Genomic DNA, 71,787 nt, shown 5'->3' with positions numbered 1-71,787 from the left:
AGTAATTGCATTAATCCATTAAGACATAGCAGAACTCCTCACCCCCACCTATGGGGTTTAGAGGCTCATGCTGTAGAAGATACAATATGAAATGTAAAATGTCATGAGTTACAAAATGAATCTCTAAAAGTAGTTTTTATACTCAACTAGTAACTTAGGTTTACAGAAAATAAGTAACTAAGTGCAGATAGTGCAGAAATCCACTTTCGGTGCCCACTTGGTGTGTGCTTAGGCTGAGCATTGAAGTTTTCACATGCATAGGCAATTCTTGGAGTTAAACGCCAGCTTGGGTGCCAGTTTGGGCGTTTAACTCCAGTTTTGGTGCCAGTTCTGGCGTTTTACTCTAGAAAAGGGTCTCTGGCTGGCGTTTAACGCCAGCTTGGGCCATCAAATCTCGGGCAAAGTATAGACTATTATATATTTCTGGAAAGCCCAAGATGTCTACTTTCTAACGCAATTAGGAGCTTGCCAATTGGGCTTCTGTAGCTCCAGAAAATTCACTTCGAGTGCAGGAGGGTCAGAATCCAACAGCATTTGCAGTCCTTTCTCAGCCTCTGAATCAGATTTTTGCTTAGGTCCCTCAATTTCAGCCAGAAAATACCTGAAATTACAGAAAAACACACAAACTCATAGTAAATTCCAAAAATGTAATTTTTGCATAAAAACTAATAAAAATATAATAAAAAGTAACTAAAATATACTAAAAACTACCTAAAAACAATGTCAAAAAGGGTATAAACTATCCGCTCATCACCACCCTCAACTTTGCAAGAGAATTACTACTATTGGTCATTTTTTGCCATAAAAATAAAGGGAAAAACATCTTCAGAATGCAACAATAAAAACACTTTTCTACAAAATAAACAGATAACTACCTAGCTCGGTCCGGACATAACTTGGCTTGGCTACCAAAATTTTTTGGTATCCATATGAGGAGATTGGCCCTAACAATCCTGGAAAAAGGCGACTGTACACTGCTCCATCTCGTCCAGATCCTCCAGGTTATACTTTATGACATTCGAGGTTTCCTCCCAATAAAGACAAAACATATACTCTCCTCTCTCGTTTTGATAAAAAGGTCGAACACCCCTCACAGGTCAAACATTAAAAAAGTAGTTCTTAAAATCATGAAAAGAATCTTCAAAAATCGAGAAAACTATCCTACCTTTGAAAGTTCGGAAAAAAGCCCATTGTTGTTTCTTTGAGCTAAAAGGTTTGGTACGTTGAAAAAGATAAAATAAGACTTTGACAGAGGCAGAGTTATCAAGTTCCTCATATATCAACTGATAAACCTTCATAAATCTCCAAGAGTTTGGGTGAAGCTGGCAAAGAGTGACCTTCGAAGCCAGATGGACGTCCATTTCAAAGTCGGTAAAAGGCATAGAGATTCCTAATCTAGTCAAAAGGCCCTCATACATAAACAAAAAGTATTCTTCCGATCTATTAAAACGAGCATAGAAAGTTCTCTCTTGGGGGGTCAGGGGCCTCTAAAGTGTACTTCTCCTCATCCTTCTTACTTCTACAGATCCTATATTGAAGTCAGAATTTTTCTAAATATTCCCTATGAACTACGGGCATGGCTAACAAAACAAAACTAGCAACCCAGTCTAACTCAGCAAGAACGTTAAAAGGCATTATGTGAACTATGGAACGAGACATAAAGATTTATACTTACAAAAACAACAAAATGAAGTTATGTCACTACAAAAACTCACAAACTACAAGTCGAGAACAACAGTACAATATTCAAAGAAGTTGGATCATTCTCATTAAGAACAGATCCAAATCTCCTAGTACCAATCAAAACAAGGATGGAAAATTTAACATATTCTAAAAGAACATGAAATGACGTCATTATTCAAGAAGAAAATGGCACCATTTGGGGGGCAAGGTAAAGCCCCAGAACTCAACACAAACCCAGAATCTACAAATTTTATGAGTTTTGATAAACCCCTATTTTATGATTCATCTTGTTCTCAATTCAAGTGTTTTTATCAATTCTTCACCCACTTATTCATGTAAATTGCATGGTTTTACTATTTTTTCCTTATTTCTTGATATATCTGAAAACATGTTTCCTATGCTTTAAAAATATTAATTTTAATTATCCTTTATTACCATTCGATGCCGTGATCTTTGTGTTAAGTATTTTCAGGCTTCATAGGGCAGGAATGGCTTAAAGGACAAAAAAGAAACGTACAAAAATGGAAGGAAAGCACAAAAATGGAGTTTTGAAGAAAAGGCAGTGACGCGTACGCGTGGACGACGCAGACACGTGCCTAGCGCAAAATGGCAGAGACGCGTACGCGTGGACGACGCGGACGCGTGCCTTGAGCAGAACGCAAATGACGCGTACGCGTGACTGATGCGTAAGCGTGACCAGGAAAAACTCCAATGACGTGAACGCGTGACCCACGCGCACGCGTGATAGACGCGACGTGCAGGAATCTGCAGAAAACGCCCTCAGCGATTTCTGGGCCCCTTTTTGGCCCAGATCCAAGTCTAGAAACACATATTAGAGGCTATAAAGTGGGGAATCCATCCATTCATAAATATATACATCATAAACAATTCATACAACATTCATAATTCACAATTTTAGGTTTTAGATGTAGTTTTCTAGAGAGAGGGGTTCTCTCCTCTCTCTTAGGTTTTAGGATTAGGATTTCTCTTATTTTATAGTTATTTCTTCATTCCAGGTTCAATATTCCTTTAATTTATGTTTCTCTTCTACTTTTATTTACTCTATTACTTTAGTTGCTCTATTTTACTTGCTAATTACTTATGTTGCCAAATTGGCTTACGAACTTTCCTATGTTAGAATTGATATCTTTATTTAAATATAATTTGAGGTATTTCAGATTTAAGATTACTTTCTTCAAATTCATGTTATTGATGCTTCCAATTTAATTTAGATTTTCCCCTTTTGGCTTTGGTTAAGTAATTGGTGACACTTGAGTTGTCAAACTTAGCTGTTGATTGAAAATTGGAATTTGCTAATTGATTTGGATCGCTCTAAAGCTAGTCTTTCCACAGGAGTTGACTAGGACTTGAGGATCAAATTAATTGGTCCACTTGACTTTCCTTTATTTAGTAAGGGTTAACTAAGTGGGAGCAACAAACAATTCTCATCACACCTGATAAGGATAACTAGGATGGGATTTCCAGTTCTCATACCTTGCCAAGAGTTTTTCTAATTATTAATTTATTTTTCTTGCCATTTAAATTACTTGTTCCCTATTTCAAAAACCCAAAAACATATCTTTTTCTATAACCAATAATAAATCATACCTCCCTGTAATTCCTTGAGAAGACGACCCGAGGTTCAAATACTTCGGTTTATTATTTTTATTGGGTTTGCTTAAGTGACAACCAAACTTTTGTATGAAAGGATTCTCTGTTGGTTTAGAAACTATACTTACAACGCGATTATCTTTATAAAATTTTTTACTGGCAGAAAATCTTAACGTCAAGTTTCTACAACAACAACAAAAAGTCCACAACAAATGGATAATTCACAAAAGTAATAAACAAGGAAATCCACTACTACAAGAGCAGCCAGAAGTTACAAACGGCAACTAGCAAGAAAAAATAGTAGCAAGAAACCATATTCTCGAAGGGGTCGTTTTCCACAAAAAGCATCAAGACAATGTTATCAGTGGTGCGCGAATTTGTGACTCGCACAACTGAACCGACAAGTGCATCGGGTCGTCCAAATAATACCTCAGGTGAGTGAGGATCGAATCCCACGAGGATTGCTGGATTGAGCAAGCTGTGGTTATCCTGCGAATCTTAGTCAGGTGAATAGAAAGGTAGTTGTTGTTTGTTGTAGGCGCATAAACAATCAGTAATAATAGAACATAGAGACAGTAATTAGCAGTCAGTTAAGGCTTCGAAGATGCTTCTTCTTCTGGATTAACACGTTATACTAACAACTTCAATGATGAATGATTCCTTCAATGGCAAGGCTATAAGTGATCAAGCCATTGGTCGTGGTCATTAATCTCCTCAGGTCCAGACCAAACATCCGAACTGACTAGATCAATCTGGGAGAGGGTGAAGCGCGTGCAATTCAATCTCCTTGCTGATCCTACTTAAAACGCCACAGACAAGGTCGAATCTTCCGGATCAAAGACTGACGCTCTTATGGTTCTAGCCCTTAGAGCCACAGGAACCTCAATTACCCTTGACTAACGAGGTTTTATGTCACATACCCCAATTATCCCAGATAACTTGTTGGAACCCGTGATGCATCCTCAAGCTGTAGCTTAATACTATCCGGGTCCGAACCCGTAAGAAACTCATGTAGAATCGAGATTCATAAGGATGAAGAACGACAATGCATCATAGAATAGAATCAAACACATATTGTAGTAGAAAAATAATTATATTAATCCATAAGAATCAGCAGAGCTCCTAACCTTAACCTAGGAGGCTTAGTTGCTCATATTGTACAAAGAATAAAGTGTGTAGTTTGAATATGGTGGAGAAGATCATAAACAATGGTGATCTTCCCTTATTTATACTAATGACTAGACTTAAAAAGAAACTAATAATAATTAGAAATTACAATAATGAAAGAAACTAAGCAAAAGGTGCAAAAATCCACTTCTAGGCCCACTTGGTGAGTGTTTGGGCTGAGCTTAGCTTTTAACTTGAGGGAGTGGGTGTCCAACGCCCAATAGAGGGTAGATATGCTGCTTCCTTGCTCCCCTTGTGGCGTTGAACGCCAGTTTTGGACGTTTAACGTTGGGCTCTATCCTCTTGGGGCGTTGAACGGCAGAAAGTGGGTAGTTTGGGCATTCAACACCCGTTTTGGGCCTTCATTTCCAAAGTAATGCATAGACCATTATATATTGATGGAAATCTATGGAAGTTAGCTTTCTAATGCTGTTATGAAAGCTTCATTGGAACCTGTGTAGCTCCAGAAATGCTCGTTTGAGTACACGGAGGTCAGGATCTGACAGCATCTGTTGTCCTTTCTTTTCCTCTGAATCAGACTTTGACAAAACATGTCAAATTCACCCAAAATTCACCTAAAATCATAAGAAAAACCTAAAAGCTCAAAGTAGTATCTAAAAAGTGAATTTTGCATTTAAACCTACTAAAACTTAATAAAACTTAACAAAATATACTAAAACACTAGGAAAATAGCATCTAAAAGCGTATAAAATATTCGCTAATCGGAACACCAAACTTAAACTGTTGCTTATCCTCAAGTAACCAAAAACAAGTAAGACTAAAAAGAAGAGAAAGATACAATAAGTTTTAAAGCTTTTCAACGAAGCTCAGTTCCAAATGATGAGCGGGGCTAATAACTCTTTACTTCTGAATAGTTTTGGCATCTCACTTTCCTTTGAAGCTCAGAAGTATTGGCTTCTCTTGGAACTAGAATCCAGATAATACTATTGATTCTCTTATTTTAGATTTTCTTAATTCTTGAACACAACTTCTTTTGGTGCTTTGTACCTTTGAGCCTACCCGTGACTCTAAGCGTTTTGTTTTTCCGTATTACCACCGGATACATAAACACCACAGGCACTTAACTGGAAGAACCTCTTGGATTTGAATTTAGCTTTGCTTAAATTTTCAGACAGTGGTACCCAGAGTTCTTAAGCGTACTCTTTTGCTTTGGATCACAACTTTAACTGCTCAGTCTCAAGCTTTTCACTTAACACCTTCACACCATAAGCATTTAGTTAGGGATAGCAACTCATTTGAGCTTTTTAGGTTGATTTTTAACCCTCCTAACCATTGATGCTCAAAGCCTTGGATCCTTGCTCTTTTGATTTTTCTTTTATGAGCATATATTTTTTTCTCTTTTTTTTTTGCTGCTTTTTCTTGCTTCAAGAATCAATAATTTTTTTTTATTTTTTTAGAGAGTCAATAATACTTCTCTAAATTTATTATTCTTCAAGAGCCAACATTCTCAATTTTAATATCAATCATGCACTGTTAATTTATACATTTAGAAGATAAATGCAAGGCCACCACATCAAATTAATTGGAATAACTCATGATATACTTAAAACTTGTGTATCTCATTGTTTCTTTTTCAAATAATTTTTTCTTTTTAAGCATGGTGAGGATACATGGGATATCTTATAATAGAAATAAAACAAGAAAATAACTAGAAAGTAACAAACTAGTAAATGTGATCATGAACTTAGAAAAGAAAACAAACAATAAATAAAAGTACAGTGAATCCAATGGAGCGTTTGATCTCCTCTATGTCACACCCTTGCCTCTGATGCTCCTCCATCAATCGTCTCTGATCTTCTCTTATTTCATGGAGGGTACTAGCGTGCTCAGTGTGCTCCACCCTTAGCTGCTCCACATTTGAGCTCAGCTCCCCTATTGAGGTATTCAGTTGATCACAATAGTCTTGGGGAGGAAAATACATCCCTTGAGGCATCTCAGGAATTTCTGGTGGAGGCGGCTGCACAGGCTTTTGCTGTGGTTCATGTGCCGACTCTCTGATATTCTCCATCCTCATCTTCGTGATGGGCTTATCCTTCTCAATAAGGGCGTCACCTGGGATGTTAATTCCAGCTAAGTTGCACATGCAATGGATGAGGTGCGGGAAGGCTAGCCTTGCCTTGGTAGAGGCTTTTGTGGCTACCTTGTATATTTCTTGAGGGATTACTTCGTACACCTCTACCTCATTTCCGAGCATGATGTAATCCACCATTATTGCTCGATCAATAGTCACTTCAGACCAGTTGCTAGTAGGAATGATGGAGCGTTGTACAAGCTCCAACCATCCGCTCGCCACTGGCTTGAGCTCCCTCCACACAGATGTCTGTGAGCACTTGCTCCAACCTCTAATCGGAGTTGAACCTTTTTGTGTAGGAGTGTGGGTCACCTTGCAATTGAGGCAATTGCAACGCCACCCTCACACTTTCCGAGCTGAAGTCCAAGAGTTGTTCTCGAGCCATAGTGCGAAAGTTCTTGGGTTGTGGGTTCACGCTCATGTCATGGCCCTTTGTGACCCAAGCGTTGGCGTAGAATTCTTGCACCATTAGTGTGCCAACGCCTGAGATAGGATGGGCTAGAATTTTCCAATCCCTTCTCCAGTTTTCTTCAAGGATTTCTGGATACTCATCCTCCTTGAGCTTAAAGGGGACCTCAGGAATCACCCTTTTGTGCCTCACCAGAACATAGAAGTGATCTTGGTGGGCTCTAGTGAAGAATCTCCATGATTCCCGTGGTTCAGAAGAGGAAGCGGGAGCCTTTCCCTTTCTCTTCCTTGAGGCTTCACTTGACCTTTGGTGCCATACTTAGGGATGGTAGAAGTAAAAAAGCATAGCTTTTGCAATACCAAATTTAAGATGTTTGCTCGTCCTCAAGCAAATTTGAGTACCGGAAAAAAAATAGGAGAGGAAGAAGATAGGAGGAAGGAAAGGAGGAATAAGGCTTCAACCAAGTGGGGGATGAGGAAGAATAAGAGTGTGGAAAGTGTATATGGTAAGAGGGGGAGAGTGTGTAGAAGGTGTGAGTATGAAGAGAAGTATGAGGGAGTATTTATAGGGGAGGGATGGGGTTGGTTTCGGTTGAATGGGAGGGAAGAATGGGTGTTAATAGTTTGAATTTGAAGTAGGTGGGGTTGGTGGGAATTGAATGATGGAGATTATGATGGGTGTTGGAAAGAGGAAAAAGTGATGTGGTTGTGATTGGTGAGGGTGTATGGGAAAGAAGAAGAGTAGGGTGTGGGTTTCAAGGTTTGTAGGAGAAAGAAGAAAGTGGGGTAGGTGGAGATTCTGTAGGAGCCACTATCCTAAGAGGCTAGGAATTTCAAATTCCCTGCCCCCTACCTGGCGTTCAAAGCCAGGAATGGGCGTTGAACGCCCATAGGGGACCAAATAGTTGGTCCTGGCTGCCCCCTTTATGGCATTGAATGCCCAGCTTTGCTCCCTGGCTGGCGTTCAACGCCAGCTTCTGCCCCCCTTTTGGGTGTTGGACGCCCAGGATACTCCCTTCCTGGCATTCAACGCCAAATTTTTGCTCCCTTTGGGGCGTTGAACACCCATTGGAGGCCAAATTGCTGAACCTGGTTGCTCCCTCAAGGGCGTTGAATGCCCAGACTGCTCCCATTCTAGCGTTCAATGCCAGCTAATACTCCTCCATGGGCGTTGAACACCCATCTTCCTTGCTATCCTGGCATTCAATGCCAGCACAAACTCCTTACTGGGTGTTGAACGCCCAAAGGGGATCAAGGAGTGGCTCTTCTCAGCTCCTGTATGGGCGTTGGACACCCAGCTTTCTCCTTGTCTGGCGTTCAATGCCAGCAAGGGACTCTCCCTAGGGTGTTCCAATTTTAGTCTTGAATGTTTCTGTCTCTATTCTGTGTACTGCACATGATCACAAACATCAAAAAGTCAAGAAAAACTATAGAAAAAGAACTAAAACAAAACCAATTGAAAATAAGCAAAAAGAAAGACTATATAAAATAAACTAAAAATAAAGTCAAATGTGAATAAACAAAAGAAAGAAAATAGTAATAGTCTACTCATGTTTGGGTTACCTCCCAACAAGCACTTTTTTACTGTCACTAGCTTGATGGACAGTTCCTCCAAGGAGGGAGATAGTCATAGAGGATTATATCCTCACTCCTCAATGGGGGCTTCCTTCCTGTGCTCTCATAGATCAGCTTAATATGCTCAAGAGACAAAATCCTGTTCACTGCCTGAGGTAGGACTGGGCTTGTAATGAATACTACCCTCATCCCTGGCGAAAAGCCTTCAGTAGGGATCTTTTTTTTTTCATCCCCTAGGCATCTTCCTCTTGGAACCTTCTTCTTTGGTTGAGAGTGCACACCCAACACCAAACTTACGTTTGGTGGTAGGGGGAATCGAATTGGTTCCATCCAAGGTAGGAGGCTTGAATGCTAAATTTTGTATGCAAGTGCCTCCCTTGTCAGGGGGTAATTGAGGTTTAAAAACCTTGAACAACCTCCAGTCCTCATGCAACCATAATGCCATTTTGCCTCTCTCCACACTTATTAGGGCTCTTCCAGTGACTATGAATGGTTTTTTGAGAATGATGGAGCCATCTGTTGCTTCTCCCTTGTCAAGTATCATAGAGTCTGTCGGGGGGAATAGCTCTCCAACCTTGTTTAGTGCTTTCTCTTCTAGCCCATATGTCTGCCATAGGGACTGGTCATCCATGTGCAGGGTAATCCTTGTTGCTTGTGCCTCTTGAATTCCCAACTTCTTCCTCACAGATAGAGGTATCAGATTTAAACTTAAGTCAAGATCACACAGGGCTTTGTCAACAGTGATCTTTCCAATAGTACATAGAATCTGAAAGCTCTCTGGGTTTGGCATCTTCCTTGGTAGCTTATTCTGAAATGGTGTGTTGTACTTCTCAATCAATACCTCTATTTCATCTCCCTTTAAAGCCTTCTTTTCAGAGGGTGAGCTCTTTAAAACTTCAGCAACAGGAGTATTGATTTGCAGTTTCTTAGGTGCTTCCAAGAACTGTGAGTGATTCTTATCCTCAATTTCCTCTTGGGGCTCTTGAGGGCGTGGTATTTCAGACTCCTGTGCCCCCAATAGGGCGTGTAGCAGTGGCATTTCTTCTTGAGCCTTTTCTTCCTTTAATTCCTCAGGAATGCACACCTCCATAGATTCGGCCTCCTTGGTGCAGACCATTGTTCCATCCTCTTTCAAGGTCTCCTTCACAGAGAGCATCAGGCATCCCACTAAGGCCCTATAGGGGTGTACCTCCTCAAAAATATTGTACAAGAACTGAATGAATTGCTAACTCTCAATCTCCTCTTGTGACTTCGAAGGTGCACTTTAACGCTTTCAGCCTCTTCTGTTGCTTCTGTTTGCTCTGATCCTGGGCATTCAACTTGAGCTCTCCCCCTCCTGGGAGTTCAACTTCAGGATTTGTGTTCTGGGCAAGGATCGTATCTACATCCTCCACGTCTTGAGCTTCTTTCCAAGTTGGAGTATCCTCAGATGAGTATAAGTATTGGTCATTAATAAACATCTCAATGAGCTCATCTGTCTCTTTGAATGTTATTTTCCAAGGGTGCATAGAATCACCTGTAGAGTGATCCAAGGACCTCTTGGCTGTCTCAGAGAGACCTTTATAGAAGATGTCTATCCTACTCCATCTTGCGAACATATCGGGCGGCATTTCTGGATCATCTGCTTGTACCTCTCCCAAGCATCACAGATGGACTCGCTCTCTTCCTGCCTGAAGGTCTGAACTTCAGTCATTAACTTAGTCAATCTCTGCAAGGGAGAGAACCTGTTCAAGAATTTGTTAATAGAGTCCACCATAGCCTTGCTTGATCATTCAGAGTAAATGGAAAGAGTATTCGCCTGGAGACTTCAGGCTCCATTCCATTGGTCTTTACAGTGTCGTAGAACTACAGGAAATCAGAGATGAATTTATTGGGGTCTTCCTGTGGGTGTCCATGAAACTGGCAATGTTGCTCTATCAGCATGATCAGGTCTAGGTTGACCTTAAAGTCATCTGGATCAATATGATGGACACTAATACTCCTTCCATAGAATTTAGGAGTGGGAGCTGTATAAGACCCCAAAGTTCTTCTGGGTTGTGCATTTCCCAATTGGGTCCATAGTGAACTCTACCTGTTCCTTCATACACAGACAAGAGACAAAGCAAAATGGGAGTCTCTATGTCATAGTATAAAGAGCTCCCAGTGAAATATCCTAAAAGAAACAAGAATTAGAGAAATTTTTTTTTGTTGATTAAAAATTTGAAAATAAAAAAAATAGAATATATAAAAATAACTTGGAATTTCGAAAAATAAATAAAAAATTAAAAAGAAAAGGGGTTTAAAAATTTTCAAAATTCAAAAAGAGAGGCAAACAATTAACTAACAAGATTTGAAATTAAAATAAAAGATTTGATTTTAAAAATTTTTTTGAAATTTAAAAAGGAAGAGTCAATCAAAGATTTTAAAATTTAAAATTTGGAAAAAAAAGTCAAATAAGATAAGATATGATTTAAAATTTAAGACAAAAGATTTGATTTTGAAAGATTTTGAAATTTAAATTCGAAAGAAAGAAAAACTAATAAACTACTAAACTTTTAGAATTTGAAATTAAAAAGAAAGATAAGATAAAATTTTGAAAATCAAAGAAAAAATAAGATAAACATTTTTAAAGATAGAAAAGATAAACAAGAAAAACAAGATTACTAATCAAGACACCAAACATAAAATTTTTTAATTTAAATTAAAAATTTTCACAAAATTTAAAAAGGAAAAACAAACACTAACAAGACACCAAACTAACAAATTTTGAAATCAGAGACATTATTTTCGAAGATTTTGAAGGAAAAACACTAAATGACACCAAACTTAAATATTTTGAGATCAAACAAAGAAAAATACTAAGAAAATTTTGAACACTAAGAAAGAAAAACAAGAACAAGTTTCGAAAAATGAAGAAAAGAAATATCAACAAGAACCAAAAGGACACCAAACTTAAAACTTGACATAAGACTCAAACAAAAGGAAAACAATGATGACTAAAAATGAAAATTTTTTTAAACAAATTTTAAAGAATTTTCGAAAATTAATAAGAAAAGAAAATAAGAGAAAACTGGTAAAAAGTACCTGATCTAAGGAGCAAGACAACCGGTAGTTTGTCAATCTCAAACAATCCCCGACAACGGCGCCAAAAACTTGGTGCGCGAATTTGTGACTCGCACAACTGAACCGGCAAGTGTACCGGGTCGTCCAAGTAATACCACAAGTGAGTGAGAGTCGAATCCCATGAGGATTGCCAGATTGAGCAAGCTGTGGTTATCCTGCAGATCTTAGTCATGCGAATAGAAAGGTAGTTGTTGTTTGTTGTAGGCGCATAAATAATCAGTAATAATAGAATGTAGAGACAGTAATTAGCAGTCAGTTAAGGCTTCGGAGATGCTTCTTCTTCTAGATTAACACGTTATACTCACTACTTCAATGACGAATGATTCCTTCAATGGCAAGGCTGTAAGTGATTAAGCCATTGGTCATGGTCATTAATCTCATCAGGTCCAGACCAAACATCCGAACGGACTAGATCAATCTGGGAGAGGGTGAAGCACGCGCAATTCAATCTCCTTGCTGATCCTACTCAAAACGCCATAGACAAGGTCAGATCTTCCAGATCAGAGGCTGATGCAATTATGGTTCTAGCCCTTAGAGCCACAGGAACCTCAATTACCCTTGACTAACGAGGTTTTATGTCACATACCCCAATTATCCCAGATAACTTGTTGGAATCCGTGATGCATCCTCAAGTTGTAGCTCAATACTTTCTGGGTCAGGACTCATAAGGAACTCATGTAGAATTGAGATTCATAAGGATGAAGAACAACAATGCATCATATAATAGAATCAAACACAGACTGAAGTAGAAAAGTAAGCCATAGTAATCAACAGAGCTCCTAACCTTAACCTAGGAGGTTTAGTTTCTCATACTGTACAGAGAATAAAGTGTGTAGTTCAAATGTGGCGTTGAACGCCAGTTTTGGGTGTTCAATGCTGGGCTCTGTCCTCTTGGGGCGTTGAATGCCAGAAAGAGGGTAGTTTGGGCGTTCAATGCCCGTTTTGGGCCTTCATTTCCAAAGCAAAGCATAGACCATTATATATTTCTGAAAAGCTCTAGAAGTTATCTTTCCAATGCCATTGAGAACGCTTCATTTGGATCTCTGTAACTCTAGAAATGATCGTTTGAATGCACGGAGGTCAGGATTTGACAGCATCTGTTGTCCTTTCTTTGCCTTTGAATCAGACTTTGCCAAAACTTTCCAAATTCACCCAAAATTCACCTAAAATCGTAAGAAAAACATATAATCCAAAGTAGTATCCAAAAAGTAAATTTTGCATTAAAACCTACTAAAACATAATAAAACTTAACAAAATATACTAAAAACACTAGGAAAATAGCATCTAAAAGCGTATAAAATATCCGCTCATCATAATACCAAACTTAAACCGTTTCTTGTCCTCAAGAAACCAAAAACAAGTAGGACTAAAAAGAAGAGAAAGATACAATAATTTTTAGATTTTTTCAATGAAGCTCAATTCCGAATGATGAGCGGGGCTAATAGCTCTTTACTTCTGAACAGTTTTGGCATCTCACTTTTTCCTTTGAAGCTCAGAAATATTGGCTTCTCTTGGAACTAGAATCCGGATAATATTATTGATTCTCTTATTTTAGCTTTTCTTGATTCTTGAACACAGCTTCTTTTGGTGCTTTGCACCTTTGAGCCTAGCCGCAACTCTAAGCGTTTTGTTTTCCCGTATTACCATCGATACATAAATGCCACAAGCACCTAACTGGGGGAACCTCTTGGATTCAAATTTAGCTTTGCTTAAATTCCCAGACATTGGTGTCCAGAGTTCTTAAGTGTACTCCTTTGCTTTGGATCACGACTTTAACTACTCAGTCTCAAGCTTTTCACTTGACACCTTCACACCACAAGCATTTAGTTAGGGATAGCAACTCATTTGAGTTTTTTAGGTTGATTTCTAACCCTCCTAACCATTGATGCTCAAAGCCTTGGATTCTTGCTCTTTTGATTTTTCTTTTATGAGCATATATTTTTTTTTCTCTTTTTTTTTTTTTTGCTGTTTTTTCTTACTTCAAGAATCAATAAATTTTTTTATCTTTCAGAGAGTCAATAATACTTCTCTAAATTCATTATTCTTCAAGAGCCAACATTCTCAATTTCAATATCAATCATGCACTGTTAATTCATACATTCAGAAGATAAATGCAAGGCCACCACATCAAATTAATTGGAATAACTCATGATATATGTAAAACTTATGTATCTTACTGTTTCTTTTTCAAATAATTTTTTCTTTTTAAGCATGGTGAGGATACAGAGGATATCTTATAACAGAAATAAAACAAGAAAATAACTAGAAAGTAACAAACTACTAAACGTGATAATGAACTTAGAAAAGAAAACAGACAATAAATAAAAGTACAGTGAAAACAGAAATAAAACAGATGGATATAATGTGACTCAACAAGCTCAGTGGCGGCAGCTGCTGCTACCCCTGGAGAATCCAATGGAGCGTTTGATCTCCTCTATGTCACGCCCTTGATGAAGAAAGAAAAACCAACCTTGATGAAGAATAGAAGAAGCGCGTGCAACAGCAATACAAATAGACAATCCCAAAACGTCCTAAGCAACGCGAACGAAGATTCAAAACAGAATTTCAAAATAGAGAAATTTTGGAAAAAGATCAATAAAAATGGAGTCACAAGGAAGAAGAAGAAGAAAGTCTTGAGAGAAAAGAAGTAAATTCTCAGAAGTTGAAGCGAAAAAAGGGGAAAGAGAAAGAAGATTGTGTGTATATAATCACTAGGAAGACTGAATAAAAGCTACAAAAGATCAAGATCGACTTAGACATGCTTGAACTCGACCTAAAGAAGCTCGACCTCAAGTAGGGGCACTGTTCATACCCTTACCCACAAACTTAACCATGCCCAAAGGGATAAAGCCCAATCAACACTATAGATAATATTCATCTCTATGTTACCATCTACCCGGCCATACAGAGGTCGGACACGGCAACATGGGGCTAGCCCTACTTAGCCAAATAAGTAACTAACCCCTACAATTTTCCCTACTTATCGAGAGAAGAGATTTCAACAACCTCCCTACCAAAAGGGAGTAACCAACCTGTCATCAAAAGTGGAGCTACTTAAAAGGTGGTTATTAATTCTACATCGACACTTATAAATATCCTGACACTCTCAGGTATTTTTTGGAACTCCAATCTACATAAAAACCTAAAATTCTTACTAACTTAAACATTCGAATCCCTTGCAAGTACCATCCCCCACCTTCACTAAGACGTCAAACGACAGCACCTCATCACAAGGAAATGTCGAACACAACCCCAAAAAGAGTTTTGACCTCACGTTCAAGTCCAAATCACAATTTTAGGTAACCCCCGAAACACTACTCATCATGTATTTGTATACATTTATACATATTGATTTACATAATTTTTTAACTAAATAGTAGTTCCAAATTTGTAATAAACTAATAATAGAATAATCAAACTTATTTAAATTAGTATAGTAATTTTTTTTTTGAGATATCAAATATGTATTTTTATACACATTGACTAATTAAAAGTTATTTTTTGTACATACGTGACATAATTGTTATTTATTTAGTTTTAATTTAATATATTTATTAAAATAAGTAGATGATTATTAATAATAAAAGATGTTTTGTGAATATTAATTTATCTTAAAATTAGTCATCTATTTGTGTATATCTATATTATTTTATTTTTTATTTCTAATAGAATAATTAATTATTGAAATAATCAAATTTTTTTTTATAAATATATAACATCAATTACCATTGTTGTATTTTTACTTGTATTTTACTCTATAAATATAAATTTGATTTAATTATATTACTTATAAAATTTGATAATAAATATGAATGAGATAATTTCATATTTCTATATACAAATAATTAATTGATAGGTTAAATCTAATATTCATGTAACATAATTGAATAATAATTAGAGAAAAATTTAAAGGCCGACAATTTTAATTTATATTGGTAATCACTTTTAGCTAGCAATTTAATTTTTTAGCCTAACAGTCCAATTCCATATTTTCATCCTACACTTTTAAATATTAATAACTAACTACAGTTCAAAAGCAATAAATTATGCTAGTTTTATAACATTACCCTAATAATTATTAATTTGGTATAAATATAAAAAATGTCAGGAATAGTTCGATCAAGAACCACGCAAGTTGAACCTAATCTCATTTGGCATTTAAAACTAGTGTGGCTACCGAAGCAATGCATGGAAAATTTTAACACTAGAGTATATAAATTTATGTTTTTTTACTTTTTACATATTTATATTTGCTTTATAAAAGGTAAGATGGTTAAAAAAAAAAGTAGACATATACGACGAATGCAAATATTATCTTATTCATCTAAAGTTTGAGGCAGGCTAATATACAAGGTTTAATATAACAATTGGTACCTCAATTATTCAAAATTTAATTATAAAAAAAAAGGATTATAAATAGTTAAATACTAGTGCATTGTGCACAAATACAAAAATAGTTTTTTTTTTCTTTAAAAGAAAAAAGAATTGATTCACCATCTTTTCCCAGAAATTTGTTACAGATTCCTTCCATCCAAGGAAAACTTCAACTAGCAGGCTCATACTTGCAAATACAGTCATATATGTTCCCTTTTAACAACTTTTCAGCCAATCTCTGATTTTTCACCATTGCAAGCTGCCAAAAACATTCAAAGAAAGTGGAAGAAATTAATGTGATCAACCATTAAAACAATTCTCCAGAGTTCATTAATGAATAATGAATAAGAATTAAATTAGAATACAAAACAGCAAAACCTTAAACTAATTATGAAAACATAAAAAAAAAAGTGCCAAATTGAAATTGGCCTAAGCGCAAAATAATAGCAGTAAACCATCTTATCTTACCTTCAAAGCATCACACTTAAATCGAGCATTGAGGTTAGTATGGAGAGCTCTACCCATCCCTTCCAAGATTATCTGCACGAATCAAAAGCTTAATTAGAACATCGATATTCTTAAACCGACGAAAGTGCTATCAATTAAGCTGAACAAGTCCCCCACCAAATCGGCATCTTTGGCTGCAGCAGCCAACTCGGAACTGACTTGTCGTAAGTCTATACACGGACTACCACACCCGTTCTCAACAACCATCAACGGAACAGAAGATGATTTTCCTTTAGAGCTGCGTGAGCTGTTAATCATTGCATCCACAAGCAAGCCTCCAGCTTCAGCAGCACGCCTTAGAGTATCGCAGTGCTGTATAATAGAAATTTAGTTTCGCCAAAGGATACCATAAGTGAATGTCATACCAGCTTTTCATTCCAATCAAGGGAGATCTACATTACCAGGAAAGGAATTACATCTATTCCTACTCCAATTCCAGTTTAGTTTATTTGGATTTAACCTACAATCTACATTGGGTCATAGAGAAACAAAGAAAGTATCTAATCAAAAGGAGTAGTGAAGCTCCCATTAGATGCACAGCATTAAACAAAAAAGTATTTTCAAGAAGATTCCCTAACAGGGATTTAGAAAGCATTGTATTTTCTATTGAAGGGAACAAAACAATAAAAAAAGTTAACTGAATTACAAAAAAAATTAGATGTGAGCTTTCAAAGTGAGTGTTCGGAAAACTATACAAACCTTGGCAGCTTCGGCTACAATATCAGGAAGCTCCATTGCAGTCACATCATTTAAAGCGGGAAGGGAGTTTGCCACAAGAACCACCTAATAGAACACATCCAATGTTACCATCATAACATAAAATTTCTAGCCAATGTGCATAGTGAATGTATAGAAGGAAAACTGACACACCAAACATAAATTTAATTGATTTGCAAAATCGCAACGCACAGAAGAAAACACAGGAAAATTTCGGGGATATGGCATATCTATTTGCTAGCTACCCAATAGGTGTTGACAATATTACGGGTAACAACTCTAGCAAAACAAAACATTATAACCACATATGAAATTCAATGAATTTATGATGAGAGTTTAACACCAAAGGTAGAATACAACCATATATATGGTCCAACACAGTTACAGTAATTTTTTTTTTTTTTCTGAAATACCAAACACAAACTCACTTCAGTTCCACGACGGAGGAGCTCCCTTGCCAGGGGAAGCATCCCTAGAACAATGTCAGCACCTGAATTGTCTACAAAAAGCAAAGCCCTTTTATGAGGGGGCTTTTTCTTGTCCCCGGTTCCTAACATTCTCTCTTTGAAGAGATCAAAATCATCCACCTATATCACAAAAATGTTAACAATCAACTTTTTAACAATGTGATTGAATTCAGAAAATGAGTACGCTGAACAATGAGTATGTTTCTCAACATACCCGCCAAGGTCTCTGCATTTTATTGCGACTCATTCTGTAAATTTCAATAATAGTTCCTTTATGATAGAGATCCACACATGCACGAGATCCCCAATCAAAAATATTCGCAGCAAGAACACCTTCAATCAGAGTAAGCAGCCTTGTTTCCTGAAACAAAGGATGGATGCAATTGCATGCAACGTTACAGAAGTTAGGGTGGCCTGTGTGTTTACAGAACCACAGAACCACGGAGACTACGTACTGAGACTAAAGCATCTCAATTAAGCTATTCACTACTAATGCACAAAAAATCATTTTCCTTAGAAAAGCATAACACATGACAAATAAATTATGACTCCACTCAAACAAAGTACACTCAAGTATCATAGCATTTAGTTGAGCATACCTCATCCATACTATCAATCTCCATCAACAAGTCAGGTAAAACAGCAAGTGATGCCTCGTTTTCCCTGTTGTAAACATACAGAGGAAAATAATGTTAAGGAATATAACACAAATTTATGTTTACATTGCAAGAAGGAATCTATGTTTTCAAAAAGAAAGTTCATAGATTAAAACAAAGTAACAATACATTGTCATGGGTTTTGGCCGTGGCAACAACTTCTCTGACCATGTGTATAAGGTAGTCTAAGTTTGTTGACAAGAAAACAAGACAGGAAAACCTTGGTTTTACGGCTATATGAAGAAAGAAAGCATAGTTACCTCTGTTTTATACTTCTATAGGCATCAACAAACTGGAACTCTCTCAAGCACTCTTCCCTCATTTCCAATAAATTGGCTAGGCCTAATTTCCCATATGCAGCAGGCTCCTCCATCAACCTATTGAATTGGTGTGTTAGTTTATTGAAGAGAAGAAAACAAAAGCCAAGTACAGAATAAGCAAATAGATGCCAAATTTTCAATAATGGTACCAAACCATCAAAACAGAATAGGAATGTCAGTATTACCGTGCCAAGTGGGCAGAAAATGCTCGAGCAAATGCATCACCCCTTCGTTTGGCATCATCTGTTCTGCCTTCACTTGCTACAGCCTATCATATTTTAATCGAGAACTTACAAGCATATACTGCCAAGAAAGAAGTTTCACACAATTTGTTTTGAAAATTTACTTCAACCAAGATGGACAACACAATATACCCAAACAATAAAACAAATAAACCAAGGCTCTGATGCACCCCACTGTATGTTCTTCACAAGAACAATAAGCATTTATATTATGTGGTCCAACCAATGGAAAGGAAAAATATGAAAGCTAAAGTATAAATGAGAATGTTTATCATTAACATTGCAATTAGTCAATAAATTCAGAGACACAGACCAGAAAAAGCTTTTTATTGTGACGTATGTTTTAAATTTCCTTTCATCTTTTCTCCTCTTTTGTATTCGTACTTTTTCATATGTATGTATGCATGCATGTATTAACATTAGTGAAAATTGATTATCAGTTTGATTATTGTAAGAAATGTCTATACACAGGTAGAACCTAGTGGCTCTTTATTACCTTGTCCACAAGATCTGGCAAGTGCTCTGACAAAATAGTGAACCAATATCTACATCAGTTGTGAATTTCATGTTAGCCATAAAAGCATAAAAAACTATGAATCATGGATCAAGTGTGAAACGATGGTCAGTTACTTACTCTAATTCACTGGGATCTGCAAGATCAATTGTATTAGGCTCATACCTGTACAAACACAATTCAATATCTGTTAAAACATTAAAAGAATACTATTACGACAACACCAGCCTTTGCCTTGTTAGGTTGGGTCAACTATGATCCATATTATAAAGATTCAGCAATATCTTTTATGTCATCTGTCAATTTATTGACAAAATTTTCCTTTTTTATGTAGGTTTGGGACCCACTATATAAAGATTTGCAATAAATGGAGGGGACAAAACAATAACATATAACCACCTTAGAATAAGAACTTTGAAGTAGTAAAAAGATTCAGTGATGAATGACCAATCATTCCATAGTCAATATATATTAACCATGCATATCATCTAAGAGCAGTGGTTTATAAAGTGGAGGATCAAATCTTGATTATTGGGTCTTTCAAGTATGGCAAGAACAAAATTATTTACAAAGATTTCATAGACAAGATTTGTTTCCTTACAATAACCACTAAATCTATGTGTATTGGTTCATGCATGCACTGCGCCATCAACAAAAAAAATATGGGCAGCCCCATCAGCCACCTCATTCAGCAATCAAGCTTACGTTTTTGGGTCTTCTAACAATGGGAACACATCCAAAGTGGGGACAAGATGGAGAACACCAACATTCAAAGCACTTGCATCGGACCGTAGAGAACTTCCTCTTGATAGTGGAACATCAAAACCACCAAGTCCAGTAGTTCCAGCAGCTGGTGTCATTGGAACAGGCGCAGTGATCTCAGTTCCCTTCCGCAAAAACTTCTCCATCCACGAAATCTGTGTTGGAAAGTCAGAGTTAGATAATGTAACAATGATAGAAATAGGGGTCTGAAAACAGAACTCTATTTATCAAACAAATATTACAATAGATGAAGCGATCCGTAAAAGGTTAAAAACTGAAAGCAGTACAAGTAACTGTTTTGACTAGAAAACCAAAGGAAATCATTGCCACGAATATCCAGTCACTCCCAATTCACTATAAAATTCTTCACTCCCAATCAGAATAGAATCCTGTCCCTCAGCACCCAACAACCAAATATGCTATGTCTCTTATCTGCTAATCTAAACCTGAGATTTGCAAGAAACTATAAAATCCATCAATTCAAACTAACAATTAAGTCTTAGCAGACATACACTTTTGCTTCTTCAAGCATATTCAGCTTCCCCTCTATTCATTCTAATAAAAAGTTTGTAAATATCTACAAGTGTACTTTAAGAAGTATATATAATAAAAAGTTTAAATCATGACATCAGAAATTCACAATACCTAATCAAAGAAAATAAATTAACTTAAATTAGCATACCCAGCACAGCAACCAGAAATATGTAGCAACTTAATAAGATTCAATGATAACATACACTTGTATGTAGGAGCCCTCCTTTTTTTAAAAGGGTTCAACTTGATAGCAGTGTTTACAAATAGTGATACTGATGCTTCCCCAGTTAACTACCTTTACTTCTCTTTCATAATTTTGCATCCTATTTAAATGCTTTCATTTAATCATTTCAAGCTTCCACCCTTTCAATCTTCAGTAATTATTCTGGTTGATAGGCAACTATTGCAACTAAGTTGAATATGATTCCAAGGGATGACATGAAAAATTATTCCAGAGAATCTTATTAGTGGAGTCACTTTATCAAATTTTCTTATTGTAATTTGTGATTTCCAAAGATAGCTCTCTGACACGTAAGATGGGACCCTTTTTATGGTAATGGAATTTATGCCCCCATGACAACACATTCTTATTAAATAGATTTCTTCATAGCTGAAAAGTTAAGCAAACTTGCAGAAGCAGTTAAAGCGCATATCCACTTATCTCAACCAAGGAAGCAGTACAAACCAAATATTTTGAATTTCTATCACTTGCCTTCTCATTCAAATCTCCAAGCGGTGGGCCATGAATCTTGCCTCCTGTATATGGAGCGCCCATTGGGAACCTTTCGACTAACTGATGCACCATGAGGTCATCTAAACCATGTTTTTCATAACTCATAAATGCACCTAAAGCTCCCAAGAAACCTTCGTGTCGCAAGAACATTGCTTGTGCCTCCCCTTTGGACCTAAATGACAAATTATAAAAGTTAAAAGACAAGAAAGTAATCTAATTTAAAAAGGGAAAGAACAATTCTAGTCAGGTGAATTCGTCCTGCACTTTACATACCAGAACTGAACTGCAAAAGAAATAGTGTCCATGGTATAGGCATGGCCCCTTATAAAAAATCCTCCAAAAAAGATACGTTTTAACCCAAATCGCAATGCATTCAAGTAGGATATCTACACAGAAGGAAGAATAAAACAAGATTGGTCAGGTAATTGCTGGAAGAACATATAGCAGAGTAAAACATGAAAAATACTGAAGGCATATTCCAGACAGAAAGCACAACCCAGAACTAATTCATATCATCTTCATGTACTCAAAGTGCATTTGAATTGCAATCTTTCCATTAGATTGCATTTGGATCAAACGAAACAATTCTTAGCCAATACTAAGGAGGATAATAGATTTGAAATTCAACCTGTTATCACTTAGATCTTAAAAAGAAATTTGAAATGGTTAAAGAACCACTATAACTTATATCAAGTGTCAACTAAAATTAAGAACGATACTATAAAGAACGAAAAACAGAAAGGGGGGGGGGGGGGGGGACCCTTAAAAGTACTACGTCCTCTTTAAGCTCTCCACCTTAGGATAAGCTTTTAGGAAAGTTTTACTTGATATGGTACTGGAGTTATGAACTTATGATCAAGTACTCAAGCATTTGAATCTTGCCATCAATCAAGCCCATAAGGCTTTTGCATAAGCAGGCATGTTAGATATATAAATCAATCGACCTTTGCCTAGCAACTTAATATTTTAGGATAGTCGGTCTTTGATGCATATAAAGTTGAATACAACAATATTCAATCAGCTGAATATAGAACCTCACATTCTTATCTCCATTTTATAAAACTGTGCCTCAATATTTCAGAGGAGAAGATAAGAAATAGTGTAAATTTTAACCACTAGTTTCAATATCTGCATATTTCTTACATATGACAGCTAGATTTATGTATAAATATAAAGAAAAGGATAAACCTAGCATTATCAATTCACCTGGCCAATATTGTATGATATCATCCTCAGAAGAGAGAGCGATATATCTTCGGGTCTGTAGTCTTCAAGCTCCTTTTTTTCGGATATAGTTTTTCCAAAGCTTGATGCAATAGTGGAAGCTGATAGGCCAATCTATAATCATTTAAAACCAGGAAATACTCAGCCATGTGATTGATAAAAGAAAAGATCAAATTATTCATATCTACAAGATCCGCAATATTAGACCAGAATAACATTTCTTTTTCTTTCCAATACAATGAATGTTTATATGGAAATAGAAGCAGCTGCAAAAGTTACCTTAGAATAGTCCAATCCACCATAAATGTCCCCAACAAGCATATCAATAGTTCTATTATCTCCTTTCTGACTCAACTCAAGCAACTCGTCAAAGCTGGAATTTATTGCAACAAACACCTTGTCGATAGTGAAAATATAGAAAATCAAAATCATAGTCTCAAAAGAAAAAAGACCTCTTGCACTTTGTTAACAGTCTTCCCAAGCCCCAATAAGTACCACCACCAACATTTGTCCCACTAACTCTCTCAAATTTCCCATCTCCATCAACCTGTGTCAACACACATTGGAAGTATAGATCACAACCTACTTGCCCTAATCAAACATAACCCAAAGAGTCAGAAGTTAAATAAAAATAGGAACAAGACAAAATGTACCTTACCTTGATCATACTAACACCAGATCCAATGTTGACTAGTAGATAAGGAAACAAGTCATTAGGGTCAATTTGAACAAACTCTTTCTGGCCTTCCATGTGTGTGAAAGCTTCATGCCGAATTGCCTACTAAGAAGTGTTAGAACTTCTGATCAGAAATAAAAAATTGGCCATGTAAAAGAAAAACTATAAATCAGTTAGCAAGAACGAAGTAATAGCAAAGAATGCACCTGTCACACTCCAAATTAAAAGGCTACAACTTGTTCCCTTATGACAGAAAGAATGGTATGACTAAAAGAAACCAATTCAGAAAGTTTCTTAAAAAGAAAATTCATATTATTGATTTGAAATTCTGAATGCGTGAGGAGTAAGTGCCTATTCATGTGATTCTTTTTTTTACTTTTATCAAAAGGGAAAATAAGTTCTAATAGAAGACAAGAGTTCCTACTCATACTTACGATAACATCTACAACAAAAGATAATGCGACATGTGTAGAATCATACATATTTATCAACTCAAGGTGAAATGCATCCATCCTATGGAGCTAACCTAAACAAGACACATGCAAATTGCAAAACAATTTAAAACTAGGATCCACCTTTAGCAAGAAATTTGCTCCAGCAACAAGACAATCCATTTCATCTTCTTTGTCCAGACTAACTCCAAGTCTTTCTTTGAAAAGGTCAGTATACTTGTATGCTCCACCACCAGTAGCCTTTGTCACAAAATTGGAGAATTAGTATAGTACTTTAATAGCAAGACCACAGAAAGAAGCAAAAGAAGTGCTACCAAATTTCTTAAATCCATGGTTTTGCAGAACAGACACTGTTTATGAGCAATACTACAAGCAACAAACAAAACCAATGGAAACATCCATGATTTTTGTTTTCCAATACAAGGGAAAAATAACACAGTCATTATTTTACAATCACCACAAGTGATAAATAAATTACAAACAATAATTTGAGGATATACCCACTGTGCGTTTACACACACCCACTATAAAGAACAACCGTCCAAATATGTTAAAAATAAAATAGCAGACTCAGAGGCACCTTAATTATCGCATTCCCATCAGTTGCACCATCAGCGTACGGTGATTCTGCCCCTATAAGCCAGACAAATCAATAATTCATTAAGCCTTAGAAGTGTTGAGTGAAGTTGAAGGAATGGTATCAAAATTACAAAATAATATTGCATGCATAATAATATCTTAGAAAAAAAATGTGGTAGAGAAGAGACTAATACAAGTATTGTAGTGAATAAGACTATACCGCCTCGATGAAGTTGCTTTGAATTAATGAAATCTAAGCACTCATTAATCTTTCTTGTCTCAAACTTCACAAAGTGAAGCCTCCCACCAAGAATAGGGAAGCTTCTCCTATTACCATTAGAAAGTCCAAGTCTCTCCTTCACACTCCTCTTCCTTTTATCATCAGTTGATTGGTCTTCATGTCTTGAGAAATATACCAACTTTATCAGTGATCCTGCCCACATATTTGAACAAGCTCAAGCTTTAGACATATTTCATATGCGACCAAACTTTCCTTTCTTAAAATTAACTATGTAAAATAGAATTGACCAAATCCTAAGTCATTAACTATGAAGCAAAAGTTTGGAAATCCCTTAAGGAAAAAAGATCAACAAACTGCTATGGGTACCATCACAGGATCCAATAAAGTTTGTTTTATTTCCCACAGTGGAGAGCTCAATTAACAACACAAAATTCCCAGAGGAAAGGAACAAGACCAGGCTAAAAAGTGTAACATAAACATGAAGAAAATAGAGTAAAGAACCCTTTTAGGCAGAAATAAAGGAAGCCCCTAATTTACTGTTTTCATATTAGAAGAGTAAGCATAAAATGCACTATAACTTCTCCCTGAAAATGAGAAACCATAAAAAAAACTGCATGCAATGAATGTGACAAAATAAAATTGTGGATAGAGAGTAGAAAGGGGTAAGCAACCTCACATCACCACCAACAACAACAACAACAAAGCCTTGTCCCACTAGGTGGGATCGGCTACATGCACCACCATTAAATCATTAACAATGCAGAAACAAGAACAAACCATAGCATAATCAATCAATACCTCCAATGTCAAGAGCAAGGTGAGACAAGTCATCAGACTGATTTGGCAACAAAATAGTTGGATACTTCTCTTCTACATTCCCTTGAATCTCGGCTTTGCTAACATCAAGTTGAGGCCTTGAACCTGACCTCTTGATTGAGCTCCCAGCAGAAGGAGACATATCACCCCCTTGACCTCCCTCTTCCTTGTCCTTCTCCAAAAGCCTGTTGTGTACACTCTTCTTGTTGCTGCTGCTATTCTTATTAGCTTCAGCACTTTCTTGGTCAATTCCAAGAGCTTGAGGTTTTTCTGATAAGCCAGCCATTTAACTTTATATATACCCCTAAACTCCCAAACTCCCTCCCTAACCCTTACCTAACTGCTTCCTTTCAAAGGCTATACTTTGGTCACTGGTCCAACCTACACTCAAACAAACAACAAACACATGTTTTTTATCCATTCATTCTTCATGGTGAAAAATAATAATCAATAAATGGGCAAATTACAATATTACTTATTCACTACGGAAACATTAACATAAGATGAACGCATTCATTTGAGGGTTTGTCATTGACCAATGGATAAAATTCTAACCCTACATTTCCTTCTGCGACCCAATAAACTGATCACTCGACCAATCCACAATCCAGGATGTTACACAAAAGGTAGCTTGTACTTGTACACCAAAAATAATCCAATGACAAAAGGACAGCTGAAAACAAATTCAATTCTACAAAAATTGTCCGTGGAATTCTTATCTAAACTAAAAGGTGGGCATTGAATGGCCCTAAGTCCCTAACCTAAAACGCCGTAGAAACGGGTGTCGAATTAACTTAACAATTTTTATTTGTTGTACGAAAAATATAGGCTTGGGAGTGAGATCATATAGAGACATAGACCAACCCCATGATAATTAAAGGTCTGAGTTAGACATAAAAACCACGGTGAATGAATGAAAAGGACGTGAGGGAAGAGGTGAAGACATAAGCTAAACTAAGAACAAAAAGAGAATAATATCAAATGAAAACGATAAATTACCTGAGAAGTGCGGTGTGTGAAGATGGAAGAAGTGAAAGGTTATGTTTTTGTATTCGATGGCTTCTTGATTGTTGGTGGTGAGTGTTGGAGGCGGCGCGCGTGCTGACACGGGTTTTGATCAGATTTGATTTGGAATCAGAGCTGAGTTAAACTCACGGACATTTACCATGTACGCGCCGCGTTAGCGCGTGGTGCTTCTTTGATTGCGACTTTTTCTCGGCTCTGTTCTCGTGCGTGACCAAATTATTGTACTTGTAACTTTTGTAGCTTGTAAGAATCTAATAAGAAGAAAATGGATAACTCGGACCAAAATCAAAAAGAGAAGAAAACATAAACCATCGGTTTTGAAAAATGAATTAATCTAATCCAATATTATATATATATATATAAAGATGAATTAATCTTAACTTAAACTTTAAATTTATTTTAAATTATATTTAAAATTTTGCTACTGTTTGGTTCAAATTATTTATTCGATTTAAATTTTAAATATTAGAAGATAAAACTAATTTAAAGTTAATAAATTAAAAAAAAACAAAAATAAGAAATCATTTTTAACTATAAAAGATTTAAACGTCAACAAAATTAATTATAAAAGAATAAAACTAACTTTATACCCATAAAAGATGAATTATGTTCGGCAAAAGTGATCAATCGTTAATTTTCTTTTATCAACTTTGCTAAGTAATCAACTAAGGTACCAGAAAACTACAATGTGGCACTACAAGAAATACACTAAGTACCGTTGGATTTAGTGTCAAACGTTAGCAGCGAGATTCCCTCGGATTTACCGTCAAATTAGGTAGAAAATTTATAACCCTAAAATATTACCGTCCGAATAATATTTCCGACGGTAACGTCAATGGTAATATTTGGAGGGAAAAAAAGAAATTTTTGCTGCGCCCACTACTGTCGGATTAATCCGACGGTGAATCCGATGGTAACAGTGCCCTAAACAAAAGCGCGAACGTTGTCTCCTCCATTTCGAATTTCACACACTCTCTCTTCATCTCCATCCTCTCTCTCTCATCACTGCCACCACCTCCGTTTCCTGCCCCCTCTCGTCGCCGCCGAGAGCACCGCCGTCATCACCCCCTCTCCGTCGTCACCACCATTTGCCGCCACAGCAAGTCAGCAACTTTGACAACCACCACTACAACATTCACGTCTTTCTTTATTTCTGTTGTTCTTTATTACAGGTTTAATGAACAACTCTTTTTCCAATTCATTTAATTTTAGTTTAATGTAGTTTAGGTTTGAGTAGAATTTCAATTTTAATTTTGAATCGGTTTTAAAGTTAGTTCAATTTAGTTTTCTGATCTTAGTGAATTTAGGTTGATTAAGTTAGGTTAGATTCAATACATTAGGTTTTGAATAGTTGAAGTGTTTGAAATTGTCTAATTATGTTAATTGTTGTGTGGATGACTATTTTGCGGAGAGTATTTGATAATTGTTTATTTTAGTTTTGGTTTGAGTAGAATACTAGAATTAGAATTTTAATTTTGAATCAGTTTTAAAGTTAGTTCAGTTTAGTTTTCTAATCTTAGTGTATTTAGGTTGATTAAGTTGTGTTTGATTCAATATATTAGATTTTGAATGCTTGAAGTGTTTGAGATTGTTTAATTGTGTTAATTGTTGTGTTGATGATTGTTTTGCTGAGAAATTGTTGCTAAAATTATTTTGTAATTTTTTAATTTTGGTTTGATTTAGTTTAGGTTCGAGTAGAATTAGAATTTTAATTTTGAATCAGTTTCGAAGTTAGTTCAGTTTAGTTTTCTAATCTTAGTGGATTTATGTTAATTAAGTTATGTTTCATTCAATTCATTAGGTTTTACATTATTAAAGTGTTTAGAATTGTCTAATTGTGTTAATTGTTGTTAATTTCTATGTTCATGACTGTTTTATTGAAAAATTGTTGCTAAAATTGTTTGATAATTTGATATAAGCAAAGGAAGGTGGGTCGACCACTCCGGCTGTCAATGATTCAATTTGGGGTCACCCGTATGACCTACAGATAGAACAAAATCCACCTGATAGGTTTACTCTGTCGCGGTTCGGTCAGGACATGATGGGCAAGGGACTGAACTGGTTGGTTCGAAAGAAGTGAGCAGAGGTTTAGTATGTTTAGGTTCAATTTTAAAAATTAAGTTAATGTAATTTTTTGTTAACCTTTTGTATGTTTACCTAATCGAATTTTAAATTATGCTTTAAGAATTAAGTTAATGTAATTCTTAATTAATCTTTTGTATGTTTACCTAATTTAAAATACAAACACGACGAACATGAAAAACAATAATGGATTAACCCTAATTTAAAAATACAAACACAATGAATGGTATAGTTGAACTTTGATTGGACTTCCGCAATTATAGATTTGACCTTGATGGACGGGTCAGTCTCAACCAATGGCCTTATAGTCTCAGCAACTGTGTCCGAGTCCAACTTGGAATGATCCTATGAAATCATTCCTATGGTGCACATGTGCCTACCATTGTATCTCCGTATCTCCCAACAACCTTCTTTTTGTATCAAGCTGGCTCGAATAAGCCAGTCGCACCTACGCTTATACGTCTTGCATTTTGCATAGAACGTCTGTGGCTCAGACTCATAAACATTGTAGTCGACTCCTCTAGAGATAGTATAACTTCTGATTGCTGCGACGACAGACTTTCTAGAACTATATTCCATTCCGATCCTAAACTCCATGTCCTCAGGATCAGTAACACCTACATAAAATAGAAATCGTTACTGATTGAACCATCCAAAATATAAATGAAGACAAACGTATTATTCACTCATCACATACCTATGTTTACATATTCGGGAAATTCCGGTGCATGCAGGGCATCAAGATCCAAGATACGCATAAAAGGTGGAACGCTCATCAGTTGACTTACTGCGGGAGGAACCAATACATTCTCCACTGCTACCTCACCTCCCACAACACCATCCTCATCTTCGTCACCGGCTTCATAAGTAGCTTCGAAGACCTCTTCGCTATCACTGTTCATTACTTCATACACTTCAACTCTATCATCCTCTATATCTGAATAATGTTGAATCCCATCTTTTTCTACATTTTCAAACTCAACATAAAGCTCAATCTTTGGCTGTCGCACTTGAGTCTGCCGGTGAATTTGGAACATATTTTGCATACTGGCTTTGTCAATGATCGGCATAATATCAAACTGTATTAGACCACCAAAAACTATAACAGGATTTCGATACGGAATATTGCTCACTCTCCTCAACATATCGTTCTCCATGCTTTCACAAAGACCGTTCTTAAGCTTAATGAACGTCATGGTAAATGGAACTACAAACGAAAATGGATTCTCGCACACAAAGCTCACTCCCTCATGAGTATTCTGTATAATCTCACCGTTGTGATACACCAACAAATTTTCGGTACCCTCCATTACACTAGTAAAACACTAAAAAACTCTCTTCTTCGCAATGAAATGGTACTGAGCTTTGCTTTATATAGGGGGAGCACTCAGCACACCTTCCACGTGTTGCACCACCAACCAACAAGAGTGAGAAACGTGTCAACATGCCCCCACGTGCTAACTCAACACGGCCCCACGTGTTGCATCACCAAGCAAGCAGACTTCGCCACGTGGCAACCACGCCCTCCACGTACTGCTGGCAACACGCTCCCTGCATGTTGGAGCTTCTTCTGACATGTCCACTAATTTGCAAATACACTCACTGCACCCATTTTCAACTAAAACACCAATAATATTTCTATTTTATAAAAAATTAGCTGCGTTATCTATCACACTACTGCAATAATATTGTTGAAATCTTATATTAATAAAACAAATAATAGTTAGAATTCTACTTTTTATTTATATAAATAAAATGAAAGATCTATTATATTTATTACTAATTTTACAACCAAAATGTGCCACATATCACTTTCTCATTGCAACTAAAATCAAATCTTTTCTTCCAAAATTAAGGAATTCTCTCCTTCTTCTTACTAACTTTACAACCAAAATATGCCACATGTCACTCCCTCATTGTAATTGAAATCAAATCTTTTCCTCCAAAATAAAAAAATTACAAGTGTAATAACCCGTGCCATGCACATGATAAAATTAAAATCATAATTTTAAGTTGTTTTGTTAAAATTAATATGAATTATAATCATTTGATTAATAAAAAAGCAACATTTCATGCGTTGTTCATTTTTTCTTAATCTGGTGTTAAATATATAAACTCTAATGTAGTTATTAATCATTTTCATTAATATACTCTAATGGCGAACACGTGACAATGTGACTGGGTGGGCGGCGATGGCGAGCATTTGATGACGCAATAAGTTTGTTCTTTATGTCGTTAAGTGACCGCTAGATTTGTTCACTTCTTTGGGTTTAGAGTTGTTTGTGGGTTTGGTTATAACAGGTAGCAGTTAGACCCCAATTATGATGAGTTTCGTGATCCTGGTCAGCGAAAGAGGGGAATTGCTAGGTAGATTTATGAAAGTAGGTGAGGTAGTTAAATGGGTGGGTTAGGGAATTCTTTGCTGTGATTCTGTTTGGAGCTGGGTTAAATGGATTATGTCTGTGTTTGTGTTTGTAATATCTATTTAGTTTAAATTTTATTTTTATCATATGTTACAGTTAATTTTAAAATATTTATTTAATACACTATGTGCTAATACTAAGAGTATTTTTTAAAAAGATATATACGTAAAAATAGATATAATATGATTACAGATATAACGTAAATAAATATATTAAATAAAAGGTTAAACCAATATGCTTACCAATGCATTTGTTAAGTTTCGCAAATTGGAGAATAAGCATGTATTCGGTTGCTTGGTGATCACGTAAATAATTGAGTAATTGGGTTGCAAATTGATTCCACAGTGTGCACCTTATTTTTTCATCATTTCTAAATAAAAGCAAAAATTAAGAGAAATAAGTAGTAATATATCATGAAAAAGATAAAAGATTTTTGCATATGAATAGATAATTGTTACAAAACAAAATCTCGTTATAAAATATTAAAATTTCACATACTGCAAATCGTAAAGATCAACCACAATGTAATAGCCACTTCTCCTTATTTTTGACCATGATATAAGCTCTCTTTTTTCAGTCAAGAGTCCAATAACATCTAATTAAAAAAAACTGAATTAAAAGTATCAAATTAAGGACAAATAAATGAATAATATAATAAATTACTTATAATTTAAAGAGATTTTATCAATTTATTTTATACTAAACGATAAAACTAACAATATATTAGTAAAAGGATATACCTTTAAAAAAAATTAGAATACAATTTCAAACATTTGCATAACTTAAATGTTAAAATTTATGTTATCGATAAAATGATGCTATTATATAATTTCTTGAAAAAATTAAAATAAAAAAATAATTTTGTGTAGGTTAATACAACTTAACTACATACCAAATAAGTTAGACTGTTCATTTATTTGTTTTAATATATCAGCATGAGCAAGAAAATTGAAATGATTGTCAGAAATTTTACGATCATTGACCGTATTTACTATACGTGACTCCTTCTTAAAAGTTATTCTACACACGTGTGCAGTTGGAAAATAAATTTTGCTTGATTCCTTAATCACAAAATTTGAGAAGACATAGACCCTCCACTCGATCAGTTCATTCTCAAATATTTTTGTCAAATAACTCTTGATTGAATAATGAGTTTTATCACACTATAAAACAAATTAAATATAAAAGCTGTTAGCACTTATAAAGCTATTAAAAATATTTATAAACTAGACCTAGCATCATCTGAAAGAATCATAAAAAATAATCAACTAACCTTATTATCCATTAGAACCATTTCTATGTAAGCCATCTTGCTCTTATCAAATTTAGATGGGACTTTTCATAACCTTATAATTCTTACCTTTATTTTCCAAACTTTTTCATCACATAATCTATCATAGGTAATACTATTGATAGAATCGTAGCTTTTTTTTTGTTGCCCACGGTATCCCCCAGCCCGACAGGCCAAGAACTAATCCGTCGTGGATCGGAGCTCCATTTAAGGGTATGCCGCTGGCCAATGGGTTGCTGCATGTACAAGGCGGGATTCAAACCCCTGACACTTGCTTAAGCGGACGAGTGAGCTGACCACTCGACCAACCCAAGTTGGTTTGATAGAATCGTAGCTAGTAGCCATTAAGTATAAAAAATAAAAAATAGAAGAGAAACTATGTCTCAATTATGAATCTTTAAATGATAAATAATTATAAAACATCACTGTTACTCAATATCTATTAATATATAATGGTTAACTAGCCAAACAATAAATTCACACACTGTTTTGCACTGTGACCAATTTCTCACAAAACGACGCATGGAGCCAGACTTTTTGAATAACAAAACCCTATTTTCCATTGCGGCAACTTGCTTTCAGCGATACCTGGGCGTTTTAATGGTTTGTCCAGCGAGTAATACATAATTCTACAATTAGCATCTCCTAAACTGCATCCCCTAATTCGTTTTTTCCTCCTTGATGAAAAATTCCCACCTGAAAAGGGAGGAGGGAGAGGTTTGTCCAGTGAGTTGAAGGGAGGCAATGTTGCAGCAATCCCAAAACAACGATTTAGAGAAAGAAATCGGAAATGCTAGCTTTTGATTGGTGGATTAAGGTTAACAATGGATTGCCAGCCACGTTCTTTCTTGGTAAATAGGGGTTTAATTTTGGCGTCGTAATTTGATTTTCAAATTCATGGTTGTACTGCCTGTGTTTCAGTTGTGTTGAACCTATCCAAGAGAAAGCTCTATTTCCTTTGGTTCTCACATTTTAATTTTAGTAATCCCAAATTTGAGAGAAAATTTTTCTGCCTAAATTTGACTCTAGAAATCAAATTTCAGTACTCATTTATCTCTCTCTCCTGAGTCTCTCTTCCTCTTCCCTTTACTCTCATGACCACCTCCTTCTATCTGAACCATTCCCTTATTCTCTTCTCATGATCACCCTCTAGAAGCCATGACAGCAAGAGCTGCGCACAACGTAAGAAGAGAGATGGCGAGAAGATTTAGTGGAAGAGAAAAGGTAAAGGAGCATGGATAAGCTTCGAAGTCAACATAAACAAGGTCCAGTATCGAGGTTAGTGACTTAATGGCTACTTAACAGACATTCTGCTGAAATTCTCAATTAGAAATACTACTTGATGCTTTTAACTACTGATTCTTGCATCGTCTGAAAATTAGGTTCCGGTGACGATTTTGTCATTTTTATTGTCGGTGGTAGTTGTTTTAAAGCATCTAGATATTTTTTTTGGTTATCTTGCAACTCAACTTAATTATTTGAGCTAGAATTTAGTCACTCTGGAATGGTTGTTGAAACCTATAATTGCAACATGAAATCTGGATGCCAAGTAAGAACTTTGTCGGGCCGTATTGGTGAACCTTCAAGTTACCAAGCTAAAAAAATTTCACCTCCTTGACCAAAGATTCGCTTCAGATAACAACATTATATAATTAATTAACAATCTGAAATGTTTCTATATGTATATAGAAATTATGCTGATGTACAATGTATGCTATTTATTTAGTGGGTTGGTACTTTATTTGGTACACTTTAAGAAACACAATTCCTGTCCAATGGCATAAAATAACTTTGAATGCTTTTGAACTTGGAAGGATCTCACATAAAAATGAACTAAATTTGATTACTTGACCGAATTTTATATTGATAATTATCTACAATTTTTAGTTAAAAATACTCAAAAAGTGTACTCATTTGGGTAAGGTAGACAATTTATGTTGTTGTTACCTAATTCTTGGTTGGTTGCAACAATTATGTGTAATAATTGAAGATGAAGTTGTTCTTCTCATTTACACTACACTACATGATCGGGGTTGTTTCAAAAGGAATAAAAAAATATATTTTATGTACTCACATTTTAAGTAGATAAAGCTTTTAAAAATTATTCTTTACATCAGATTTTATAATATTTGTTGTATTTTATTGTTTTTTTTTTTGAAAATTGCTCTTTACATTATCTATAATATTTTATTATATTTTGTTGTATTTTTTAAAAAGCATCTAATTATTTGATTAAAATTGCATTTTGTTTGCTGTTGCAATAAAAAATTTAAATAATCTTTTTTAAAGCATATTCTCATTCTTGACACATTAAATCCACCATCACTTAGACAGTGTTTGTTTTGTCATACATGTCCATCAACACGGTGGTACATGTTCACCGTTTGGTTTATTAGACACAAATTTTCGATGAACACAGTAGCACAGAAAAACACATAAAATATATGTCTTTAGTGTCTCTCCTTTAATCTAAGACACTAAGACACAAATGATAAGACATAAACTTTTTCAATATTATCCCTTCTTTTTTTCTTTAATTCAAATTTTATCCTTTTTTCCTTACCCTCTCAACTTCTCTTTTCTCTTTCTCTGATTCACCTCCTTCCATCGTACATTTTCATCTTCTTCTCCTACTCTTCCTTCATTCTACCACCGTCTCTCTCCATTGCAATTCTTCGCCGCCGTCGCCGTCGCCACTACTGTCATCTCCTCCTTCACATGTTGTCACAACCACTGTCGCGTTCCTTTGTCACGCCGCCTCCGCCATTGTTGTCCCCTCCTTCACATGTTGTTGCAGTCACTGTCGCTCTCCTCCTTTCTCGTTGTCATCGCCACTATCGTATCCCTCATTCATGCATTGCCACCGTTCTCTGCCTTACTGTCGTTGTCGAGGCTTCCTCCAATATTTGATATTGAGGCATTTTCAAATCTAACTCGCACCTCGCTTTCTAGATCTGCCTCCGTCTCTCTTTCACGCCTCTGCCTCTCTTCCACCATGTGGTCATCTATCTTGATCTGGTTCTATTCCTGCTGTTTTTTTCTTTTCAATTCTTTGAGGTTTTTTGTGATGAGAATAATTCTCTATTTTTAATTTCAATTTCAATTTTTTTTGTTTGTGACTGTAACTCGATTGTGCTTTTTGCATGCAAGATGAGATGAAGATAATTGGGAAGAGAGTTCTCTGTTTTTTTTATTTATTTTTTATTTGAATTTTGATTAATCTTTTTGTTAGAGTGATTTTGTGATAGTTTGTTGATTTGTTGAATTGAATTTGTAATTGTATTAAAAATTATTAATGGTGATAATCTGAGTTAACATGATAATGGTGATGGTGATAGAGACAGAAAGGTGATATTAGTGGTAGGGTTAATAGTGTCATTTTATTAGAATTGTAATTTGAATGCAGGGTCATGTATTTGAATATCAAACAAGTTTAAAAATTTATGTCCCACTGTGTCTATGTCATTTTATGTCTTTATGTCTTATGTATTACCACCCACTAACCAAACGGAGCCTTATGTCTCATTATCAATTCATTCTTATTTCCTATGTTAGATATTTTAATCACTCTGACCAAATTAAAAGAGTAGGGTTAACAACGTTTATGTTGCTATTGGCCATATAGCTATTGTTATTCTCATGACAAATTAACATACTCAAATAATCTACTTTTATTTAGTTTTTATTGCCTTGATGAATGAAGCAAGAGAGGTTAGTCCTTTCTTCTCTCTCTATATCTCTTACAAATTTTAGTGTATTATATTTGATGAAAAGGCTTTGTGTACACCACAAAATCAATCATGACTTAAACTAGACAATATATTGCTGAAATTTTTCAAGTTTATTGTTTACTTTCTCCTATCATTTTTCCATTATGACATTGTTTGAGCTTCATAACTCTATCTTACTAAAAATAAGTTACTCAAATCATGACTAGATTTTATTATTGTGACTACTAATTTGTGATATGTAGTTTAGTTATACAATTATCAATTTGTGATCTTTCAAGTTTTATTTATCTCAATCTTTTATTTATCTATAACTTCTGAACCAATGAGTTTGTGTTAATTGTCTAGTCATTTTCATATTAAATTTCTTGCAATACACAAATATTTAGTTTTTTAATAATCCAACCCACTAAAGTTTATAGTGAGCTGTTCTTATTAATGCACTATGTGGATATCTAGGCTCAAAATTGCCTTTTATTGAAAGCCTATTTTTGAATCGAGAATAAGTATCACTGCTGGAATAACATCATATATGAGAATCACTATATGACTTTGGTGGAATCAGTTGATCTTTTAGCTTAGTTTTCTTGAAAGCACTTGGTTTCATTGAAATGGTGTGTTATATTTGTTCAACAAATAATATAATTTGCAGATTGACTAGCTAAACTATAACTATTTCTATTTGGATTGTTTGGGTGAATCTGTTTTGTATGAGATTGATGATTTGATATGTGAATATGGCTGCAGATATTCTTTCACTAAGGCTTTCGGCATAGCATTTGTGATGATTTTCTTTTCCATATTTGATGCTCCTTTCTTCTAGCCAATCTTGCTCTGTTACTGGAGTCTTCTCTTTGTCTTTACAATGAGACGCCAAATTGCACACATGATAAAGTACAAATATATTCATTTTAACATTGGAAATCAAAATTATTGCTTACTGCACTCTATTGCTTTTGCAAGTTTTTAAAATGCAATTTATGCATGATTCGAGGTACAATGTTGCTAATTAATGATGTATGATTTTTCCTAAGTGACTCAATCTTTTTTTTATTTGTGAATAATATCTGATTTCAACAGATATGATGAGCAGGCAATATTCCTTGATGAATCAATTAGAAATGCAAAATGAAAGCAATTGGAGTCTAAGGCATTGGATGTAAGTCTTTCTGCTACCTTCTATTTGCTTTATTTATTTATTTATTTTTATTCATTTAGATTAAATTTGAATACTAGCTACAAGTGTTGTTTGAATGATTCTGTAATTCAGTATTCTAAAATTTTAAGATAAGCAAATGAATTCAATCATATAAAAGTAACAATGCAGCAACATTCTTTAATCTAAAAAAGTGTTATTATGCTTGCTCTTTTGTTATTACTTTCTATAATTTAGCATTCTGTCTAAACACATGATAATTAGTTTAATTACTTGCTCTTCTTTCAGTTATACTTACCAAATAAAGGAATGCATGGAAAATTTTATGAATGAAGCTCATGAGAAGTTGAAGGTTAGTTTAGTTGCTTTTGTATTAATAAGTATCTTTTTAAGGGATAGGTTATATTGGTTAGTGGTTACTTTAGGTGGAGAGGGCTGATGTAGTGACGTGTTAGTGTAATTTGAACTTATTATTCTTATTATAGTATACATTATAATTATGCATTTGGCCTTTTTTTTATTAATTCATATGTTTTTTTACTGATCTATTCGGATTTAATTTTTTCGTTCTGTTGATAAGTTTCTTGCTAATTTGCTCTTTTTTTCTATTGATATTTGATATGGTGAAGTTTTGCTCAAGGAGTTTCTTGCAAAGCATGTCAGTGAGAAGAACAAGAAAAATTCTGAAGAAGTGTGTAGCTACCAATTGAAAAGGAAGAAATTACATAAGTCGAGAGGGTTCATTGATATCTCGGTTTGTGTTTCTAGGGAAAAAAAAGAGCCAATTTCCCATTTAGGTATGTGTTTATTCTTTATCTTTTCTATCACTATTAGTAGTATTTTTTATTTATGTTTATTTGAAGGGTAAGTTGAGTGTTATGTTATTTTATTTGAAAAATAATTGACAAAAATTAACAGCTTAGGAATGAGGGTGGGTGATACTGACAGAATCATTTTGCATATTTGAATTATGGGTCAGATATATCACTGTGTGTTTAAGTTGTTAACTGCCCTAATAATTTCTCATAACTCTTTAAGTTTACAGGACCTTTAAATTAGTTTTGGACTTTTTCAAGATAAAGTTAATAGATTTTTTTTGTATATATTTTCAGATATCTAAAAAACAACACCTTCTCATCTATTTTTATTTTTATTTTATCATAGCATATATTTCACTCTAATAAAGTAGGGATTTTTTTCTTGCAGAGTTTTTGAAGGCGAAGTGCTTGATGAATGGTGAAGTTTCATTGATTCTTGAGTATGAGCAGCTTCAACAAACTTATGATGATCCCATGAATCAAGTTGCTCAGAGAGTGAAATCCCTTCTTTTGCTAATGTGTGGGTTCAGCATAAAGATCAGTTATGTAGTTCCTTTTCAGGGTCTTTAGACTGTCATGGCATTCATGGTATTAAGATAAAGAGCAGACTCCTGTTTTCTTTTTTGACAGTTTTAAGGTATTTGAAAAATAATTCCAGGATGTGAAGCGCTTTAGCCACTACAAAGATCCTGCTAAAGATTAAAGTACTATTTTAGAATTCACTCTCAAGGCTGCATCATTTGAATTATTTATTTTTAAATACTTTATATGAAAATTGGTGAGTAATCTACTATTTCTTTTTTCAGAAAAAGAGGTCATAAAGATTAAGGTAAACGTGGCACTTAACTATGTATATAAATGACTAGTATAGTCAATTCCACTACTTTTATTAATTGAAGTTTTGTCTGATCACTTCTTTCAGAGGAGGGCAATGTCCAATCAGCCAGGATAAAACGAGAACCTGATCAATTGAGTATAATATTTGGGAGACAAATCTCAAGCATTTGAAAATTGAAACTCAAATTTCTCGGGATTGTAGTTCAGGGGTATAGACGATCTCACTATGTGTTGTTATGGTTTCAATTTTTATCTAATCAGCTCTTCTATTAAACCAAATTTAAAGGCACTATGAGTGAAAACTTTAGAATTTTTCAAAGTGGCTAGGAATCCACAAAAATAAGTATTTGTGTTAAGTATCTAAGGAAAGTGGAAAACCACACCTTAAAAGCTAGCTGATAAGGGGAAAGAACCACTCTCCTTATATATAACATCAAGTATCCCATACTACCCGATGTGGGACTTTGAGCATCTCATAATACCCAAGTCCCTAACAATACACCGCCCCTAGAGAGCCGATGTCCACGGCCGCTTCACTCTATTGACACTGACCCAATGGTAGCCACTTTGCTACGGCTATTAGTATTCGGTACTACGGCTATAAGTATTCGGTATTCACCTTAATACAGCCTATAGGTAGCCCTTTCCATGGCGCCGATAACCACGTTCTGATACCATTGTTAAGTATATAAGAAAAGTGGAAAACCACACCTTAAAAGCTAGTTGATAAGGGGGAAGAACTATTCTCTTTATATACAACATCAAGCATCCCATACTACCCGATGTGGGACTTTGAACACCCCATAATACCCAAGTCCCTAACAATCTGCTTTCAAAATAAAAAGCTGAAAATATTGGTTTTGGATTTTTTCTTGCTCCTGTTTAACAATTCCCTGAATTTGAATTCTCAATTCTCATGTGTGCCTTTTAATTTATTATTTTTGAGATATTTGTATCCATACATTTTGGAATAATTGAGTTTACAAACTTATATATGCTAGGATTGTGTTGGAACTTTGTGATGATCTGAAAAAGACTTCATCTTTGTTTGAGCAAGCAATTCAGGTTACATCTAGAAACTGGTACAAATTTTGATTAATGGTAAATTAGGATATAAAATAGCTCAAGTGTGTCTCATGTATTATTATTATCCTTTTCTCATGTCATCATTATTTGAATGTATAATGGAAATGGACACGAAGTTTGCTGACAAGGGGTGGGTGAGTAGTGATGAGATAATTTAGAGGTTGCAATTCCATGATTGTTTGTGGTTATGGTCTTATCTGTTGTATGGATAGTTTGTTTAGGTATCCTAATGTAACAGTCTTTTTTTGGTTATTTTAGTTTATGTTATTTTTTTGTATTAGTTTGCCTTGGATGTACCTTGTGAAATTGATCTTACTCATTGTCTTTTGGCTTTGTTGAGTTGAATTTATTGGGAGAAAAAATATAGAAAATAACTTGATAGCATATTTTGTGTTCAAGTTTCCATTTATGAAGCTATTCAATTGTTTGATTTTTTTAGTTAACGACTAAAAAATATTTGTGAGGAGCATACTAAAGACTTAATTGATGTTTCTGTTTAATGTTGGATGGATTTTATTTATCTTAATGCTTGATTTGACATGAGTAGTAATGTTTATTTGAATCAGTGAATTATTACTAAGTTTAATTTATGTTTTGAGAGATCTAAAAGAAGATTTATTACTAATATTAGGCATGTATAGGATGATCATTTTCTGCAAAATAAATTCTCTACTGGTAAAGCAAACCATTTTAGTTTGCTTAATTCAGTGATCTGATGGAAATGTATTCACTAACTTTAGTTAAAGCAAACCATTTTTCTCTTTAATCTAAATCTGTTTCATTTTTAAAGTTATTGTTTCTATCTGAATGTTGTTTTGCTAATTCTTTTTTCCACTTTGCTCAAATTCTCCCCCTTTACACTAGATAGAGGACTTGAGTGGAGTCTCTTCTTCCCAAATGAAAATATATACGTTGTGGTGGCTATTCATATGATGGATATATAAGCTTGCATAATTGTATTATTAGGTGTTTTATCACTATTGTAAATGAAGTGAATCCTTAAATGATAATTTTGATTAGGTATTTTATTCTTTTTTTTATGTACATGTATTTGTACATGTCTAATTTTCTTATCACAAACTTATTAAGGACTTCTTTTTTTAAGGGCGGTTTAAATGAATGTTGTGAGTAGGATTTCAATCACAAATTGGAATTTGTGCTTCTAAAATTATTTAATTTAATGATGGTGTATTGGATGACCTAGCTAAACATGCGTTGGCTTCTCTAGCATTGCTAATGTTGGGATATCCTTCTTTGATGTCTAATTTACTGATGGTGTGTTTTCTGTTCCACCAAACTTATCCAATTCTTCGCTGCCTATCTTAGTTGTCATGAGAAAATAATAGTATGTATAGTTTGATATTCTTTTTCATTTATTTTAAAGAAAATAACAGTTCATGATATTTATTGTTTTTTTTTAATGTCAATCTTTTTCGTACCTCAAAACATTCAATAGCTTAATAGTTTATATCCCTGTCAAGTTCTAACATATATATATTACAACATCACAATCTAAGCAACTACCTAGCCCCAAAAGATTCGAGTTGCCCATGATTTGCATACATACAAATACGAATAATATCTACCTTATAATGACTTGGATGACTTGATAGCATTCACCACCTCCATAGCCTCATGTTTTAGTTTCTTATACAGTGATAAGCTTTTGGTACATATTTATGTGTATTTTTATTTTTCAATTGTTCATTATGCACTATTGGATACGTGTTCTTAGTCATTGAGAGTTTGGAGAGTGTTGAAACCTATGGTGTTAATTAATTGCTTAAAAATAATGCCATGGGTGCTATTTTGAACATACAAAATAATAATATCGTAAAGTATATTTTGAGTCTTTTGATATATGTAATAAGTTGGTGGCTCCTTTTGGGTTAACCCCTCTTTTCTTAAACATTGAACATCTGACATCGTAGTTGACCTACAATTAAAATTTGTTCCAAATATTTTATTGTTGGATAACTTACCATATTTATCTTCTATTAACTATATTGCTGATTTTTTTTTTTTTTGCTTTTTCCATGTCTTATGTCATTTTTTAAACATGGAGGGTGTAAAGTTTTGATTGACCTGTTAAAAGTTTAAGTCTCTCTAATTATTTGTAGGAAAAATAGCAGGCAAAGGTAAAGGAGAGGATTAACAAATGTGTACAAGAAAAACGATGTTGAAATTTGTTTTTTTATATTTGCTTATAAGAGTCTGATTGGAACTATGTTAGCATAATTGTCCAGAATTTAATTGGCAGTTTTCTTTTATGCCTCAATATCAATGAACTTTGTATCTTTTTTATGCTAGAGTAATATATTTTGTGATAGAGTTCTATATCTTCTGTTGAATATGCTGAGCTAAAAAAGCAAAAAGTTTCTGAAGCGAAGACTGTGTTAACCAATTATAGTTTAGCCAAATATATATGCTTAAGTAGAATAAAAATGTTGATTATGTTGTATCAATTACTGTGTTAGGTAACTGCACATCTCAACTACTACTTTTTTTTATTGGAATCATTATGCTAATGAAACTATACGAGGAATGTGTGTAATTTTTTAGTACATATTATTAGTTTATGTGATTAAATACTTAGAATTTGTTTGATGTGTTTGAGCAAGTTTTATTGGATATAAGTTTGAAAAAATACTTTCAATTTTTTTTTTAGTTGTACAGCAAAATGACCTTTTAGATATGCTAAACATATTATTCATAAAATACTCATTAAATAATAACTTATAAATAAAATAAAAATATGTAACAAATTAAATAAATTTAAGTAAAATGTTAAATTCAATCATTAAATAATAATAAAATTTTAAATTTTATAATATATGATATTTTATAAGAAAAAATTACAATGAAAAGTAGGCTTAATGTATTATGGTTATATATAAAAAGTTATGCATAAAATAAAATATGTTAATGCTTAATTTTAGAGAAATGTTAGGACCAATACTTTAGACCAATATTTTTTTATACTATTAAAATTTTATAATAAAATTAATATTTAATGTTTAAAGTGTAAATCAAGTATTGAAAAAATAATAAATTTTATTGGTCAAGAATACATATAAAATAATTAATTTCATCTTTATATAACAAATTTATATACTTATTTGTTTTATAAATTTAATCAAAATATACTCTAGAATTTACTAATTAAAAAATTATTAAAAAATACAAATAAAATATTAACTATTTTTAAAGGAATATGTTCGGTTGTTCGGGTCCGAAGCGGATCTGATTCTACTGAATTCGAGAGTTGGTGGGTGGTTGGATGCCTGGCTTGGGCGAGCTCCGAAGGGCAGGTGAGCGAGACTCTTTCGAGCTGATGAGGAGGGGGATGCCACCTGCAAGGACTCCAACGCTCAAGTCAGTGTTCGTACAAGAGGCAACAATTAGAATAATGTGAGTGACGTACCTGGGGGGAGGGGTAGGGCCTATAATCTGTACTAGAGCGGGTCTCACATGTGTAGACCCTCTTTTTTGGAAGTTTTCTTTCCAGCTGTCTAGGGGTTCTGATCAGGTAGGGGAGTAAGGTGAGTTGGCGGGTCAGGAAACCCGTCGGGTCGGCTCTCGGGGAGCACCCAAACTCAACTTGCTTGTAGGCTGGGCCGGAACAGTGCCCCCCAACGCGTTAATCACTAAAATAGGTGATTGGCGTGTTAGTGTAACTCGCCTCTTCTCTGGTTGAGCTCCCTGTAGATCGGGAGTCCGTTGATCGAGGACACGACTTCGTGCGCGTGTTCTGCCCCTACGCGTAGCCTGGCGTGTCGCTTCGTTCTTTGCACTGAGTATTTAATGCTCATAATGATTGATTTGAAAACCCAGGAAAAAATACTATTGTGCCCCTATCTTTTCGCGCTTCCTCTTTTGACGGTTACCATTCCGATTTTCTCAAAACCACCATCTTTTTCATTTGCTTCCACACTTTCGTCCCCCTTCTCATATGCTTCTGTTTATTGCCTCATTTTCTGGATCGCTCTCAAGGGAACTTCTGCGCGCAGTTCTTCATCTGATTATTATCTTCTTTCTGCACATTTCTCTGTAAGTGCTTTACGCTCCTTCTGCTATTTCATTGCTTTGTTCCTTCTTGTTCTATTCTGTGACTGTCACTTTCGTTATGCATGCCATTTTTTCCTTTTCGCCTTGGTTCATGTTCGCTTGAATAAATATAGTTCATGTTAGATAGTTGCTAGGGGATACCATTCAGGTGTTTATAGTGAATCCAGGCTTTAGGTACTAGCGCAGGTATCATAGATCAGTAATATACTTGGTCGCAGATCTGTTTTGTTTATTTTCCGACTTAGCGATCTCCCGGGTAAACTTGAGTGGTGCCCCTACTGTAGGTATGGTGCGACCGCCGGCTCCAAACGTTATTGACTTTTATGCCTGGGTGACCTCGGATGTGAAGGACACACCGTCTCGGGTGACCAGGGAGGAGCTCTAGGCTCTCCGGGACACGGGTTCTTTATGCGGGGGAGGTCCTAAGGAAGTCGATACGAAGTCTATGTCTCTAGCGATCGCGAGAGGGTGTGCCATAAAAACATGGCTTCACCTCGGGTGGCCGACTGGCTGTGGGTATATAAGCCCATGTTTAATATGTTGGGTCTTCGGCTTCCTTTCTCCCCTTTCGTGATGTCACTACTCAACCGCTGCGATGTTGCCCCGTCACAGCTTCATCCAAATAGCTGGGTTGTCGTTTGGTGTTTCGAACTGGTTTGTGAGTACTTGGAGATCCCGGCCTCTATAAACGTCTTCCTTTATCCCTTTCTTCTAACGAACCCCTCTTGTGAGGGGAAGACGAAAAAGGGGTATATGTCCTTCCAAGCCGTTCAAGGCCGTAGAATATTTGACCTCTTCGAAGATTCCTTCCATCACTTCAAGAGTACCTTCTTTAAGGTATGGCCTGCCCTGGGTCATCACCCCTTCTGGCTTACCCTGGAGGGGAAAAGAAGGATCCCGACCTACTGAGTTTTGGGGCGAGCTCGGACTATTTGATAAAACAAACTTACAAAGGGATAAGTGAGGAGAACCACCGGATTGCCGATATTCTGTTGGCAATTTTTGGTTCCAAAAATCTGAATCCCCACCTAGTGATGGGGGACCGGGAAGTCAATCGAACTCATGTCGGTAGGTTATCGCCTCGTTTTCTTAGACGCTTCCTTTCCATTTATTCTGGTGTTTCTTATTGCCAACTTTGGTATCTTATTTATGTTTCTTCTGCAGTTTCCATGGATGATGGGAAGACCACCATGGCCGATCTTATGGCCCACTTCCTTGGAAGTGATGACGATGATTCCTCGGCTACCCATTCAGACAACCTGGGCTCCAACACCGTTGGCGAAGGGAGCGACCAAGTTGTTGCAGGAGGTTAGGACGACTCTCAGCCTTCCGGGAGGTTTCAGGCCGAACACCCTCCAGAGAACGCGGCTGTGGAGGAGCCGATCTTGGAGCAGGAAACTGGCCTTGAGGCTGATCCTGATTTAACCATCATGCCCAATCCTAAGAAACGAAAAAGGACCTGTTGGGGAGACTCTAACAGTAATGGAGAGGAGTTTTGATGCTGGGGGCTTTATTGACTCTCAACTCCTCCCGGAGATCGAGGAGTTCTTTCGGGAAGAGGATTTTACTGCCCAAGCAAAGTGGGTTTATCGCAGCCTCCTTCAAGCTGCAACCATTGCCCGGAAGGCAGAGCCTGTTTTGGCCCATCGCCAGGTTCTAGAGGGAAAGCTTTGCGCCACCCACAAAGATATTTCCAACCTGACGGCCTGGGAAGGGTCCCTCAAGACTCAGCTCACCGAGAAGGATAAGAAGGCGGAGGAAGATGCCACCGAGATCAACAGGCTGGCGGAGCGTAACCTTTCCCTTTCTAAGGATTTGAATACCCCCCGGGGTCAGGCTATCTCTGCGGAGGCCAAGGTCAAGGAGTTGGAGAAAAAAATTGAAAGAGCTAGAGGAAAAGCACGGTGAAGTCAAGAGGTCGGCTCAGGCTGCTCAGCAGGTGGTTGCCTTCTTGAAGAGGAAGAACAAGGACATTGTGAGGGACGCCAAGAAGGTCGTCATGGCAACCAAGGAGGGGATCAAAGCTCAGATTGCCGTGTTGGCACATGATCTCGATACTTCCTCGGTTGGGGCCTTTAAAATGGTTCAAGACGGCAAGATCGTGGACATTCCCAAGAAGGCGGGAGCTCCTTAGTAGCTATGGCCTGTTTTATGTTTCTATAATTTGAACTTTCCTTTCGGGCCGACGTGTTGTTCTTGTTGTAATACTTTGACGTGTTGCCATTGTTTTGTAACTTTTGATTTGTTGGGCCAATGTGTTGCCCTTGTTTTGTAACTTTTGACTTATTGGGCTGATGTGTTGCCCTTGTTTTGTTGCGCTGACTCGTTGTATACATATTTTTTAGCCGATTAATTACCTTTGAAAATGTATTATTTTCCTTATCATCAAGCCGGTAGGCTTTGAAGGCCGATTAGTTACCTTTGAAAAATAATTGCATGTTGCTATTTGCTAGCCTTATCATTTGGCTAGTAGACCGCATATTTTACTTATGGCACTTAACACCGATTATGGATTCCGGGGTGATCAGTCCCGGTTAGCCGTGTAAAAAATAAAGGCGTAACCCTTAAAATTAGCAAAATGGCAAAATGCAATGTTCATGAAATTTAGAATGAAACAAAACATGATAGCAAGTGAGATAAATCATGGTAACAAATGAAATAACAAAAACTAGATGACGAAAGAGCGGAAACCCGTTAAGTTGTCATGTCGCCTTTCAAGAGTAAAATCTTTTCACGTTCACTACGTTTCATGTCCTGGGTACCTCGCTTCCATCCAAGCGTTCCAGCTTGTAAGCTCCTTTGCCGAGCACTTCTCTTAAACTGTATGGGCCTTTCCAATCTGCTGCCAACTTGCCTTCTCCTGGGGTCAGTGATCCGATGTCATTTCTCCGCAACACCAGGTCGCCTGTCTCGAAGCTTCTCTTCAGCACTTTGGCATTGTATCTTAAAGGCACTCTTTGCTTCAACGCTGTTTCTGTCAAGTGGATCATCTCCCTGGTTTCGTCAATCAGATCCTTCTCCACCGCTTCGTCTACGCCCCCAAGGAGCAGTCTCGGGCTTGGTTTCCCGATTTCAATTGGGATGACGGCGTCGACCCCATAAGTAAGCCGAAACAGGGTTTCCCCGGTAGAAGATTGGGGTATCGTCCTGTATGACCATAAAACCAAGGCGAGCTTGTCAGCCCAGGAACCTTTCTTCTGGTCTATCGTTTCTTTAGGCCACGAAGAATGACCTTGTTCGTAGCTTCCACTTGGCCATTACTCTGCGGGTGTTCTATCAAAGAGAATTTCTGCTTGACCCCCAGTCTTGAGAGGAACTCCCCAAACTTCCTGTCTGCGAACTGTGTCCCGTTGTCCGAGATGACGACCTCTGAAATTCCAAACATGGAGATCACTTGTCTCCATATGAACTTCCGACAATTCGCCGAAGATATACTGGCCATCGATTCTTCCTCGATCCACTTAGTGTAGTAATTGATCGCCACAATTAGATACTTGACCTGCCTGAGACCTACTGGAAATGGGCCCAAAAGGTCTACCCCCCATTAGGCGAATGGTCGCGACGTCAGCATCGAATTTAGCTCCATTGCTGGGGAATTATGGAAGTTAGCATTCTCCTAGCACTTCTTACACCTTTTTACAAATTCTTGGGCATCCGACATTATGGAGCGCCAATAGTATCCGGCTCTGATGAACTTTCTGGCTAACGCCTTTCCTCCAATATGGTGGCGGCAGCATCCTTCATGGACTTCGCTAAGAACGTAGTCCATTTAGTCGGGGCGTAAGCACTTCAACAGTGGCTGATTGAGCCCTCGTTTGTATAGCTGGCCTTGTATTGCTACATACCTGGTTACTTCCCGCCTTACCGCCCTGGCTTCCCATTCGCCTTTAGGGAGCTTGCCATTTTCTAGGAAATGGCGGATTGGATCAATCCATGAGGGGGGGTTCAGTGCCTGTATGACACAGAGGGTTACCGACGCCTCCTTGATCAACCCCTGGATCAGAGATCGGTTTCCCATCCCTGGCTTTGTACTTGCTAACTTTGACAAGAGGTCGGCCCTCGCGTTTCTTTCTCTGGGTACATGTTGAATCATGACCTCTTCAAAGTCTTCACATAACCTTTTTACCATCTCCAAATACTTCTGGAGTAGGGAATCTTTGGCCTGATAGGTCCCATTAACTTGGGAAGTAACGATCTGGGAGTCGCTGTTGACTTTGACCCGCAATGCCCCGACCTCTCTGGCCAAGAGTAGACCCCCTATCAAGGCTTCATATTCCGCTGGATTGTTAGATACCGGGAAATCAAACTTGACTGATTGCTCGTAAGTCATTCCAGCTGGGCTTTCAAGTATTATCCCTGCCTTTCCAAATGCCTGGTTGGAAGCTCCGTTCATATAGAGCTTCCACCGTGTGCTCGTGTGCTCGGGCGGGTCACCGATTACCTCTACCAGGAAGTCCACTATTTCTTGGGCCTTGATTGCATGCCTAGGTTCGTAGTGCAAATCGTACTGGGGCAACTTGATAGCCCACGCCATCATGCGGCCCGCTAAATCAAGTATCTGGAGAACTTGTCTAATGGCTTGGTCGGTCCTGACAGTGACCGGGTGCCCTTGGAAGTATTGTTTCAACCTTATGGATGAGATCAACAGGCCATAGGCCAATTTTTCTAACTTAGTGTACCTCAGCTCTGCTCCTTGGAGTGCCTTACTGACAAAGTATACTGGTTGCTGGATCTTGCGTTCCTCTCGAATGAGGGCAGTTGCTAGGGCTTGATCTGTAACTGCCAGGTATAAGAACAATGATTCCCCTTCTTTCGGCTTGCCGAGGATAGGAGGTGTTGATAATATCCTTTTGAAATGGTCGAATGCTTCTTCACATGCTGGGGTCCATTCGAAGGCTATCCCTTTCTTCATCAGATTGAAGAAGGGGAGGGCCTTTGTTGCCAATGTGCCCAGGAAACAAGATAGGGCAGTGAGCCTTCCTGCCAATTTTTGCACATCCTTAACATAACCCGAGCTTGTCATTTGCAAGACAACTTCGCACTTATCCGGGTTGGCTTCTATCCCCCTTTGCGTTATCATGAAGCTGAGAAACTTCCCAGTTTCCATGGCAAAAGCGCACTTAAAGGGGTTGAGCCTCATGTTGTGCTTTGAAGAGACTCGAAAACGGTCTCGAGGTCTCTTACCAGATCATTTGGCTCACTGGTCTTTACGAGGATGTCGTCGACATATACCTCAACCGACTTGCCGATGAGGTCACCGAAGACTCTGTTCATCATCCTTTGATAGGTTGCCCCAGCATTTTTCAGTCCAAATGGCATCACTTTGTAACAGTACGTACCGGTTGGCGTTATGAACACCGTCTTTTCCTTGTCAGGTTGGTGCATGGGTATTTGATTGTACCCAAACTAACCGTCCATGAAACTCAAGAAACGATATCACGCTGCTGCGTCGACCAGGGCATCGATATTTGGGAGGGGAAAGGAGTCTTTGGGGCAGGCTTTATTGAGGTCCGAGTAGTCCACACACATTTTCCACTTCCCGTTGGCTTTCTTAACAAGGACTACGTTGGACAGCCATGTCGAGTACTCGAACTCTCTTATAAACTCGGCATCTAGCAGGCTGGCCGTCTGCTTGGCCACCTCGTTTGCTATTTCCTGCGACATTTTCCTCCTCCGCTGTGCTACGGACTTGGTGTCCAGCTTTATGGCCAGCTGGTGGGACATGAAGTTGGGGTCCACTCCTGGCATATCGGCTGGGGTCCAGGCAAAGAGATTGCCGTTCGCTCTCATAGTCTTCATGAGAGGCTCCTTTAGGTTGTGGGGGAGATTTCTATTCACGAAGGTAAACTTTTCCTCCGAGTCCCCAAATCGAAACTTCTCTAGGTCACCTTGGGGCTTTGGCCTCGGGTTCTCGTCTAGCCTTGCATCTAAATTGGCCAGAAAAACACCGGCTGCCTCCTTCGACCTCTTTCTCAGGGAAAGGCTGGTGTTATCGCATGCAATGGTCATTTCCACATCACCTCTTATGGATCCGACGACCCCATCATCTGTGACGAATTTCATGACCAAAAACTTAGTGCATATTACAGCCGAGAATTCGTTGATTGTCTTTCTTCCCATAATAACATTGTAAGTTGTGGAGTCTCGTAAGACGACGAACTCCGCCATTACTGACTTCTTTGCTTCATTCGACCCTATATAGACTGAGAGGGTGATCACTCCGTCGGGCCTTATGTAGTTGTCCCCTAGGCCTATGACGCTGTGTTAGTGGGCCTTGAGGTCAGCTTCCTCGAGCCCCAGGGCATCAAATACGTTTCTGAACATGATATTTGAGTCAGCTCCCGTGTCAACGAGGATTCGTTTGACTAGACCTGTGCCAATCCTTGCTGTGATCACCATAGGCGGGTTCTCTAGGAGGTCATGCAGCCATTGGTCCTCTGGGCCGAAGGACATCCTGGGTGGGTCCTTGGATAGGGTCCTCGGATTCCCTGACGACGCAGTTGCTGATTTTGACATCCTTCCTTGTTGTCGATTTTGACTTGGGAGGTCAGTCGCGCTCTACCACTACGTTGACAACTACCGTGGGGGTGTTGTCCGCGTTCTCTGTGCTATCTTGCCTTTGCTTCACAGCCCGACTGCGATCCTCCTCGGACCGTTCGCGCTCCCGTCTTCGGGCTCCCTGATGAATTGGGAGAATTCAACTATCTTTCCCTCACGAATAGCTTGCTCCAGGGCATCCTTGAGGTCGAAGCAGTCTTGCGTCTTGTGGCCGAAGCCTTTGTGATAGTCATAGTACAAGTTCTTGTTCCCCCTGTCCTGTCCTTCAACTGTTGAGGCTTTAACAGGATCCCTTTGTCTGCTATTTGTTGGTACACCTCTGTTATAAGGGCTGTGAGGGGGGTATAGTTTGTGAACTTACCCACCCGAGGAAATGGTTTGGGTAGCTTTGTCGGTGCTCCTTCCCTGGGGGTCTCCCTTTGTTTTTTTGAGTAGACGGGTTGCCTAGGAGGGGGGTTAGCTGGCTGCCATTTATTGGGTGCCACCACCTGACTAACTTCCTCATCATTGATGTATTCTTTGGCTGCATTCTGAATTTCTTGCATCGTCTAGACGGGTCTAGTGGTGAGGTGCTTTCTGAAATCCTCATTTAGTAGGCCGTTTTTCAAACACAAACTCGCCACCGAGTTTGTTAGGCCGTCTATTTCTAAGCACTCATTGTTGAACCTGTCTAGGAACTTCCTGGTCAGTTCTCCGATTTTCTGGGTGATCCCTAGTAGGTTGATTAGGTGCTTTGCCTTGACAATACACGTGGTGAACCGGGCTAAGAAGCTGTGCGATATGTCCGCGAAGGTCGTAATGGACTCTTGCGGGAGTGCGTTAAACCAACAGATCGCCGGGCCTGCCAGCGTCACCGGGAATGCACGATACCTCACTGCATCGCCTACCCCTTCGAGATTCATCCTGGCTTCAAAAGTCGTCAGATGTTCTTGAATGTCCTTGGTCCCATCGTACTTCATGTCTATCAGTTTGTCGAAGTGTTTGGGTAGGCAAACTTTGAGGATGGAGGGGTGGAAAGGGGTTGGTTGCCCCTATGATGACGGGGTCCCGTTTTTCCTTCCTCCGTTTCCCCATGGCCCTCGGTCCTTTCGGGCATACGGGAACAGGTTCGAGCATTGGTCTCAGCTCACCCGTCATCTCCTCCCCAGCTTCCCTCACGGCCTTCCACTCTCCTGAGTGGAGAGCGGGTGCGGGATAGGCTTGGCCGGGAGTCCCTGCTACGGGAGGGGCGATATCGATCTCGTGCCGCTAGCTCGCGTTCGAGATTTTGCACCCTGTGTCTGAGCTCCTGCATGATCCTTGCGTAGTCGTCTCCCGTTCCTCCGAAAGGATGCCTCTCGGGCGCGGGAGGCGCCTGCAGAGCTCACCCTGCTCCTTAGGCGGGCCCCTCCTTCTTCGCGAAGCTCGTCCAAGTGTAGGAACAACGATGCCATTCAATCCAGGTCCCCACAGACGGCACCAATATTCGGTTGCTTGGGTCCGAAGCGGATTTGGTTCTATTAAATTCGAGAGTTGGTGGGTGGTTGGATGCTTGGCTTGGACGAGCTCTGGATGGCAGGTGAGCGAGACTCTTCCGAGCTGGCGAGGAGGGGGATGCCACCTGCAAGGACTCCAACGCTCAAGTCAGTGTCCGTACAAGAGGCGGCAATTAGGGTAATGTGAGTGACGTACCTGGAGGGAGGGGTAGGGCCCTCCCCTTATATAGTCTGTATTAGAGCGGGTCCCACATGTGCAGACCCTCTTTCCTGAAAGTTTCCTTTCCAGCTGTCCAGAAATTCTGATGAGGTAGGGGAATAAGGTGAGTTGGTGGGTCAGGAAACCCGTCGGGTCAGCTCTCAGAAAGTACCCGAATTGCTTGTGTGCTGGGCCGGAACAGAATTAACCATTCTAAATTTTATATATTGAACTTTTATAATTTGATTAAACATTAACATAAGAAGAGATTAACTACTCAATTCATGTATATGCTAATTAAATTAATTCTTTTATTTGTGAACCTTTAATATAATAGTACGTTTGCTATTGCAACTTGCAACAATAATACGGTGTAGATAAATTTATTTGGATATTGGTCTATATTGTATTAAATTTTATTAAAGCTTCTAATTTTATTTGAAGCCTGAAATAATTTGTATATGCTAATTAAATTTTATTCCAATTTTGCAACTTTTTATTTTTTTAAATTATTTATTTTTGTCCTTTATTTATGTGTCATGTGTGTGTTTGATATACAAAATATCAAGAATGATGTATTTCAAAAAATATTTTTATAGTTGTATTGACAATATTTACACGATTAATTTTTTTAGTAGGATTTTGATTGAGAATGAAAGCTGTGAACTATTTGTGGTGGCGACTGTTATAATAATTTGTTCTCAACTTTTGGTATTGATGATTAGTCTGTGGCTTTGGATTTGACGATATATAGTTGTAGTAAAATTAACTCTAACTTTTAAGTAGTTGGAGAAATGAAAAAATCATGATGTTTTGTATTTTCTTGAAATGTATTTAAAGAAGGTTAGTCATGTATAATTTTTTAACTAAATTACATACTTTTGTAGCTTTTAATATGGTTGATGATTAACTATGTGACATATATCTTGCTAATTGATGATGTGAGATATATCAATGATGTAGATTTAATATAAATTTATTTCATTTTTACTCATTAATATTCTGAACATATCAAGAGCTAATGTATAAAGATAATAAACTACCTCTAGCTTAAGACATGTCTCTAGATAGTTTCTAAAAAATTAATCTTAGTTTTCAACCTTTCTCTTAGTAATGCTTTAATTTTAATAATTTATAAATTCTATTAATATAACATATTTATGTCTCTATTTATTTTTATATAACAAAAAAAAGCCAAGTTTGAATTTATTTTTATATGTAGTTATGCATGATTCCAAATATAAACATATCTTGTAAGTTTGTTTTCTTTACTTTCAAACGTTAATTTGAGAGCTAATAATATAGGTGGCTTGCAGATTTTGCAACATGTCGAAAGTATTCAGGTTCCAACAAAATAGAAGCAATTATGAAAGCTTTATTTTTACTTTTCTCCCTCCCCTTTTTGTGTATCTTCCTATAGTTTATCTATCAATTTATGTAGGTGAGGTTATTAGCAAGAGAGATAGATCTACTCAATACAAGAAAAACAAGGTCACTTAAAGAAAAGAAGGTGCTTAAAGTGCATGTTGTCAAGGGATGCAACAAGGCCAGAAGATTGTATTTGAAGGTTTAACTGATGAAGTGGTAGGATGAAATTACAATTTAAAAATGGACCATGATCTTATCCAAGTAATGGAGAGATATATACACATGCTTGAAATAAATGATAGCAAATTCTCCCAATTCCATATTACTAGATATAACCCCATAAATGATACAAGAAGGAGGCTTCAGTGGATTGTTTATAACGATAAGGTGAGACTGAAATCACTTATGAAACTTTGTATCGTCGTGTATGACATAATGCATTTAGAAATGGCAAAGTTGTACTTAACAAAAGTGTAGGGGTTTGTTGTTAGTCATTTTTACTGGGAATTAAGGTCTAGATCTAAGTTGTAATGTTGTGTAATGTCAACTTGGTGTGTCTATTTTTCTTTTATTTTTTGTTTTGCCTTTATTGCACTACTTTTGGAGCTGGCGTCTTTAGTATGGAAGTACTTAGTACAATGGCACTATATCAGCAATTGGTCTTTTGTTTGTATGTTCTTTTTAAAATTCAGTCTTTATCTATATTATGTGTTGTTACAGTATGTTGAAATCAATAAAAAAAAACATGATGTACGTAATATAGAATTTTAGTAATCTATTTTTAAATACAAAAATATCACATTATATCTTGATACAAAATCGAATACTTAATATTAAAAAAATATTAATTAATTCCTATGACTTAACTACAACATTTTTTGTTCATATTTATAGACCAATAAATCATACCAATAAATGTCAAATATTCATGAATTACAATTATAATGTAATAAAAAGAAAGTCTAAACATTTAAAGTGTAAAAATCCTTACGTTAAATACATAAATAGTTAATTCTGATAAGGAGCTATAATAAATCAATATGCCTTATAATAATACCATTTTAATCAATTTAAGAGTATAATGTAGTTTATCCAGTTTATAATTAGAGTCGACAAGTCATCAATTTTCCATTAATAGTACACAATTTTTTATATCATCTCCTTAAGTTCATATACATTTCACTTGGTTTAATAGAAATACAAAGTTTAGTAATATGTTAAATTCTTTCCAAATTTAACATGTACTTTAACAATTTATATAACTTTTTAAGTATTAATACTTTTCGCAACGTATCTTATATAGATAACTATAAAGATAAACAAATAAATAATTACAAAAAAATAACATAAGTCCATCACAAAGTTATTTAAATGTTTTAAAGAGTAGTTATAATAATTAAACACTACTACCCGCTACCCGCGCGTATGCGTGGGCTTCTGCTAGTGTATATATATATATACACACTAATTGTACACGATAATAATTAGCCAATATTTTTAATGGAGATATTTGCTACAATTAGGTGAAAATTATGTCATTATATTTTATTAATCTTTATGATTAATTCAATAAAAATACTTGCTCAATATATATATTATCTAAATAGTTAAAGAAGTCAAGAAGAGAAAAAATATATAATACTAAATAAATAAATAATTGACAAATAATATAGAGTAAAAATTTTGTATTTTATAAAGAATGATATAATCTCCAATGTATTCATTATATAAAATAAGTAAGTTAAACTTATTATCAAAATTTAAACACAACTAAAAATATTATTGGACGTGTAAAACTTTTAATAAATATTATTGTTGATTTATTCGTACATAATTATTAATTATTTTATTATTTATTTACAATAATTTTACATAATTGATTAAAATAATTGTCATATAAAAAATAATATTTATTATTTGCAGTTTTTTTAACTTAACTATTTTTTTTCCTTAGTTATAATGAGAGCAAATAAAAATAACTTAAAAACCAAAAAAAGAAAGAAATTTCATATTCAAAAATTTAAAAATAACATATTAAAGAAGAAGAGTCGTAATATATAAATTGAGATAACAATTTAAATTTAAATTAATCTAAAACTAATTTAATCAAATACCAATATTAGAACTAAATTACTTAAATATATTTAATCTATTCTTGTCCTTAGACACATATAGATTAGAGTCATTCTCGTAATAAAAATCAACTAAAATATCATAAGTTCGAACATTTAGAATTCATGCAAATCAGACCATCCCCTTGTTAAATAAGTTTCATCATCCGCTATCCATGCAATGCGACAAAGTATAGAATTGCCACACCGAGAATCTAAAAAGACGTTTATTTCCCTTAATTACATTGCATTGATACAAAAAAAATGCTGGTAATTTAAAAAAAAAACACAATATGTTATAAAATTATTTTAATTACAAAAAGCTAAAAATAAGAAAATTTGAATATATTACCAATTGTTGAAATTGCATCTGCAAGTTTGACACGAATTTACCAAAACTGAACTTAAATTAAGGAAATTCAATCTCATTATGTGCTCCAATTTGAAGATTTCCGAGCAGACGTAGAAAGCATGGAGGGGATGAAACTTGAACTTGGCCTACAAAGCTCCGAGAAAATAATTCCTCAATAAAAAATCGAACTCCTCCCTAAAAAACTAACTTTACCCATATTTCATTAGGTTGGTCATAATATGTGAGTAGATCCAACCATCCTTTGGTAAAATAAAGAGTTTACTGCCCATTCACTGGACACTTGCATCCATATAATTAGAATCCAAATAAGTGAATACAACTTAGATGGTATTTGATGGATGTGGTGCATTGTAAATTATTGCGGCAAAAGACAATCGCACTGGAACATTAGACGAAAAGAATAAGTTGGAGTAAGAACAATCATTAAATTATTAAAAGAATAATATAATAGAATGAGTCTATAAAAATACTATAAAAAATTATAAATTGTACCTTAAAGGATCAACTTCGATGAAAAACGAAGAATACATTCTTAATTTCTTATTCTATGAAGTAGTCAAAGAAGTAATAAATTAAAAAAAATTGAGTTGGTTCTCAAATTTAGGCTCACAAAAAAATTATATATAGCATTTATTAGAACAACAATAATTATATAAATTAGTTATTATTAAGTTAATTTTTTATTATTTACTTTATACATCATATATTTACCGTGATTGAATAAGTCATTATCATATTATATACATTTTTATTATGATTAAAATCATAAATTTTTGTTTTAATTTTTCAAGGCAGAAATCAATATCAACTTGTCGAAAGTTACGGTTAATTTAAAATTATATTACAATGATTGAAAATTAAAATTATTGACAATTAACATAATTATATATTAAATGCTGATTTGATGTATAATTATAAAAAAATTATTGACAATTAACATAATTATGTAGAAAATAAAATATAACAACTAAAATTAAATTTGTTAACTAATTGAATATAGGTAAACAATGTTTGACAATTATCTATTATTATTATTATTATAAATAGGCCACCATTAACATAACAACTTGCCACTAATAAAATTATTGCATAATAAATGAGAATTAATTAAAATTGTATCAATATAATTAAAACGATTAAAAATATTTTTGATTAATAATTAGTTTAATAATGTATTAAATATTGATTTTATATAATTATAATAAAGATATTTTTCTAAATTAGTATAATAATGTATTATTCATTAAATGCTAATTGTAATATAATTATAATAAAGATATTTTTCTAAAATAAATTTAGAAGACAGAATAGTGTTTTCATTTTGGAGGAAAAATAAATTCATGAGAAATTGGCACATCACTTTTATTAGTCGATAATGTATTAAATATTAATTTTATATAATTATAATAAAAATATTTTTCTTAAATTAGTATGTATAATCATGCATTATTTATTAGATGCTAATTGTAATATAATTATAATAAAGATATTTTTCTAAAATAAATTTAGAAGAGAGAATAGTGCTTTCATTTTGGAGGAAAAATGAATTCACAAGGAATTAATACCTCACTTTAATTAGTTGGGAAAAAATTCAGTTTTAATATATTAAGTAGATTTTCTCCTCCCTATTAATTTTGCAACCAAAATGTACTACATGTCACTCTTTCATTATAATTGAAATCAAATCTTTTCCTCCAAAATTAAAGAATTATTCTCTCCTCCTTACTAATTTTACAACCAAAATGTGCCACATGTCACTCTTTCATTGTAATTGAAATCAAATATTTTCCTCCAAAATTAAAAAGTCTCCCCTCCTCCATCTTCCTTTCTCTATCTCTCTCATTCCTTCAACCACTCTATCTCTTTTATATATCATTATTCATTATCAATGACTAATTATGAATTTGACAATCAAAATGTACAACATGATATTCTTTAATTGCATTAAAATTAAAATATTAAAATTGAAATTAAAATATACCTATATTATGTATCATATATTACTATATAATTTAATAACCAAATGTGTCACATGACACTCTCTTATTAAAATTGAGAGAAAATATTTTCCTCTAAAATTAATAAACTCCCTTCCTAAATTCTCACATCTACCTCTCTCTATTTTTCTATTTCTCTCTACCATTTTCACTCTATATATAATTTATATTTTATATTAGTAATTTGACAAATCAAAATATATCATCCGATATTTTTTTATTATAATTAAAATAAAATTTTTCTTCTAAAATTAACAAACTATCACTCTTATTCTTCATCTTTATCTTTTTCTCTTTTTTTCTCATTCTCTATTTTTTATACCTTTCTATTCTACAGAAAACAAAATTAATAAAATAATATAATTCAAATAAAAAATAATATTATTATATACATATTTTTTTATTTTTTATTTAGTTTTAAATTTTCACCGCTTATCTTTTTAATTTATATTTTTATTTATTTTTTTCAAATATTTATTACATATAATTTGGAGAGAATACTAATGTTATAATTAAAAGTTAGAATCAAGATTCAAGTGTTTAAAAAATATTAATTTTGAATTAATTTTATAACTGTCAATATAATTTTTTATGCTAATATCTAATTATATTTTTATATACATAGAGAGAAAAAATATTATTTTTAAATAACAAGTATAAAAATTAATTATTTCTATTTGTGCAACAGACTTAACGTCTAATTAAATGTAAAAGTATATACGTTAAATTATTTTAAATTTTAAATAACGAATGTTAAAATTAATTATTAATAAAAAATTAGACTTTTTATATAAAAATAATAATTAAAAATTTTATTATTTGATTTTTTATCTACAAAGACCTTGGTCTTCTTAGTTAGAAACTTTTGTCAACTTACAATTTTTTTTGTAAAAATAATTTTATTTTATAAATCTTTTATATTATGCATAATTTATATTGTCAAAACAAAGTAGACCGTAATTTTAAAAAAATTATATTATTCCCGTAACAACTAAAAATACTAATTATATTATAATTTCATGTCATTGGGATTTAACGAAGCATCGAAGGGTGAGGATTTCTTTCCCCACCTCCATCCCAATTTATTCGTAGGGACAGGTCTTCATTCTCGTAAAAACTTCGCAGATCTTTGTTTTCGTCCCAGTAGTGGGTAATTTTTGCCGATACCTGTTTTATAAAACCTTTTTTGAAATCCCAAAACATAACCCTTGCGTAGTAGCTTACAAAATCCCACAATTATACACGGGATAATGTAAGAATACAGATAATCAAAATCAAACTTGAAGATTTAGTATTATATATGCCTGCACAATTCATAAAGGTACACTAGATACAGACATTAACACCAATGAATCACATGGTCTTTTATTAGAGTCATCAACATGTTGGCACATTATGTAGATTGATAAGTGTATGTGAATTCGTGGATTCTGCTGTAAACACAACTGGAGGATCTATATACTTTATCAACATTTTTGCTGGGCTTTCTGAACAGAATTCCTCAGTAAGGATATTACTTCAGCTGGTTCAGGGGCTCCAAAAACCGAACTTCCTGCGACAATGCAGTTTGCCCCGGCAGACGCAGCCATCTCTATGGTCGAAGGCCCTAAACCACCATCGACCTGCAATTGAAATTGAGCATGTTTTGATCATTGTAAAACAAAGTATCACTAGTGTTCATGAATATCACTTCTCCATGAACTCAAGAAGTGAGCACTTAACGAAAAATGTAGAAAGGAAAGTTTCAGTGACAAACTTATACAAGATATGGAAACATGCAGAAGCAACAACTAATAAACATAATTTCACTGGCACGGCCAGAGTCATTCGATGAAGTGTGAGAACATAACTGAGTGTAAAATGTGAAAATCAATCAAAGCGAAAGAGTCTCGAAGAATATGCATGCAACATGTGATGTTAAAGGAAAGAAAATATGATTAGATAATACCTCTATATCAAGTGATGGATACTTCTTCCTCAGTATCCGTACCTGGTTACAAATTTAGAAGGGAAAACAAATTAAGCAAAATACCTAATCAAAAACTGATTCCCACCATTAGAAGAAAATAACACCACATGATAATATACGAAAATTAAACGTAACCATACCTTATCCATCATCTCTGGCATAAATTTTTGTCCGCCAAATCCAGGCTCTACAGTCATCACAAGAACCATTTCAACAGGGGCTTCAGCTTCAACCTGAGAAAGGAATAAAGATAAAAAGGGGCACAAAAAGAAGGAAAAGTAACACATACTTAAGAATAAATTATCTATTAGAACACACTTTAAGGATAAATCTTCTAAGTGAGTGGATATATTGCATGTTCCCTAAATTTATAAACACTGATTTGGGACAATCTCAAAAAGATAATGATGATAATAAAATCCATACAGTTATGACAAGATGAGAACCAAGGGGGATCATACCAGAGGATAAACATCTCCAATAGGTGTCCCAGGCTTTAATGCTACACCAGGCCTCATGCCCAGTGACTTAATTCTTTGAATAAGTTCTTGCCAGTTATCTGTTTGTAGGAAACATGAATAAGAAAGTGAAAAGTAAATAAATAATAGATAAATGTGTGAATAAGAAAATAGCATACCATGAAGAATAACCAAAAGAAGGAAGCGTAAGGACCAACCTTTAGATGCTTCTACATGAAATGTAAAACCAGAAGCACCAGCTTTCCCCAGAGGCTCAACATAATCAATAGGATTTGTAACCATCAGGTGACAGTCCAAATAAGCCCTGCAAGGGTTAATGAATCATGATTTAAATGCACACTTTATAATGTTATGAGAAAAATACAATTTTCGGCTTTAAAAAAGATTTAGACCAGTATGGAAGGAAGATAGTTACGTTGTGTGCTTTCTCAAACTTTCAATAACTGGAGCACCAATGGTCAAATTCGGGACAAAGTGCCTGCATGAAATCGAAAAAGAAGGGGAAATGGAAAAAGGCACCATGAGCTGACTCTAATTCATCCAAAACAACAAAGTCAATTTGACAAATAAAATTTCTCCTATTATTACAAAATTAATCATGAAAAGAACTAGCACCCAAAAAAGTTATAAGATTTTATGCTTCAAATCATAGCAGCTACTATTAAATATTAATATTCAAAGCATCTAACTCTATGCCTGTTTAATGAAATGAACAAACTACATGTCACTTATACAATTAGAGGGAATTCAGAATAGAGAATGCAGCACTGAAAGCCCTAGCAGAACCTAGAATGAGTTCTTGACATTGCTTGGATCCTGTTATTGCTGTTATTTAACTTGAACGAAGATCTACTTCCTAGTTCCTATGTAGTGAAAAGAAAGCCTTAATGATGATAATCCAGTCAATAAACAACCTGAACAGATACAGCATGACCAGCCTTAATGACGATAATCCAGTCAATAAACAACCTGAACAGATACAGCATGACCTTCCACAACTGAACAATAATTCTTATCCCTACTGCTAAAATATCACTATTAAGAAAAAATACTTATTTGAATGAACTGGGATGAATACCTCAAAGACCAAAGCTACGCAAAAAAAAGATGTACCTTTTGAAAGAGTACCAGAAAAAAAAGAGAACCAAGAATATGATCCGAACTTGTTACGTCTAACGAATCATCCCATGTACATATATTGCAGTTTTTAGAAATAAAGCTACTATTTGCACGAAAAATTACCAACCGCTCTTAATTCCAAAAGATCAAAACCTTCTTATTTTCCACAGATGTAGAGACACTCAACAATACCAATCAACTATAACAAACTAACAAAGAAGTCAATAACTACCCTGCCCGCCGCGGGGTGGGATTTGGAAAGCACAGAAATAAAATGAATTGAGAAAAAAACCCCAGTGGCCAGTAGTCAACTCGGCGTAGGCCAGCGTAGCAACAACCTCAGGGTTCATTGGTTCAGGACAAAGATAGCAGCATAAGAAAAACAAAGACACCTTACCCGTCCTGCAAACGAATAAAAATGAGAAATATGAGAAATCATGATCAACTTATGAAACAAAAGATGCACAATCTCATCAATTCTTGACTAATTATACTAACAAATACACATGTCGTATTCATCCACCATAAGAACATTAATATGATATGTTTATTGAATTGCTAGAAAATCCTAAAGTTATGGCATATAAAATACATCAAACTGAGGCTAATAACAATAACAAGTTCTTTTAAGAGCAGCCAATCATAGCGTGGATCTTGCGCATTGTTTCAGAAGCAATCGAATTTTTAAGCTAAGGTTAAAAATGACACGCAGCAAGTTACTGACTAAAAGTTGAATTGAGTCAGAAAGAGTATGAAACAATACCATGATGTCCATGTGGAGCCAATCGGCGCCGGAATTGAGCATCCGTTGAGTCTCAGAGGCCAAATTGGCGAAGTCAGAGGACAGCATCGAAGGAGCGATTTTTGCTTTCACTTCCATCTCTTTACTCCTTTTTTCTTTTTCAAAATTTGTTTGGTTTCGTCTCTGAGGATTTATCTGTAAGGCTATGGTGTATGGACGGAGGGTGCCGACGGCGGTTGATAAAGGAGATAGAGGACGCTGAAGGGTGGCGCGTGGTTGTACTTGCGGCTGCTGTGCTGTTGCTGTTGGGGTTAGTATTTGTGTTTGGCGTTGGGGGTAGTTGAAGTTTATAGCTTTTCATTTCATTTTTTAGTTTAATTTTCTCATGTCCTAAAATACAATCACGTTTATTATTTTAAATAATTATTCACGAGATTAATGTTAAAAGACAATTTTTTTTTGTAATGTCATATATTTAAATTTTTTTGGTAATTAAAATTAAACAAATTGGTTCAAATATAAGAGTAAACTACCATTTGTACCCATGGAAGTTGAAAACGCTGACAAATCTACCCACAAGAGACGGAAACTACCAAATGTATCCATCAATCATGATTTCTGTGTGCGAAACTAACCAATCCGTATTCCGGCGTTGACTCCGTCAGTAACACTCCCTACGTGGCATTTCACGGCGTGACATGGCTTAGGAGGCTGCACACGTGGATTGCTGACATGTCTGACCGTTATAGTATACCCTAAATTCCCAAATTTCCCAAATTCAAACATTCTTTCATCCGTTATAATATACCCTAAATTCCCAAATTTCCCAAATTCAAACATTCTTTCATCCAAAGCACGAACCCTAGATTCTCAGTAATCTTCGAAATAATACCAATGTCGAGGCGAAGACTCTTCACTCCACCTTCGAATGGCAGCGGTAGTGTCTCTGGAAGATCAATTTCAAAACGGGCGCAGGACAGGAAGTTCAATGGCAGATGTTTCTGTGGGTTGGGGGTGACGCTGTTACAGTCTGGGACGGCGATGAATCCTGGGAGGTAGTTCGTCCGTTGTCCCAATTGGAAGGTAACCCGTTGTACACCCTATTCTGTGGGAGTTGAATGTGCATCTGATTTTAGTTTTTTGCCATGGATAGAACTCGGACTGCAACTTCTTTGCATGGCTAGACGAAATCGAAGGGCAGTGGGAGGGTGAGGGTTTGAGGAGAGCACTGTCGGAAAGAAGGGTGCAGGAAAATGTTGATGAGGCTGAGGCTCAAGTGAAGATGCTCACCAGAGTAGGGAGCGTCGAAGCTGAGTTTAGCAAAATTAGGTTCTGGCTGATGATGATATCAATGGCAGTTGTTTGTAATGCTGTCTGCACTGTGTATCTGATTATTAGGAGGGTTTGATCCTTATTAGTTCTTAGTGTAAGATCATGACAAATCTACCCACGATCGATTCAAAAAATGTCATTTGTACACAATGGTTTTTCAATTAAAGTCAGATGTAGCCTTATAAGTTATGTAAGATGCAAAAATTAGCTGGTACTAAATGCAATTGTTGTTTGCTTTCTGGTCCAAAATAACATCAAAGACATGCATAATATCCTGATAAGTATGTAGTAACTGGCTTACACAAATGTGCAAGATACTGCTAATAGTTATCAAAACGTAAAGAAAATAAGGCATAGTGTGTGACATGTCCAACAATTGTGCGATAAACTTCCAATAGGATTACACAAAAAACATAACTTATAAAACTATTGCTTCACGGAATTGGAGTGGAGTTGCTGCTTCCGCTCGACCCCTCCTTCAAGTGTGCAGTTGTTGACCCCCTTTTGGCTGGTGGACGGAAGGCTGGCTGCGGCCACCTCCTTGAGGTTGATACTCGAACTGTGGGAGTTGGCATGAACTCCATGAACCTTGATGTAATTCCCTGGGAGGCAGCTTGCATAGTTTGAGGTGTCACGGTGGGTGGCACATCAGAGGCTGGGGGTGGTGGACTAGTAGTAGTTGGTCTTGTTGGGCTGACAATAGGTGGAGGAGGTCGTGGTTGCTGGGTAGTTGGTGGCGGTCTCCTCACATTCTTCCTCTTCTTTGGTGGCCTTTTTGCAATGGGTGGCCTAACTGGGGTAGTCTCCTGTTCAGATAGAAACGTATGAGTGACATAATGACATATAAATTGTAACTTGTATAATGGGATAGCAAAATAAATCAATAGACTTACAGGCGGGGGCTGAGTTGCTGCTGCTTCAGCTGCTTCAACAGCTTCAAGAGTTTCCTCCCAGAACATTTCCTCCAGTCTTGCCGCCTCCTCTTCGTCATCCTCAGCGGCTGGCTGTTGACTTGAAGTTTGTCCCCCAGCACTCCCAGCCATTGCCTCTTTTTTCTTGGGGCAGCTGCGACTGTTATGTCCAGTCTGCAGTAACATATGGCATGAGGCAAAACATGGAGCATGTATTCATAAGTAATGTAACATATGAAGTAAAATTTACCTTTAGGCAGTACTTGCAGGTGATGGGGCCATACTTTCTGGGGGCCCTATGTGGATCTGGGGTGGGTGTCTTTGGGGCGTCATTCTTTTTGTCTCTCTTCGACTTTGGCCTCCCAATCTGCTTCTTGTATACTGGTGGCAGTACAGGGGGTAGATCAACATGCTCCCAGTATTCTTGACTTGGGACAGGTTGGATGACGAACTGGTAGGTGCTGTTATATGCCCCCATGGAAAGCCAGTTGTGTGCATGCTCCTCTGGTCGCCTATTCTGGTATGCAAGGGCAGCACATGCATGCCTGCATGGCAAGCCAGTCAGTTGCCAGAATCTGCAACTGCAAGTCCTCTTTCCTATGTCCACCATAACCTTATGTGGCAAGCACTGAACCTCATACACATTTCCAGGATCATCACCAGTGGGGAACGGCCGCCACTTATTGCTCTCCCTTTTTTCTTTTTCCAGCCTACTCTGCTGCACCGGAGCAATGACTCCGTTATATCCCACCAATGCCTTCTTATTTCTAGCAATTATGCTCATCATGTAAACCCTTATTTCTTCCAGCATAGTTATAATAGGCTTCCCTCTCATCTTCTTGATTCTAGAATTGAAGGATTCACAATTGTTGTTTGTATAATTGTCCGACTTTGGGTATTCGCTAAATCCAGACCTACTCCATTGACTTGGAGGGATCCTGTTCAGATACTCCCAAGCATGTGGATTAACCCGTCTGATCCGATCCAAAACAGCTTTGAATTCTTGGGTGGTTGTGGCCTTGGCACACCTCCACATTGCCAGCTTCAACTCTGTATCACCCCACTGTTTTCTGAAGTTCTGCCATATGTGCATAGCACAGTATCTATGATGAGCTCCTGGGTTTACTTCACGCATAGCAGGGATGAGGCCCTAGTGGGGAGAAGTAAAGCAACAAAAATGTTATCCCCCAATGAAATTCCATTCATGGTATGACAGTAGTAGCATTTTGAGAGATAATGTAAACTAGTAATTATAAAGACATACAGGAACAATAAGAATTGATAGCATTACCTTCTGCATATCTGACATAAAGTTGATTCCGTTGATTGCTGCGTCTCCTAAGTCTTCTTGGAGAAGTTCAAGAAACCACTTCCAACTATCCTTGCATTCGCACTCCACCACAGCATAGGCTATAGGGTATATATGGTTATTGGCATCGTGACCGATCACAGTCAACAATTGCCCAGGGTAGTATCCCTTGAGAAAGGTACCATCTAACCCGATAAAGGGCCTACAGCCATTGGTAAAGCCCTTCTTACAACCTTGCAAGCATATGTAAATCTGTTTGAATTTATACCCAGTCCCTTCGACATAATCAGTGCTAATCCTCACGGTTGAGCCAGGGTTGGTCCTTATTATCTCATTAGCATAATCCCGAAGAAGTGCATACTGAGCTATCTCCGATCCTTCTATTAGTTCTTTCGCCTTCACCATTGCACGGTATATCTTCCTCTCATTCACAATCACATCAAACTCCTTCTTGAAAAAGTCCTGTACCTGCCTTTGACTCATGTCTGGATGGTCACGGATCTTGTCCTCAAGCTCTTCTACAACCCATTTACCATCCGCAGATTTGTTCTTACTAACTCTGCTGCAGGTATGTTTGTTGACAAAGTTCTTCACCTGGAAGCTTAATGGAAATGACCGTTTTGCACAATATATCTGCCATGGGCAATCCTCCTCATAACATATGGCTTTGCACCTAGTTGAATCAACTCTAGGAAAGAATATGCTGCGCCCTAGGTTGATGTTGAACTTCCTAACTGCCTTTTTGAACTGCTCTAGATTCTCAAATTCCATCCCAACCTCCAGCCTTACGTCCCGCACTAGAGCATCGGGATTAGCTTGAGGAAATGCTGCTTGCTGACTGTCTTCATCATCACTTGCAACAGAATCCAGCTCTTCAGACTCGTAACAATGCATCCCTGCACTTGGCTCAGCCATATCTTCACCCTCCACAGGTATAAAGATTGAGGGATGCTTGTTTGGATCCTGGTTAGGTATGAAGGTCTGTCCTGATGGAGGAGGCCTGACTGTTGATCGTCTCTTCCGCTTCTTTGGACTACTGATGATTGGATTTTTGACGGTTTAGAATTTCACAAATGAAATCTCGTTGCAAGTATAGTTTCTAAACCAATCACTAATCCTTTCATACAAAAAGTTGTTTGTCACTAAAACAAACCCCTAAAATTTATAAACCGAAGTATTCAAACCTCGGGTCGTTCTCCCTAGGAATTGTAATGGAGTGTCTTGTTATCGGTTGTGAGTTATATTTGGGGTTTTGATATGAAGCATGAAAGATAAATGGTAAGAAAGTAAACTAATGGCTAAAAAGGTCTTGGCAAGGGTTGGTGGTCAAAGATCTCTATCCTAATCACTAACCACAATATGAGAATTGGCAAGGATTAATCTCATTAAATCATCCTCTAACTAGTAGTAAAGGAAAGTCAAATGAGCTATATCAATCCTAGTCCATAAGTCCTAACTCTCCACTAATTCAATTAGTGAGAACTAGAGTCAATGAATCCCAATCATCAATTACTTGGACATTAGTAACTCAAGAGTTCCTAAGTTACCTTTCCAAGCCAAGAACATAAAATTCTACTCTAAAATCCAACCAAGCATTTCATCAAACACTTGGAAGGCATAAAAGGAAAGCATAGTAAGATTGCAAGAAAAGTAAATCTACACTACTCAATTTGCAAGGAATTAAACAACAACAAATCAAATGAACACAATTATTATGATTTACCTTGAATTGAATTGAAAGAGAAAGGGAGGAACAAAAGTAGATCTACAACAAAATGCAAGAACAACATAAAAGAAATTACAACAAAAGGATGGAAGAAGAATGAATGTAACAACAAGGAATTGAGAAGAAGAAGATGAATTAAAATCTAGATCTAAGAACTAAACCTAATCCTAATTCTAGAGAGAAGTGAGAGCTTCTCTCTCTAGAAACTAATTACAAAGCTAAACTAAACTAATTGGTAACTAACACATGTTTCCCTCTTCACTCCTTGGGTTAAATAGCATCAGAAATGAGTTGGATTGGGCCCACAAGGCTTTAGAATTCGTTGGCCACGTTTTGCTTTAAGTGAACTAGGTGGGCAGCAACGGCGCGTGCGCGTACTTTGCGCGTGCGCGCCACCATACGTGTAGCAACTATGGCAAATCTTATATCGTTTCGAAGCCCCGGATGTTAGCTTTCCAACCCAACTGGAACCGCATCATTTGGACCTCTGTAGCTCAAGTTATGGTCGATTAAGTGCGAAGAGGTCGGCTTAACAGCTTTCCGGTTCTTCCATTTCTTCATGAGTTCTCCAACTTTTCATGCTTTCTTTCTTCATTCCCTTGATCCAATATTTGCCTCCTAAACCTTAAATTACTTAACAAACACATCAAGGCATCTAATAGAATCAAGGTGAATTAAATTTAGCTATTTTGAGTCCTAAAAAGCATGTTTTCACATTCAAGCACAATTAAAGGAGAATATACAAAACCATGCTATTTCTTGAATAAATATGGGTAAAAGGTGATAAAATCCCCAAAAATCAATACAAAACAAACCGTCAAATTGGGGTTTGTCAACTACCACCACCCACATCTGGGTTTGTAGACGGTTCAGGCTGTGAACTGCTAGGTTGAGAACCTTCGCAAGGCGTTTCATTCTCAGGTTGAAAGCTCTGCTCCTGAGACTCTGGTTCGTTGCAAGGTTGTGGAATATATTGTGTGAAAACCTCATTAGAATCCGCAGGCCCTCTATCAACTGTGGGTGCCACTGACTCCGCAGAAACTGGATTTGGGTGCCCTATTTCTTCACTTCCAACTGACACATGTGGTTGTTGAGTCTCTGGAGGAGTCTTGTCCAATGGCTCATGTGGAGGCAAATTGGGTTCGGTGGGTGCATCTGGGGACTGAATGATCCTTGGTGGCTCTTCAAAGGTTACCTTTGGTGAGTGTGTGGGGAGAGTTGGTTCCTCACTGCCAACTTTTGGTTGTTGTGTGTTTGTTGTGGTAGGATGAACATCTTTGTCCACCGCATCATCCTTTGTTTGGGTATCCGGTCCAGGTCTTCCTCTGGTTTGATCCTTACTCTTCACCACTCTCTTGTGCTTCTTCTTTGGGGTTGGGGGTCTCCTAACACATACTTTGGTTCTGTGCTTGGCTTGGGTTTTCGTAACATTTAAATTCTGACGCTCCGATTCAGGTTCATTGGTTTCTTCTGCAAACTCAGGGAGATTAACTGGATGCTCAGTGAACACCTCAATTCTCCTCCCATTCGCAATCGCTGCTTCGTACATAGCCACGACATCCATGTCACGTCTAAGCAACCTCAACCCACCATCCAACTCCATCCCAGGTTGAAGCCAGTAAAGCTCGCACACATCAGTGTACCCTATATCCTTTACTAAGTCATTCACGAAGAACCTATTTAGGGTATCCACATTCACTCGTTCAATCTCTGTTTTCTCACCCCCAACGTAAGCCAGTCTGCCATCATCACCCTTTTCAAATTTTCCTCTGTGACTAATGACTAACGTAATGTGGATAGTTGCCATCTGCAAACAGACAAACCCTAATTAACAACCAATTCATAGCAACTACAAGCACACCCTAATGAAAACCCAGTTTGCACAACCATGCATCGAAAACAAGAAAACCATGACATAGAGATGAACGGTTACTACTTACCTATGGATGACACCACGCAACTCCACCCGCTGAAACGATCCCCACCAGCAAGCACCCTCTCCTCAATACGGAGATTATCGTCGGCCTGTGAGGTTTTCTATGAGTGGTGAAGATGAACAGTTTCTTCCTAGGTCTCTACCCTTTGTTTTCAGGAACGCGCGAAGATGGAAAACCTTTGCTAACTGTTCATTTCTATTAACCCTTTCTTTTTCAAAAAAAAAATTCAAAACTCAAATCTTTTTTTAACTAAATGTAATTATAATATCCACGTGTGCAGCCCCCTAAGCCATGTCACGCCGTGAAATGCCACGTAGGGAATGTTACTGACGGAGTCAATGCCGGAATACGGATTGGTTAGTTTCGCACACGGAAATCATGATTGATGGATACATTTGGTAGTTTCCGTCTCTTGTGGTTAGATTTGTCAGCGTTTTCAACTTCCATGGGTACAAATGGTAGTTTACTCCAAATATAATAAAAACTAGTTTCATTATTAATATTACCGCATGTAAACATGCTATTTTTTTATATGTTGCCGTTTTTTTTTTGCGATTTTTTTTATTCTTCTTTTTATTTGTGTTTTTTCTTCTTTTTCACATATTTTTTTGTCGTCATTCTTTTAGACTACGTTTAGTTTTGAAAACACGATAAGATAAAATAATACAAAGAACAAAAATACAAAAATTAATATTCTTATATTTTGTTTGGTAATAAACTATAACAAATTATAAAAGTTTAATTTATTTTTATTTTTTTCATTCAAAAAATTTAAAAAAATATATTAATAAAAATATACAATTATAAAAATTAATAAATATAATGAAAAAAAATAAGTTGTATCTCTTGTTAGTGTCTCTGTGTCATTCCTGTTAGGATGGATACAAAATACGTCTCTCTAGACACAATATTTTTGTCCATGTCTCATCTGTCAAACACGATTTTATATATCTATGTCCGGTCTTAGTGTCTCGTGCCGGTAAACAAATACAGCCTTATTACTTTGCTATTGTTATATATTTTTTTCTCCTCTTTTTGGTTATTTTTGCAGCATTATGTATATTTTTTTTTATTGTTTGATTTTTTTCTCTTTTTATTGTTTAATTTTTTCTCTTTTTCTTATTTTTATTCTTGTTACGAGGGTAAAATAAAAGAATTATGAGAAGTTGAAACAAAAAAAAAAAGAAGAGGAGTTTTGAATTATGCAGAATTTATTAGAAAATAACATCAAAATTTTTTTACCGTAATATAGAAATTTTAAGTTACACTTATTGGATTGGATTCTTGCCTAAAAAAAATAGCACTGAAATTTTATAGTTTTAACATCGAAATTTTATTACAAAACATAGAAATATTTTCTTTATTGCTGCATTTATTTTGCTTCTTATTCCTCTTTCTTTCTTTCTTTCTTTCTTTCTTTTCTTTTGTTCTTACATCTTTTTTCAGGAGTATTGTTTCTCATATTAAACTTGAATGAACATGTATTACAATCTTATTTAGTTGAATGAATGTAGATTCACATTTATTAGATTGAATTCTTGTTAGAAACAAAAATAACACCGAAATTTGTTTAAAGTGACATCGAAATTTCGGTGTCAAAACTAAGATATCTATATATTATTGTTAAGAAATTTCAGTGTTATTTTTTAGATAAATTTTATATAATTTAAAACTTTCTCTTCCTCTTCCTTATCTTCTGTTGTTGCTTCTTCTTTTTCATTTTTTCTTCTTTATTTTATTTTTGTATTTTATTTTTTCATAATTTTTTTTTTGTTTTATTCTCTAATGATAATGATAATGATGATGACGGGGGAGAAAGAAAAGGAAGAAGAAGAAGAAATTCAAACAAAAAAGAATAAGGAGAAAGAAAAGGAGGTGGCAGTGGCAGCGGCGATGATGGTGTCAACAACAGCGATGACGAAAGAGAAATACGAGAAAAAAAAGAAGGAGAAAAAGAAAAACCAGCAACGTACGAAAGAATAAAAAAAAGAAGTGTGCATAAATTTAAAAAATGGTTATATAATTTGGTTGGACTTGGTTGGATACATTACTTGATTGTAGGATATTTTTTATTATTTTGTTATATGACATTTTATAATTAGATGTAGATCGAAAATTACTTTATACTGATAGTATATTAAAATTAAATTTATAATTTATAAGACATTAATAGTGTCATTCTAATTTATTGATACTTCATCCAAAAGAAATTTTA

At 36.0% G+C, this 71,787-nt stretch overlaps 5 protein-coding genes across 9 annotated transcripts; all 5 read right to left on the bottom strand.

Moving 5' to 3' along the window:
• Positions 1-15,932: 15,932 nt before the first annotated feature.
• Positions 15,933-26,754, bottom strand: LOC112782570 (pantothenate kinase 2). 4 transcript variants are annotated; one of them, XM_025825019.3, is made up of 23 exons: positions 26,452-26,754; positions 25,435-25,833; positions 24,616-24,828; positions 24,397-24,449; positions 23,940-24,056; positions 23,347-23,466; positions 23,141-23,235; positions 22,968-23,061; positions 22,671-22,802; positions 21,738-21,850; positions 21,444-21,636; positions 20,141-20,352; positions 19,556-19,600; positions 19,418-19,466; positions 18,865-18,947; positions 18,620-18,736; positions 18,303-18,366; positions 17,918-18,064; positions 17,665-17,823; positions 17,219-17,302; positions 16,637-16,831; positions 16,481-16,552; positions 15,933-16,271 (listed from the first exon to the last, which is right to left on the bottom strand). In XM_025825019.3, the coding sequence occupies exons 2-23, from the start codon at positions 25,736-25,738 to the stop codon at positions 16,182-16,184; spliced, it is 2,751 nt and encodes a 916-aa protein (XP_025680804.1). In that variant the 5' UTR covers positions 25,739-25,833; positions 26,452-26,754; the 3' UTR covers positions 15,933-16,181. The 4 variants fall into 4 exon arrangements, with proteins under 4 accessions (XP_025680804.1, XP_025680805.1, XP_029152013.1 ...); XM_025825020.3 differs by having other exon boundaries at positions 26,013-26,469; XM_029296180.2 differs by having other exon boundaries at positions 25,928-26,453.
• Positions 26,755-46,714: 19,960 nt separating this feature from the next.
• LOC112786373 (uncharacterized) lies at positions 46,715-49,107 on the bottom strand. Its single transcript, XM_025829761.1, has 3 exons — positions 47,813-49,107; positions 47,229-47,336; positions 46,715-47,114 (listed from the first exon to the last, which is right to left on the bottom strand). The coding sequence occupies exons 1-3, from the start codon at positions 49,105-49,107 to the stop codon at positions 46,715-46,717; spliced, it is 1,803 nt and encodes a 600-aa protein (XP_025685546.1).
• Positions 49,108-49,403: 296 nt separating this feature from the next.
• On the bottom strand, positions 49,404-50,135 carry LOC140183236 (uncharacterized). Its single transcript, XM_072231261.1, has one exon. It carries the CDS (start codon positions 50,133-50,135, stop codon positions 49,404-49,406), a length of 732 nt encoding a protein of 243 aa, XP_072087362.1.
• A 9,178-nt stretch (positions 50,136-59,313) lies between these two features.
• Positions 59,314-62,700, bottom strand: LOC112783638 (ribulose-phosphate 3-epimerase, cytoplasmic isoform). 2 transcript variants are annotated; one of them, XM_025826671.2, is made up of 8 exons: positions 62,379-62,700; positions 62,013-62,017; positions 60,912-60,974; positions 60,694-60,800; positions 60,479-60,576; positions 60,158-60,250; positions 59,997-60,038; positions 59,314-59,670 (listed from the first exon to the last, which is right to left on the bottom strand). In XM_025826671.2, exons 1-8 carry the CDS (start codon positions 62,493-62,495, stop codon positions 59,515-59,517), a joined length of 681 nt encoding a protein of 226 aa, XP_025682456.1. In that variant the 5' UTR covers positions 62,496-62,700; the 3' UTR covers positions 59,314-59,514. The 2 variants fall into 2 exon arrangements, with proteins under 2 accessions (XP_025682456.1, XP_072085952.1); XM_072229851.1 differs by lacking the exon at positions 62,379-62,700 and having other exon boundaries at positions 61,743-62,017.
• Positions 62,701-64,123: 1,423 nt separating this feature from the next.
• On the bottom strand, positions 64,124-66,824 carry LOC112786371 (uncharacterized). The gene is made up of 4 exons (XM_025829759.1): positions 65,865-66,824; positions 64,851-65,750; positions 64,583-64,774; positions 64,124-64,495 (listed from the first exon to the last, which is right to left on the bottom strand). The coding sequence occupies exons 1-4, from the start codon at positions 66,822-66,824 to the stop codon at positions 64,124-64,126; spliced, it is 2,424 nt and encodes an 807-aa protein (XP_025685544.1).
• Between the last annotated feature and the right edge of the window lie 4,963 nt (positions 66,825-71,787).

This window comes from Arachis hypogaea, chromosome 20 (genome assembly GCF_003086295.3).
Source record: "Arachis hypogaea cultivar Tifrunner chromosome 20, arahy.Tifrunner.gnm2.J5K5, whole genome shotgun sequence".
NCBI classification, from domain to species: Eukaryota; Viridiplantae; Streptophyta; class Magnoliopsida; order Fabales; family Fabaceae; genus Arachis; species Arachis hypogaea.
This window is presented reverse-complemented; position numbering and strand designations above follow the sequence as displayed.

Excerpts from the sequence above, each read along its gene's own strand:
- LOC112782570 (XM_025825019.3), bottom strand. The coding sequence starts at position 25,738 with ATGGCTGGCTTATCAGAAAAACCTCAAGCTCTTGGAATTGACCAAGAA. Across the intron at positions 19,467-19,555 it reads GCAGATCCCAGTGAATTAGA|ATATTGGTTCACTATTTTGT; the intron begins GTAAGTAACTGA and ends CAACTGATGTAG. Across the intron at positions 16,553-16,636 it reads CAGCCAAAGATGCCGATTTG|ATAATCTTGGAAGGGATGGG; the intron begins GTGGGGGACTTG and ends TGATTCGTGCAG.
- LOC112786373 (XM_025829761.1), bottom strand. The coding sequence starts at position 49,107 with ATGAGGCTCAACCCCTTTAAGTGCGCTTTTGCCATGGAAACTGGGAAG. Across the intron at positions 47,337-47,812 it reads GTAAGGCGGGAAGTAACCAG|AGGTCGTCATCTCGGACAAC; the intron begins GTATGTAGCAAT and ends TTGGAATTTCAG. Across the intron at positions 47,115-47,228 it reads TTTGATAGAACACCCGCAGA|GACGATACCCCAATCTTCTA; the intron begins GTAATGGCCAAG and ends ATGGTCATACAG.
- LOC140183236 (XM_072231261.1), bottom strand. The coding sequence starts at position 50,135 with ATGGCGGAGTTCGTCGTCTTACGAGACTCCACAACTTACAATGTTATT.
- LOC112783638 (XM_025826671.2), bottom strand. The coding sequence starts at position 62,495 with ATGGAAGTGAAAGCAAAAATCGCTCCTTCGATGCTGTCCTCTGACTTC. Across the intron at positions 60,801-60,911 it reads AGTTTGAGAAAGCACACAAC|GGCTTATTTGGACTGTCACC; the intron begins GTAACTATCTTC and ends TAACCCTTGCAG. Across the intron at positions 60,251-60,478 it reads TTGGAGATGTTTATCCTCTG|GTTGAAGCTGAAGCCCCTGT; the intron begins GTATGATCCCCC and ends TTCCTTTCTCAG.
- LOC112786371 (XM_025829759.1), bottom strand. The coding sequence starts at position 66,824 with ATGGCTGAGCCAAGTGCAGGGATGCATTGTTACGAGTCTGAAGAGCTG. Across the intron at positions 65,751-65,864 it reads TATCAATTCTTATTGTTCCT|GGCCTCATCCCTGCTATGCG; the intron begins GTATGTCTTTAT and ends TCTCCCCACTAG. Across the intron at positions 64,775-64,850 it reads CCTGCAAGTACTGCCTAAAG|ACTGGACATAACAGTCGCAG; the intron begins GTAAATTTTACT and ends ATGTTACTGCAG.